Here is a 63,958-nt window from a genome sequence, read left to right as displayed (position 1 = left end):
CAAAGTCTCGACGGAGATGTGCTATTTGGGTGCGATATAGTGCAGAACAACACAAACCGGAGCAAAATCGTGCAAGGGAGAGCGTTTTCCGCGAGAAATGTGTCAAATCGGGCTGTAATTGTTAAACCGTCACTGATATCGCCAAACTCTCGACGGAAATGTGCTGTTTGGGTACGGTACAGTGCAGACCGATACAAACCGGAACAAAATCGTGCAGGGGAGAGCGTTTTCAGCGAGAAATGGGTCAAATCAGGCTGTAATTGTTAAACCGACACTGATATCGTCAAACTCTCGACGGAAATGTCCTTTTTGGGTCCGATATAGTGCAGAACGAGACAAACCGAAGCAAAATCGTGCAAGGAAGTGCGTTTACTGCGAGAATTGGTCAAATCGGGCTGTAGCTGTTAAACCGACACTGATATCGTCAAACCCTCGACGGAAATGTCCTATTTGTGTCCGACATAGTGCAGAACGACACAAACCGAAGCTAAATCGTGCAAGGAAGTGCGTTTAGCGGGAGAAATGGTTCGAATCGGGCAGTATTGTTGAACCGTCGCTGATATCGTCAAACTCTCGACGGAAATGTGCTATTTGCGTCCGATATAGTGCAGAACGACACAAACCGGAGCAAAATCGTGCAAAGGAGTGCGTTTTCAGCGAGAAATGTGTCAAATTGGGCTGTAATAGTTCAACCGTCACTGATATCATCAACCTCTCGACGGAAATGTGCTATTTGGGTCCGATATAGTGCAGAACAACACAAACCGGAGCAAAATTGTGCCAGGGAGTGCGTTTTCAGCGAGAAATGGGTCAAATCGGGCTATAGTTGATAAACCGTCACTGATATCGTCAAAGTATCGACGGAAATGTGCTATTTGGGTCCGATATAGTGCAGAACAACACAAACCGGAGCAAAATCGTTCAAGCAAGTGCGTTTACAGCGAGAAATGTGTTAAATCGGGCTGTAATTGTTAAACCGTCACTGATATCGTTAAACTATCGACGGAAATGTGCTATTTGGGTCCGAAATAGTGCAGAGCGCCACAAACCGGAGCAAAATCGTGCAAGGGAGTGCGTTTTCAGCGATAAATGTGTCAAATCGGGCTGTAATTGCTGATCCGTCGCTGATATCGTCAAACTCTCGACGGAAATGTGCTATTTGGGTACGATATAGTGCAGAACGACACAAACCGAAGCAAAATCGTGCAAGGGAGTACGTTTTCAGCGAGGAATGGTTCAAATCGGGCAGTAATTGTTGAACCGTGGCTGATATCGTCAAACTCTCGACGGAAATGTGCTATTTGGGTCCGAAGTAGCGCCAAACGACCCAAACCGGAGCAAAATCGTGCAAGGGAGTGCGTTTTCAGCGAGAAATGGGTCAAATCGGGCTGTAATTGTTAAACCGTCACTGATATCGTCAAACTCTCGACGGAAATGTGCTATATGGGGACGATATAGTGCAGAACGTCACAAACCGAAACAAAATCGTGCAAGGGAGTGCGTTTTCAGCGAGGAATGGTTCAAATCGGGGTGTAATTGATGAACCGTCGCTGATATCGTCAAAGTCTCGACGGAGATGTGCTATTTGGGTGCAATATAGTGCAGAACAACACAAACCGGAGCAAAATCGTGCAAGGGAGAGCGTTTTCCGCGAGAAATGTGTCAAATCGGGCTGTAATTGTTAAACCGTCACTGATATCGCCAAACTCTCGACGGAAATGTGCTGTTTGGGTACGGTACAGTGCAGACCGATACAAACCGGAACAAAATCGTGCAAGGGAGAGCGTTTTCAGCGATAAATGTGTCAAATCGGGCTGTAATTGTTGATCCGTCGCTGATATCGTCAAACTCTCGACGGAAATGTGCTATTTGGGTACGATATAGTGCAGAACGACACAAACCGGAGCAAAATCGTTCAAGGAAGTGCGTTTACAGCGAGAAATGCATCAAATCTGGCTGTAATTGTTAAACCGTCACTAATATCGTCAAACTCTCGACGGAAATGTGCCTTATGGGTACGATATATTGCAGAACGACACAAACCGATGCAAAATCGTGCAAGGAAGTGCGTTTACAGCGAGAAATGGTTCAACTCGGGCTGTAATTGTTGAACCGTCGCTGATATCGTCAAACTCTCGACGGAAATGTGCTATTTGGGTCCGAAGTAGAGCAAAACGAACCAAACCGGAGCAAAATCGTGCAAGGGAGTGCGTTTTCAGCGAGAAATGCGTCAAATCGGGCTGTAATTGTTAAACCGTCACTGATATCGTCAAACTCCCGACGGAAGTGTCCTATTTGGGTCCGATATAGTGCAGAACGAGACAAACCGAAGCTAAATCGTGCAAGGAAGTGCGTTTACAGCGAGAAATGGTCCAAATCGGGCTGTAATTGTCGAACCGTCACTGATATCGTCAAACTATCGACGGAAATGTGCTATTTGGGTCCGAAATAGTGCAGAGCGCCACAAACCGGAGCAAAATCGTGCAAGGGAGTGCGTTTTCAGCGATAAATGTGTCAAATCGGGCTGTAATTGCTGATCCGTCGCTGATATCGTCACACTCTCGACGGAAATGTGCTATTTGGGTACGATATAGTGCAGAACGACACAAACCGAAGCAAAATCGTGCAAGGGAGTACGTTTTCAGCGAGGAATGGTTCAAATCGGGCAGTAATTGTTGAACCGTGGCTGATATCGTCAAACTCTCGACGGAAATGTGCTATTTGGGTCCGAAGTAGCGCCAAACGACCCAAACCGGAGCAAAATCGTGCAAGGGAGTGCGTTTTCAGCGATAAATGTGTCAAATCGGGCTGTAATTGTTGATCCGTCGCTGATATCGGCAAACTCTCGACGGAAATGTGCTATTTGGGTACGATATAGTGCAGAACGACACATACCGAAGCAAAATCGTGCAAGGGAGTGCGTTTTCAGCGAGGAATGGTTCAAATCGGGCTGTAATTGTTGAACCATCGCTGATATCGTCAAAGTCTCGACGGAGATGTGCTATTTGGGTGCGATATAGTGCAGAACAACACAAACCGGAGCAAAATCGTGCAAGGGAGAGCGTTTTCAGCGAGAAATGTGTCAAATCGGGCTGTAATTGTTAAACCGTCACTGATATCGCCAAACTCTCGACGGAAATGTGCTGTTTGGGTCCGATATAGTGCAGAACAACACAAACCGGAGCAAAGTCGTGCAAGGAAGTGCGTTTACAGCGAGAAATGGGTCAAATCGGGCTGTAATTGTTAAAACCGACACTGATATCGTCTAACTCTCGACGGAAATGTCCTATTTAGGTCCGATATAGTGCAGAGCGACACAAACCGAAGCTAAATCGTGCAAGGAAGTGCGTTTACAGCGAGAAATGGTTCAAATCGGGCTGTAATTGTTGAACCGTCGCTGATATCGTCAAACTCTCGACGGAAATGTGCTATTTGGGTCCGATATAGTGCAGAACGACACAAACCGGAGCAAAATCGTGCAATGGAGTGCGTTTTCAGCGAGAAATGGGTCAAATTGGGCAGTAATTGTTAAACCGTCACTGATATCGTCAAAGTCTCGACGGAAATGTGCTATTTGGGTCCGATATAGTGCAGAACAACACAAACCGGAGCAAAATCGTTCAAGGAAGTGCGTTTACAGCGAGAAATGCGTCAAATCTGGCTGTAATTGTTAAACCGTCACTGATATCGTCAAACTCTCGACGGAAATGTGCCTTATGTGTACGATATATTGCAGAACGACACAAACGGATGCAAAATCGTGCAAGGAAGTGCGTTTACAGCGAGAAATGGTTCAACTCGGGCTGTAATTGTTGAACCGTCGCTGATATCGTCACACTCTCGACGGAAATGTGCTATTTGGGTCCGATATAGTGCAGAACGGCACAAACCGGAGCAAAATCGTGCAAGGCAGTGCGTTTGCAGCGAGAAATGGGTCAAATTGGGCTGTAATTGTTAAACCGTCACTGATATCGTCAAACTCTCGACGGAAATGTGCTATTTGGGTCCGAAATAGTGCAGAACGCCACAAACCGGCGCAAAATCGTGCAAGGGAGTGCGTTTTCAGCGAGAAATGGGCCAAATCGGGCTGTAATTGTTGATCCGTCGCTGATATCGTCAAACTCTCGACGGAAATGTGCTATTTGGGTCCGAAGTAGTGCAAGACGACCCAAACCGGAGCAAAATCGTGCAAGGGAGAGCGTTTTCAGCGAGGAATGGGTCCAATCGGGCTGTAATTCTTAAACCGTCACTGATATCGTCAAACTCTCGACGAAATGTGCTATTTGGGTCCGATATAGTGCAGAACGCCACAAACCGGCGCAAAATCGTGCAAGCGAGTGCGTTTTCAGCGAGAAATGGGTCAAATCGGGCTGTAATTGTTGATCCGTCGCTGATATCGTCAAAGTCTCGACGGAGATGTGCTATTTGGGTGCGATATAGTGCAGAACAACACAAACCGGAGCAAAATCGTGCAAGGGAGAGCGTTTTCAGCGAGAAATGGGTCAAATCGGGCTGTAATTGTTAAACCGTCACTGATATCGTCAAACTCTCGACGGAAACGTGCTATTTGGGTCCGGTATAGTGCAGAACGACACAAACCGGAGCAAAATCGTGCAAGGAAGTGCGTTTTCAGCGAGAAATGGGACAAATTGGGCTGTAATTGTTAAACCGTCACTGATATCGTCAGACTCTCGACGGAAATGTGCCATTTGGGTCCGAAATAGTGCAGAACGCCACAAACCGGAGCAAAATCGTGCAAGGGAGTGCGTTTTCAGCGAGAAATGGGTCAAATCGGGCTGTAATTGTAGATCCGTCGCTGATATCGTCGAACTCTCGACGGAAATGTGCTATTTGGGTACGATATAGTGCAGAACGACACAAACCGAAGCAAAATCGTGCGAGGGAGTACGTTTTCAGCGAGGAATGGTTCAAATCGGGCTGTAATTGTTGAACCGTGGCTGATATCGTTAAACTATCGACGGAAATGTGCTATTTGAGTCCGAAATAGTGCAGAACGACACAAACCGGAGCAAAATCGTGCAAGGGAGAGCGTTTTCAGCGAGGAATGGGTCAAATCGGGCTGTAATTCTTAAACCGTCACTGATATCGTCAAACTCTCGACGGAAATGTGCTATTTGGGTCCGATATAGTGCAGAACGACAAAAACCGGAGCATAATCGTGCAAGGGAGTGCGTTTTCAGTGAGAAATGGGTCAAATCGGGCTGTAATTGTTGAACCGTCGCTGATATGGTCAAAGTCTCGACGGAGATGGGCTATTTGGGTCCGATATAGGTCAGAACGACATAAACCGGAGCGAAATCGTACAAGGGAGTGGGTTTTCAGCGAGAAATGTGTGAAATCGGGCTGTAATTGTTAAACCGTCACGGATACCGTCAAACTCTCGACGGAGATGGGCTATTTGGGTCCGATATAGGTCAGAACGACACAAACCGGAGCGAAATCCTACAAGGGAGTGGGTTTCAGCGAGAAATGCGTGAAATCGGGCTGTAATTCTTAAACCGTCACTGATATCGTCAAACTTTCGACGGAAATGTGCCATTTGGGTCCGATATAGTGCAGAACGACACAAACCGGAGCATAATCGTGCAAGGGAGTGCGTTTTCAGCGAGAAATGTGTCAAATCGGGCTGTAATTGTTGAACCGTCGCTGATATCATCATACTCTCGACGGAGACGTGCTATTTGGGTGCGATATAGTGCAGAACAGCACAAACCGGAGCAAAATCGTGCAAGGGAGAGCGTTTTCAGCGAGAAATGTGTCAAATCGGGCTGTAATTGTTAAACCGTCACGGATATCGTCAAACTCTCGACGGAAATGTGCTATTTGGGTACGATACAGTGCAGACCGATACAAACCGGAACAAAATCGTGCAAGGGAGTGCGTTTTCAGCGAGAAATGGGTCAAATCGGGCTGTAATTGTTGAACCGTCGCTGATATCGTCAACCTATCTACGGAAATGTGCTATTTGGATACGATATAGTACAGAACGACACAAACCGGAGCAAAATCGTGCCAGAGAGTGCGTTTTCAGCGAGAAATGCGTGAAATCGGGCTGCAATTGTTGAACCGTCGCTGATATCGTCAAACTGTCGACGGAAATGTGCTATTTGGGTCCGATATAGGTCAGAACGACACAAACCGGAGCAAAATCGTACAAGGGAGTGCGTTTTCAGCGAGAAATGCGCCAAATCGGGCTGTAATTGTTAAACCGTCACTGATATCGTCAATCTCTCGAAGGAAATAAGCTATTTGGGTCCGAAATAGTGCAAAACGACACAAACCGGAGCAAAATCGTACAAGGGAGTACGTTTTTAACGAGAAATGTATCAAATCGGGCTGTAATTGTTGTACCGTCGCTGATATCGTCAAACTCTCGACGGAAATGTGCTATTTGGGTACGATATAGTGCAGAACGACAAAAACCGGTTGAAAATCGTGCAAGGGAGTGCGTTTTCAGCGAGAAATGGGTCAAATCGGGCTGTAATTGTTGAACTGCCCCTGATATCGTCAAACTCTCGACGGAAATGTGCTATTTGGGTACGATATAGCGCAGAACAACCCGAACCGGAGCAAAATCGTGCAACGGAGTGCGTTTTCCGCGAGAAATGCGTCAAATCGGGGTGCAATTGTTAAACCGCCACTGATATCGTCAAACTCTCGAAGGAAATGAGCTATTTGGGTCCGAAATAGTGCAAAACGACACAAACCGGAGCAAAATCGTACAAGGGAGTGCGTTTTCAGCGAGAAACGTGTCAAATCGGGCTGTAATTGTTGAACCGCCGCTGATATGGTCAAAGTCTCGACGGAGATGGGCTATTTGGGTGCTATATAGTGCAGAACAACACAAACCGGAGCAAAATCGTGCAAGGGAGAGCGTTTTCAGCGAGAAATGGGTCAAATCGGGCTGTAATTGCTGAACCGTCGCTGATATCGTCAAGCTCTCGACGGAAATGTGCTATTTGGGTACGATATGGTGCAGAACGACACAAACCGGAGCAAAATCGTGCAAGGGAGTGCGTTTTCAACTCGAAATGGGACAAATCGGGCTGTAATGGTTAAACCGTCGCTGATATCGTCAACCTCTCTACGGAAATGTGCTATTTGGATACGATATAGTACAGAACGACACAAACCGGAGCAAAATCGTGACAGAGAGTGCGTTTTCAGCGAGAAATGCGCGAAATCGGGGTGTAATTGTTAAACCGTCTCTGATATCGTCACACTCTCGACGGAAATGTGCTATTTGGGAACGATATAGTGCAGAATGACATAAACCACAGCTAAATCGTGCAAGGGAGTGCGTTTGCAGCGAGAAATGGGTCAAATTGGGCTGTAATTGTTAAACCGTCGCTGATATCGTCAAACTCTCGACGGAAATGTGCTTTTTGGATACGATATAGTGCAGAACGACACAAACCGGAGCAAAATCGTCCAAGGGAGTACGTTTTCAGCGAGAAATGCGCCAAATCGGGCTGTAATTGTTAAACCGTGACTGATATCGTCAAAGTCTCGACGGAAATGTGCTATTTGGGTCCGATATAGTGCAGCACGACACAAACCGGAGCAAACCGTGCAAGGGAGTGCGTTTTCAGCGAGAAATGGGTCAAATCGGGCTCTAATTGTTGAACCGTCGCTGATATCGTCAAACTCTCGACGGAAATGTGCTATTTGGGTACGATATAGTGCAGAACGACAAAAACCGGTGGAAAATCGTGCAAGGGAGTGCGCTGTCAGCGAGAAATGTGTCAAATCGGGCTGTAATTGTTGAACCGTCGCTGATATGGTCAAAGTCTCGACGGAGATGGGCTATTTGGGTGCGATATAGTGCAGAACAACACAAACCGGAGCAAAATCGTGCAAGGGAGAGCGTTTTCAGCGAGAAATGAGTCAAATCGGGCTGTAATTGTTGAACCGTGGCTGATTTCGTCAAATCCTCGACGGAAATGTGCTATTTGGGTCCGAAGTAGTGCGAGACGACCCAAACCGGAGCAAAATCGTGCAAGGGAGTGCGTTTTCAGCGAGAAATGGGTCAACTCGCGCTGTAATTGTAAATCCGTCACTGATATCGCCAAACTCTCGACGGAGATGTGCTATTTGGATACGATATAGTGCAGAACGACACAAAGCGGAGCAAAATCGTGCAAGGGAGTGGGTTTCAGGGAGAAATGGGTCAAATCGTGCTGTAATTTTTAAACGGTCACAGATATCGTCAAAGTCTCGACGGAAATGTGCTAGTTGGGTCCGATGTAGGTCAGAACGACACAAACCGAAGCAAAATCGTGCAAGGGAGTTCGTTTACAGCGAGAAATGTGTCAAATCGGGCTGTGATTGTTGAACCGTCGCTGAGATCGTCAAACTCCCGACGGAAATGTGCTATTTGGGTCCGATATAGTGCAGAACGAGACAAACCGAAGCAAAATCGTACAAGGGAGTGCGTTTTCAGCGAGAAATGGCTCAAGTCGGGTTGTAATTGTTCAACCATCACTGATATCGTCAAACTCGAGACGGAAATGTGCTATTTGGGTCCGACATAGTGCAGAACGAGACAAACCGAAGCAAAATCGTGCAAGGAAGTGCGTTTACAGCGAGAAATGTGTCAAATCGGGCTGTAATTGTTGAAGCGTCGCTGAGATCGTCAAACCCTCGACTGATATGTGCTATATGGGTCCGATATAGTGCTGAACGATCCAAACCGGAGCAAAATCGTACAAGGGAGTGCGTTTTCAGCGAGAAATGGGTCAAATCGGGATGTAATTGTTCAACCATCACTGATATCTTCAAACTCTCGACGGAAATGTGCTATTCGGGTCCGATATAGTGCAGAACAACACAAACCGGAGCAAAATCGTGCAAGGCAGTACGTTTTCAGCGAGAAATGGGTCATACCGGGCTGTAATTGTTAAACCGTCACTGATATCGTCATTTCTCGACGGAAATGTTCTATTTGGGTCCGATATAGGTCAGAACGACACAAACCGATCCAAATTCGGGCAAGGGAGTGCGTTTACAGCGAGAAATGTGTCAAATCGGGCTATGATTGTTGAACCGTCGCTGAGATCGTCAAACTCCCGACGGAGATGTGCTATATGGGTCCGATATAGTGCAGAACAACACAAACCGAAACAAAATCGTACAAGGGAGTCCGTTTTCAGCGAGAAATGGTTCAAATCGGGCTGTAATTGTTAAACAGTCACTGATATCGTCATTTCTCGACGGAAATGTGCTATTTGGGTACGATATAGTGCAGAACGACACAAACCGGAGCAAAATCGTACAAGGGAGAGCGTTTTCAGCGAGAAATGGGTCAAATCGGGCTGTAATTGTTGAACCGTCGCTGATATCGTCAAACTCTCGACGGAATGTGCTATTTGCGTCCGATATAGTGCAGAACGAGACAAACCGGAGCAAAATCGTGCAAGGGAGTCCGTTTTCTGCGAGAAATGGTACAAATCGGGCTGTAATTGTTAAACGGTCACTGATATCGTCAAAGTCTCGACGTAAATGTGCTATTTGAGTCCGAAATAGTGCAAAACGACACAAACCGGAGCAAAATCGTACAAGGGAGTGCGTTTTTAGCGAGAAATGTGTCAAATCGGCCTGTAATTGTTAAACCGTCACTGATATCGTCAGTGTCTCGACGGAAATGTGCTATTTGGGTCCGATATAGTGCAGAGCAACACAAACCGGAGCAAAATCGTGCAAGGGAGTGCGTTCTCACCGAGGAATGGGTCAAATCGGGCTGTAATTGTTGAATCGTCGCCGATATCGTCAAAGTCTCGACGGAAATGTGCTATTTGGGTCCGATATAGTGCAGAACAACACAAACCGGAACAAAATCGTGCAAGGGAGTGCGTTTTCAGCAAGAAATGTGTTAAACCGGGCTGTAATTGTTAAACCGCCACTGATATCGTCAAACTCTCGACGGAAATGTGCTATTTGGGTACGATATAGTGCAGAACAACACAATCCGGAGCAAAATTGTGCAAGGGAGTGCGTTTTCAGCGAGAAATGCGTCAAATCGCTCTGTAATTGTTGAACCGTCGCTGATATCATCAACCTCTCGACGGATATGTGCTATTTGGATACGATATAGTGCAGAACGGCACAAACCGGAGCAAAATCGTGCAAGGGAGTGCGTTTTCAGCGAGAAATGGGACAAATCGGGCTGTAATTGCTAAACCGTCGCTGATATCGTCAAATTCTCGACGGAAATGTGCTATATGGGTCCGATATGGTGCAGAACAACACAAACCGGAACAAAATCGTTCAAGGAAGTGCGATTACAGGAAGAAATGGGACAATTCGGGCTGTAATTGTTGAACAGTCGCTGATATCGTGAAACTCTCGACGGAAATGTGCTATTTGTGTCCGATATAATGCAGAACAACACAAACCGGAGCAAAATTGTGCAAGGGAGTGCGTTTTCAGCGAGAAATGCGCCAAATCGGGCTGTAATTGTTGAACCGTCGCTGATATCATCAACCTCTCGACGGATATGTGCTATTTGGGTACGATATAGTGCAGAACAACACAATCCGGAGCAAAATCCTTCAAGGGAGTGCGTTTTCAGAGAGAAATGGGTCAAATCGGGCTGTAATTGTTAAACGGTCACTGATATCGTCAAAGGCTCGACGTAAATGTGCTATTTGAGTCCGAAATAGTGCAAAACGACACAAACCGGAGCAAAATCGTACAAGGGAGTGCGTTTTTAGCGAGAAATGTGTCAAATCGGCCTGTAATTGTTAAACCGTCACTGATATCGTCAGTGTCTCGACGGAAATGTGCTATTTGGGTCCGATATAGTGCAGAACAACACAAACCGGAGCAAAATCGTGCAAGGGAGTGCGTTCTCACCGTGGAATGGGTCAAATCGGGCTGTAATTGTTGAATCGTCGCCGATATCGTCAAAGTCTCGACGGAAATGTGCTATTTAGGTCCGATATAGTGCAGAACAACACAAACCGGAGCAGAATCGTGCAAGGGAGTGCGTTTTCAGCAAGAAATGTGTTAAACCGGGCTGTAATTGTTAAACCGCCACTGATATCGTCAAACTCTCGACGGAAATGTGCTATTTGGGTACGATATAGTGCAGAACAACACAATCCGGAGCAAAATTGTGCAAGGGAGTGCGTTTTCAGCGAGAAATGCGTCAAATCGCTCTGTAATTGTTGAACCGTCGCTGATATCATCAACCTCTCGACGGATATGTGCTATTTGGATACGATATAGTGCAGAACGGCACAAACCGGAGCAAAATCGTGCAAGGGAGTGCGTTTTCAGCGAGAAATGGGACAAATCGGGCTGTAATTGCTAAACCGTCGCTGATATCGTCAAATTCTCGACGGAAATGTGCTATATGGGTCCGATATGGTGCAGAACAACACAAACCGGAACAAAATCGTTCAAGGAAGTGCGATTACAGGAAGAAATGGGACAATTCGGGCTGTAATTGTTGAACAGTCGCTGATATCGTGAAACTCTCGACGGAAATGTGCTATTTGTGTCCGATATAATGCAGAACAACACAAACCGGAGCAAAATTGTGCAAGGGAGTGCGTTTTCAGCGAGAAATGTGTCAAATCGCTCTGTAATTGTTGAACCGTCGCTGATATCATCAACCTCTCGACGGATATGTGCTATTTGGATACGATATAGTGCAGAACGGCACAAACCGGAGCAAAATCGTGCAAGGGAGTGCGTTTTCAGCGAGAAATGGGTCAAATCGGGCTGTAATTGTTAAACCGTCACTGATATCGTCAAACTCACGACGGAAATGTGCTATTTGGGTACGATACAGTGCAGATCGGTACAAACCGGAACAAAATCGTGCAAGGGAGTGCGTTTTCTGCGAGAAGTGGGTCAAATCAGGCGGTAATTGTTAAACCGACATTGATATCGTCAACTCTCGACGGAAATGTCCTATTTGGATCCGATATAGTGCAGAACGAGACAAACCGAAGCAAAATCGTGCAAGGGGGTGCGTTTTCCGCGAGAAATTGGTCAAATCGGGCTGTAATTGTTAAACCGTCACTGATATCGTCAAAGTCTCGACGGAAATGTGCTATTTGGGTCCGATATAGTGCAGAACGACACAGACCGGAGCAAAATCGTGCGAGGGAGTGCTTTTTCAGCGAGAGATGTGTCAAATCGGGCTGTAATTGTTAAACCGCCACTGATATCCTTAATGTCTCGACGGAAATGTGCTACTTGGGTGCGATATAGTGCAGAACGACACAAACCGGAGCAAAATCGTTCAAGGGAGTGCGTTTTAAGCGAGAAATGGGTCAAATCGGCCTGTAATTATTGAACCGTCGCTGATATCGTCAAACTCCCGACGGAAATGTGCTATCTGGGTCCGATATCGGTCAGAACGACACAAACCGGAGCATAATCGCGCAAGGGAGTGCGTTTTCCGCGAAATATGTGTCAAATCCGGCTGTAATTGTTGAACCGTCGCTGATATCGTCAAACTCTCGACGGAAATCTGCTATTTGGATCCGATATAGGTCAGAACGACACAGAGCGGAGCAAAATCGTACAAGGGAGTGCGTTTTCAGCGAGAAATGCGCGAAATCGGGCTGTAATTGTTAAACCGCCACTGATATCGTAAAACTCTCGAAGGAAATGAGCTATTTGGGTCCGATACAGTGCAGACCGATACAAACCGGAACAAAATCGTGCAAGGGAGTTCGCTTTCAGCGAGAACTGTGTCAAATCGGGCTGTAATTGTTAAACCGTCACCGATATCGTCAAACTCTCGACGGAAATGTGCTATTTGTGTCCGGTATAGTGCAGAACGACACAAACCGGAGCATAATCGTGCAATGGAGTGCGTCTACAGCGAGCAATGTGTCAAATCGGGCTGTAATTGTTAAACCGACACTGATATCATCAAACTCCCGACGGAAATGTGCTATCTGGGTCCGATATCGGTCAGAACGACACAAACCGGAGCAAAATCGTGCAAGGGAGCGCGTTTCCAGCGAGAAATGGTTCAAATCGGGCTGTAATTGTTGAACCGTCACTGATATCGTCAAACTCTCGACGGAAATGTGCTATTTGGGTACGATACAGTGCAGATCGGTACAAACCGGAACAAAATCGTGCAAGGGATTGCGTTTTCTGCGAGAAGTGGGTCAAATCAGGCGGTAATTGTTAAACCGACATTGATATCGTCAACTCTCGACGGAAATGTCCTATTTGGATCCGATATAGTGCAGAACGAGACAAACCGAAGCAAAATCGTGCAAGGGGGTGCGTTTTCCGCGAGAAATTGGTCAAATCGGGCTGTAATTGTTAAACCGTCACTGCTATCGTCAAAGTCTCGACGGAAATGTGCTATTTGGGTCCGATATAGTGCAGAACAACACAAACCGGAGCAAAATCGTGCAACGGAGTGCGTTTTCAACGAGAAATGGGTCAAATCGGGCTGTAATTGTTAAACCCTCACTGATATCGTCAATCTCTCGACGGAAATGTGCTATTTGGGTCCGACATAGTGCAGAACAACACAAACCGGAGCAAAATCGTGCAAGGGAGTGCGTTTTCAGCGAGCAGTGGGTCAAATGGGGCTGTAATTGTTAAACCGTCACTGATACCGTCAAACTCTCGACGGAAATGTGCTATTCGGGTACGATATAGTGCAGAACGACACGAACCGGAGCAAAATCGTGCAAGGAAGTGCGTCTACAGCGAGCAATGTGCCAAATCGGGCTGTAATTGTTAAACCCTCACTGATATCGTCAATCTCTCGACGGAAATGTGCTGTTTGGGTGCGATATAGTGCAGAACGACACAAACCGGAGCAAAATCGTGCAAGGGAGTGCGATTTCCGCGAGAAATGGGTCAGATCGGGCTGTAAATGTTGAACCGTCACTGATATCGTCAAACTGTCGACGGAAATGTGCTATTTGGGTCCGATATAGGTCAGAACGTCACAAACCGGAGCAAAATCGTACAAGGGAGTGCGTTTTCAGCGAGCAATGCGCCAAATCGGGCTGTAATCGTTAAACCGTCACCGTTATCGTCAAACTCTCGACGGAAATGAGCTATTTGGGTCCGAAATAGTGCAAAACGACCCAAACCGGAGCAAAATCGTGCAAGGGAGTGCGTTTTCAGCGAGAAATGGGTCAAATCGGGCTGTAATTGTTAAACCGTCACTGATATCGTCAAACTCTCTACGGAAATGTGCTATTTGGATCCGATATAGGTCAGAACGACAGAAACCGGAGCTAAATCGTACAAGGGAGTGCGTTTTCAGCGAGAAATGCGTGAAATCGGGCGGTAATTGTTAAACCGCCACTGATATCGTCAAACTCTCGAAGGAAATGAGCTATTTGTGTCCGATACAGTGCAGACCGATACAAACCCGAACAAAATCGTGCAAGGGAGTGCGTTTTCAGCGAGAAATGGGCCAAATCGGGCTGTAATTGTTAAACCGTCACCGATATCGTCAAACTCTCGAAGGAAATGAGCTATTTGGGTCCGAAATAGTGCAAAACGACCCAAACCGGAGCAAAATCGTGCAAGGGAGTGCGTTTTCAGCGAGAAATGGGTCAAATCGGGCTGTAATTGTTAAACCGTCGCTGATACCGTCAAAGTCTCGACGAAAATGTGCTATTTGGGTCCGATATAATGCAGAGCAACACAAACCGGAGCAAAATCGTGCAAGGGAGTGCGATTTCCGCGAGAAATGGGACAAATCGGGGTGTAAATGTTGAACCGTCAGTGATATCGTCAAACTGTCGACGGAAATGTGCTATTTGGGTCCGATATAGGTCAGAACGACACAAATCGGAGCAAAATCGATCAAGGGAGTGCGTTTTCAGCGAGAAATGCGTGAAATCGGGCTGTAATTGTTAAACCCCACTGATATCGTCAAACTCTCGAAGGAAATGAGCTATTTGGGTCCGATACAGTGCAGACCGATACAAACCGGAACAAAATCGTGCAAGGGAGTGCGTTTTCAGCGAGAAATGGGCCAAATCGGGCTGTAATTGTTAAACCGTCACCGATATCGTCAAACTCTCGAAGGAAATGAGCTATTTGGGTCCGAAATAGTGCAAAACGACCCAAACCGGAGCAAAATCGTGCAAGGGAGTGCGTTTTCAGCGAGAAATGGGTCAAATCTGGCTGTGATTGTTGAACCGTGGCTGAGATCGTCAAACTCTCGACGGAAATGTGCTATATGGGTCCGATATAGTGCAGAACGATCCAAACCGGAGCCAAATCGTGCAAGGGGGTGCGCTTTCAGCGAGAAATGGGTCAAATCGGGCTGTAATTGTTGAAACGTCGCTGATATCATCAAAGTCTCGACGAAAATGTGCTACTTGGGTCCGATATAGTACAGAGCAACACAAACCGGAGCAAAATCGTGCAAGGCAGTGCGTTTTCAGCGAGAAATGGGTCAAATCGGGCTGTAATTGTTAAACCGTCACTGATATCGTCAAACTCTCGACGGAAATGTGCTATTTGGATCCGATATAGGTCACAACGACACAAAGCGGAGCAAAATCGTACAAGGGAGTGCGTTTTCAGCGAGAAATGCGCGAAATCGGGCTGTAATTGTTAAACCGCCACTGATATCGTAAAACTCTCGAAGGAAATGAGCTATTTGGGTCCGATACAGTGCAGACCGATACAAACCGGAACAAAATCGTGCAAGGGAGTTCGTTTTCAGCGAGAACTGTGTCAAATCGGGCTGTAATTGTTAAACCGTCACCGATATCGTCAAACTCTCGACGGAAATGTGCTATTTGGGTCCGGTATAGTGCAGAACGAGACAAACCGAAGCAAAATCGTGCAAGGGGGTGCGTTTTCCGCGAGAAATTGGTCAAATCGGGCTGTAATTGTTAAACCGTCACTGATATCGTCAAAGTCTGGACGAAAATCTGCTATTTGGGTCCGATATAATGCAGAGCAACACAAACCGGAGCAAAATCGTGCAAGGGAGTGCGATTTCCGCGAGAAATGGGACAAATCGGGCTGTAAATGTTGAACCGTCAGTGATATCGTCAAACTGTCGACGGAAATGTGCTATTTGGGTCCGATATAGGTCAGAACGACACAAATCGGAGCAAAATCGTTCAAGGGAGTGCGTTTACAGCGAGAAATGTGTCAAATCGGGCTGTAATTGTTGAACCGTCACTGATATCGTCAAAGTCTGGACGGAGATGTGCTATTTAGGTGCGATATAGTGCAGAACAACACAAACCGGAGCAAAATCGTGCAAGGGAGTGCGTTTTCAGCGAGAAAAGCGTGAAGTCGGGCTGTAATTGTTAAGCCCCCACTGATATCGTCAAACTCTCGAAGGAAATGAGCTAATTGGGTCCGATACAGTGCAGACCGATACAAACCGGAACAAGATCGTGCAAGGGAGTTCGTTTTCAGCCAGAAATGGGACAAATCAGGCTGTAATTGTTAAACCGACACTGATATCGACAAACTCTCGACGGAAATGTCCTATTTGGGTTCCATATAGTGCAGAAGGAGACAAACCGAAGCAAAAGCGTGCAAGGAAGTGCGTTTACAGCGAGAAATGGGTCAAATCGGGCTGTAATTGTTAAACCGTCACTGATATCGTCAAAGTCCCGACGGAAATGTGCTATTTGGGTCCGATACAGTGCAGACCGATACAAACCGGAACAAAATCGTGCAAGGGGGTTCGTTTTCAGCGAGAAATGGGTCAAGTGGGGCTGTAATTGTTAAACCGTCACTGATACCGTCAAACTCTCGACGGAAATGTGCTATTCGGGTACGATATAGTGCAGAACGACACAAACCGGAGCAAAATCGTGCAAGGAAGTGCGTCTACAGCGAGCAATTTGTCAAATCCAGCTGTAATTGTTAAACCGACACTGATATCGTCAAACTCTCGACGGAAATGTCCTATTTGGGTCCGATATAGGTCAGAACGACACAAACCGGAGCAAAATCGTACAAGGGAGTGCGTTTTCAGCGAGAAATGCGTGAAACCGGGCTGTAATTGTTAAACCGCCACTGATATCGTCAAACTCTCGAAGGAAATGAGCTATTTGTGTCAGATACAGTGCAGACCGATACAAACCGGAACAAAATCGTGCAAGGGAGTGCGATTTCCGCGAGAAATGGGACAAATCGGGCTGTAAATGTTGAACCGTCAGTGATATCGTCAAACTCTCCACGGAAATGTGCTATTTGGATCCGATATAGGTCAGAACGACAGAAACCGGAGCTAAATCGTACAAGGGAGTGCGTTTTCAGCGAGAAATGCGTGAAATCGGGCGGTAATTGTTAAACCGCCACTGATATCGTCAAACTCTCGAAGGAAATGAGCTATTTGTGACCGATACAGTGCAGACCGATACAAACCGGAACAAAATCGTGCAAGGGAGTGCGTTTTCAGCGAGAAATGGGGCAAATCGGGCTTTAATTGTTGAACCGTCGCTGATATCGTCAAACTTCCGACGGAAATGTGCTATCTGGGTGAGATATAGTGTAGAACGACACAAACCGGAGCAAAATCGTACAAGGGAGTGCGTTTTCAGCGAGAAATGGGTCAAATCGGCCTGTAATTGTTAAACCGTCACTGATGTCGTCAATCTCTCGACGGAAATGTGCTATTTGGGTACGATACAGTGCGGACCGATACAAACCGGACCAAAATCGTGCAAGGAAGTGCGTTTTCAGCGAGAAATGGGACAAATCGGGCTGTAATTGTTGAACCGTTGCTGATATCGTCTAACTCTCGACGGAAATGTGCTCTTTGGGTCCGATATAATGCAGAACAACACAAACCGGAGCAAAATCGTGCAAGGGAGTGCGTCTTCAGCAAGAAATGGGTCAAATCGGGCTGTAATTGTTAAACCGTCACTGATATCGTCAAACTCTAGACGGAAATGTGCTATTTGGGTCCGGTATAGTGCAGAACAACACGAACCGGAGCACAATCGTTCAAGGAAGTGCGTTTACAGCGAGAAATGTGTTAAATCGGGCTGTAATTGTTAAACGGTCGCTGATATCGTCAAACTCTCGACGGCAATGTGCTACTTGGGAAAGAAATTTTGCAAAACGACACAAACCGGAGCAAAATCGTACAAGGGAGAGCGTTTTCAGCGAGAAATGGGTCAAATCGGGCTGTAATAGTTAAACCGTCACTGATATCGTCATTTCTCAACGGAAATGTGCTATTTGGGTACGATACAGTGCGGACCGATACAAACCGGAACAAAATCGAGCAAGGAAGTGCGTTTACAGCGAGAAATGTGTTAAATCGGGCTGTAATTGTTAAACCGTCACTGATATCGTCAAACTCTCGACGGAAATGTGCCATTTGGGTACGATGTAGTGCAAAACGACCGAAACCGGAGCAAAATCGTGCAAGGGAGTGTGTTTTGGGCGAGAAATGTGTCAAATTCGGCTGCAATTGTTGAACCGTCGTTCATATCGTCAAACTCTCGACGGAAATGTGCTATTTGGGTCCGACATAGTGCAGAACGACACAAACCGGAGCAAAATCGGGCAAGGGAGTGCGTTCTCAGCGAGAAATGTGTCAAATCGGGCTGTAATTGTTGAACCGTCGCTGATATCGTCAAACTCTCGACGGAAATCTGCTATTTGGGCCCGACATAGTGCAGAACGACACAGACCGGAGCAAAATCGGGCAAGCGAGTGCGTTTTCAGCGAGAAATGTGTCAAATCGGGCTGTAATTGTTAAACCGTCACTGATACCGTCAAACTCTCGACGAAAATGTGCTATATGGGTCCGATATAGTGCAGAACAACACAAACCGCAGCAAAATCGAGCAAGGGAGTGCGTTTACAGCGAGAAATGCGACAAGTCGGGCTGTAATTGTTAAACCGTCACTGATATCCTCAAAGTATCGACGGAAATGTGCTATTTGGGTTCGATATAGTGCAGAACAACACAAACCGGAGCAAAATCATGCAAGGGAGTTCGTTTTCAGCGAGAAATGGGTCAAATCGGGCTGTAATTGTTGAACCGTGGCTGATATCGTCAAACTCGAGACGGAAATGTGCTATTTGGGTCCGATATAGTGCAGAACGAGACAAGCCGAAGCACAATCGTGCAAGGAAGTGCGTTTACAGCGAGAAATGGGTCTAATCGGGCTGTAATTGTTGAACCGTCGCTGAGATCGACAAACCCTCCACGGATATGTGCTATATGGGTCCGATATAGTGCAGAACGATCCAAACCGGAGCAAAATCGTTCCAGGGAGTGCGTTTTCAGCGAGAAATGGGTTAAATCGGTATGTAATTGTTGAACCGTCGCTGATATCGTCAAACTCTCGACGCAAATGTGCTATTTGGGTACGATATAGTGCAGAACGACACAAACCGAAGCAACATAGTGCAAGGGACTGCGTTTTCAGCGAGAAATGGGTCAAATCGGGCTGTAATTGTTGAACCGTCGCTGATGTCGTCAAGCTTTCGACGGAAATGTGCTATTTGGGTAGGATATAGTGCAGAACGACACAAACCGGTGGAAAACCGTGCAAGGGAGTGCGTTTTCAGCGAGAAATTGGTCAAATCAGGCTGTGATTGTTAAACCGACACTGATATCGTTAAACTCTCGACGGAAATGACCTATTTGGGTCCCATATAGTGCAGAACGAGTCAGACCGAAGCAAAATCGCGCAACGAAGTGCGTTTACAGCGAGAAATGGGTCAAATCGCGCTGTAATTGTTAAACCGTCACTGATATCGTCAACTCTCGAAGGAAAAGAGCTATTTGGGTCCGAAATAGTGCAAAACGACACAAACCGGTGCAAAATCGTGCAAGGGAGTGCGTTTTCAGCGAGAAATGGGCCAAATCGGGCTGTAATTGTTGAACCGTCGCTGATATCGTCAAACTCTCGACGGAAATGTGCTATTTGTGTCCCATATAGTGCAGAACGACACAAACCGGAGCAAAATCGTGCAAGGGAGTGCGTTTTCATCGAGAAATGGGTCAAATCGGGCTGTAATTGTTAAGCCGTCACTGATATCGTCAAAGTCTCGACGGAAATGTGCTATATGGGTCCGATATAGTGCAGAACAACACAAACCGGAGCAAAATCGTGCAAGGAAGTGCGTTTTCAGCGAGGAATGCGTCAAATCGGGCTGTAATTGTTGAACCGTGGCTGATATCGTCAAACTCTCCACGGAAATGTGCTATTTGGGTCCGAAATAGTGCAAAACGACCCAAACCGGAGCAAAATCGTGCAAGGGAGTGGGTTTTGAGCGAGAAATGGGTCAAATCGGGCTGTAAATGTTGAACCGTCACTGATACCGTCATTTCTCGACGGAAATGTGCTATTTGGGTACGATATAGTGCAGAACGACACAAACCGGAGCAAAATCGGACAAGGGAGTTCGTTTTCAGCGAGGAATGGGTCAAATCGCGCTGTAATTGTTGAACCGTCACTGATATCGTCAAACTCTCGAAGGAAATGAGCTATTTGGGTCCGATGTAGTGCAGAACGACCCAAACCGGAGCAAAATCGTGCAAGGGAGTGCGATTTCCACGAGAATTGTGTCAAATCGGGCTGTAAATGTTGAACCGTCACTGATATCGTCAAACTGTAGACGGAAATGTGCTATTTGGGTCCGATATAGGCCAGAACGACACAAACCGGAGCAAAATCGTACAAGGGAGTGTGTTTTCAGCGAGAAATGGGTCAAATCGGGCTGTAATTGTTAAACCGTCACTGATATCGTCAAAGTCTCGACGGAAATGTGCTATTTGGTCCCATATAGTGCAGAACAACACAAACCGGAGCAAAATCGTTCAGGAAAGTGCGTTTACAGCGAGAAATGTGTTAAATCGGGCTGTAATTGTTAAACCGTCACTGATATCGTCAAACTCTCCACGGAAATGTGCTATTTGGGTACGATACAGTGCAGACCGATACAAACCGGAACAAAATCGTGCAAGGGAGTGCGTTTTCAGCGAGAAATGGGACAAATCAGGCTATAATTGTTAAACCGACACTGATATCGTCAAACTCTCGAAGGAAATGATCTATTTGGGTCCGAAATAGAGCAAAACGACCCAAACTGGAGCAAAATCGTGCAAGGGAGGTCGTTTTCAGCGAGAAATGGGTCAAATCGGGCTGTAATTGTTGAACCGTGGCTGATATCGTCAAACTCTCAACGGAAATGTGGTATTTGGGTACGATACAGTGCAGACCGATACAAACCGGAACAAAATCGTGAAATGGAGTGCGTTTTCAGCGAGAAATGGGTCAAATCATGCTGTATTTGTTAAACCGACACTGATATCGTCAAACTCTCGACGGAAATGTCCTACTTGGGTCCGATATAGTGCAGAACGAGACAAACCGATGCAATATCGTGCAAGGAAGTTCGTTTACAGCGAGAAATGGGTCAAATCGGGCTTGTAAATGTTAAACCGACACTGATATCGGCAAACTCTCGACGGAAATGTCCTATTTGGGTCCGATATAGTGCAGAACGCGACAAACCGAAGCAAAATCGCGCAAGGAAGTGCGTTTACAGCGAGAAATGGGTCAAATCGGGCTGTAATTGTTAAACCGACACCGATATCGTCAAACTCTCGACGGAGATGTCCTATTTGGGTCCGATATAGTGCAGAACGAGACAAACCGAAGCTAAATCGTGCAAGGAAGTGCGTTTACAGCGAGAAAGGGGTCAAATCGGGCTGTGATTGTTGAACCGTCGCTGATATCGTCAAACTCTCGAAGGAAATGAGCTATTTCGGTCCGATGTAGTGCAGAACGCCCCAAACCGGAGCAAAATCGTGCAGGGGAGGTCGTTTTCAGCGAGAAATGGGACAAATCGTGCTGTAATTGTTGAACCGTGGCTGATATCGTCAATCTCTCGACGGAAATGTGCTATTTGGGTCCGAAGTAGTGCAAAACGACCCAAACCGGAGCAAAATCGTGCAACGGAGTGTGTTTTGAGCGAGAAATGCGTGAAATCGGGCTGTAATTGTTAAACCGCCACTGATATCGTCAAACTCTCGAAGGAAGTGAGCTATTTGGGTCCGAAATAGTGCAAGACGACACAAACCGGAGCAAAATCGTACAAGGGAGTGCGTTTTTAGCGAGAAATGTGTCAAATCGGGCTGTAATTGTTAAACCGTCACTGATATCGTCAAACTCTCGCCGGAAATGTGCTATTTGGGTACGATACAGTGCAGACCGATACAAACCGGAAGGAAATCGTGCAAGGGAGTGCGTTTTCAGCGAGAAATGCCTCAAATCATCCTGTAATTGTTAAACCGACACTGATATCGTCAAACTCCCGACGGAAATGTGCTACTTGGGTACGATACAGTGCAGAACGACACAAACCGAAGCTAAATCGTGCAAGGAAGTGCGTTTACAGCGAGAAATGGGACAAATCGTGCTGTAATTGTTAAACCGTCACTGATATCGTCAACTCTCGACGGAAATGTGCTATTTGGGTACGATACAGTGCAGACCGATACAAACCGGAACAAAATCGTGCAAGGGAGTACGTTTTCAGTGAGAAATGGCTCAAATCAGGCTGTAATTGTTAAGCCGACACTGATATCGTCAAACCCTCGACGGAAATGTCCTATTTGGGTCCGATATAGTGCAGAACGACACAAACCGGAGCAAAATCGTGCAATCGAGTACGATTTCCGCGAGAAATGTGTCAAATCGGGCTTTAATTGTTAAACCGTCACTGATATCGTCAAACTCTCGACAGAAATGTGCTATTTGGGTACGATACAGTGCAGACCGATACGAACCGGAACAAAATCGTGCAAGGGAGTGCGTCTTCAGCGAGAAATGGGTCAAATCGGGCTGTAATTGTTAAACGGTCGCTGATGTCGTCAAACTCTCGACGGGAATGTGCTACTTGGGTCCGAAATAGTTCAAAACGACACAACCCGGAACAAAATCGTACAAGGGAGAGCGTTTTCAGCGAGAAACGTGTCAAATCGGACTGTAATTGTTAAACCGTCACTGACATCGACAAACTCTCGACGGAAATGTGCTATTTGGGTCCGATATAATGCAGAACAACACAAACCGGAGCAAAATCGTACAAGGGAGGGCGTTTTCAGCGAGAAATGCGGCAAATCGGGCTGTAATTGTTGAACCGTCGCTGAAATCGTCAAACTCTCGACGGAAATGTGCTATTTGGGTACGATATTGTGCAGAACGACACAAACCGGACCAAAATCGTACAAGCGAGTGCGTTTTCAGCGAGAAATGCGTCAAATCGGGCTGTAATTGTTAAACCGTCACTGATATCGTCAAACCCTCGACGGAAATGTCCTATTTGGGTCCGGTATAGTGCAGAACGAAACAAACCGGAGCAAAATCGTGCAACGCAGTGCGATTTCCGCGAGAAATGTGTCAAATCGGGCTGAAATTGTTAAACCGTCACTGATATCGTCAAACTCTCGACGGAAATGTGCTATTTGGGTACGATACAGTGCAGACCGATACGTACCGGAACAAAATCGTGCAAGGAATGCGTCTTCAGCGAGAAATGCGCCAAATCGGGCTGTAATTGTTAAACCGTCACTGATATCGTCAAACTCTCGAAGGAAAAGAGCTATTTGTGTACGATACAGTGCAGACCGATACAAACCGGAAAAAAATCGCGCAAGGGAGTGGGTTTTCAGCGAGAAATGGGTCAAATCAGGCTGTAATTGTTAAACCGACACTGATATCGTCAAACTCTCGACGGAAATGTCGTATTTGGGTCCGATACAGTGCAGAACGAGACAAACTGAAGCAAAATCGTGCAAGGAAGTGCGTTTACAGCGTCAAATGAGGCAAATCGGGCTGTAATTGATAAACCGTCGCTGATATCGTCAAAGTCTCGACAGAAATGTGCTATATGGGTCCGATATAGTGGAGAACAACACAAACGGAGCAAAATCGTGCGAGGGAGTGCGTTTTCAGCGAGAGATGGGTCAAATCGGGCTGTAATTGTTAAACCGTCACTGATATCCTCAAAGTCTCGACGGAAATGTGCTATTTGGGTCCGATATAGTGCAGAACAACACAAACCGGAGCAAAATCGTACAAGGGAGGGCGTTTTCAGCGAGAAATGCGGCAAATCGGGCTGTAATTGTTGAACCGTCGCTGAAATCGTCAAACTCTCGACGGAAATGTGCTATTTGGGTACGATATTGTGCAGAACGACACAAACCGGACCAAAATCGTACAAGCGAGTGCGTTTTCAGCGAGAAATGCGTCAAATCGGGCTGTAATTGTTAAACCGTCACTGATATCGTCAAAGTCTCGACGGAAATGTGCTATTTGGGTCCGATATAGTGCAGAACAACACAAACCGGAGCAAAATCGCGCAAGGGAGTGCGTTTTCAGTGAGAAATGGGTCAAATCGCGCTGTAATTGTTGAACCGTCGCTGATATCGTCAAAGTCTCGACGGAAGTGTGCTACTTCGGTCCGATATAGTGCAGAACAACACAAACTGGAGCAAAATTGTGCAAGGAATGCGTTTTCAGCGAGTAATGCGCCAAATCGGGCTGTAATTGCTAAACCGTCACTGATATCGTCAAACTCTCGAAGGAAAAGAGCTATTTGTGTACGATACAGTGCAGACCGATACAAACCGGAAAAAAATCGCGCAAGGGAGTGGGTTTTCAGCGAGAAATGGGTCAAATCAGGCTGTAATTGTTAAACCGACACTGATATCGTCAAACTCTCGACGGAAATATCGTATTTGGGTCCGATACAGTGCAGAACGAGACAAACTGAAGCAAAATCGTGCAAGGAAGTGCGTTTACAGCGTCAAATGAGGCAAATCGGGCTGTAATTGTTAAACCGTCACTGATATCGTCAAACTCTCGACGGAAATGTGCTATATGGGTCCGATATAGTGCAGAACGACACAAACCGAAGCAAAATCGTGCAAGGGAGTGCGTTTTCAGCGAGAATGTGGTCAAATCGGGCTGTAATTGTTGAACCGTCGCTGAAATCGTCAAAGTCTCGACGGAGATGTGCTATTTGGATCCGATATGGTGCAAAACGACACAATCCGGAGCATAATCGTGCAAAGGAGTGCGTTTTCAGCGAGAAATGTGTCAAATCGGGCTGTAATTGTTGAACCGTCGCTGATATCGTCAAAGTCTCGACGGAGATGTGCTATTTGGGTGCGATATAGTGCAGAACAACACAAACCGGAGCAAAATTGTGCAAGGAATGCGTTTTCAGCGAGAAATGCGCCAAATCGGGCTGTAATTGTTAAACCGTCACTGATATCGTCAAACTCTCGAAGGAAAAGAGCTATTTGGGTCCGAAATAGTGCAAAACGACACAAACCGGTGCAAGATCGTACAAGGGAGTTAGTTTTTAGCGAGTAATGTGACAGATCGGGCTGTAATTGTTAAACCGTCGCTGATATCGTCAATCTCTCGACGGGAATGTGCTATTTCGGTCCGAAATAGTGCAAAACGACACAATCCGGAGCATAATCGTGCAAAGGAGTGCATTTTTAGCGAGAAATGTGTCAAATCGGGCTGTAATTGTTGAACCGTCGCTGATATCGTCAAAGTCTCGACGGAGATGTGCTATTTGGATCCGATATGGTGCCAAACCACACAATCCGGAGCATAATCTTGCAAAGGAGTGCGTTTTCAGCGAGAAATGTGTCAAATCGGGCTGTAATTGTTGAACCGCCGCTGAAATCGTCAAAGTCTCGACGGAGATGTGCTATTTGGATCCGATATGGTGCAAAACGACACAATCCGGAGCAAAATCGTGCAAGGGAGTGCGTTTTTAGCGAGTAATGTGTCAAATCGGGCTGTAATTGTTAAACCGCCACTGATATCGTCAAACTGTCGACGGAAATGTGCTATTTGGGTCCGATAAAGGTCAGAACGACACAAACCGGGGCAAAATCGTACAACGAAGTGCGTTTTCAGCGAGGAATAGGTCAAATCGGGCTGTAATTGTTGAACCGTGGCTGATATCGTCAAAGTCTCGACGGAACTGTGCTATTTGTGTCCGATATAGTGCAGAACCACACAAACCGGAGCAAAATCGTGCAAGGGAGTGCGGTTTCAGCGAGAAATGGGTCAAATCGGGCTGTAATTGTTAAACCGTCACTGATATCGTCAATGTCTCGACGGAAATGTGCTATTTGGTTCCGATATAGGTCAGAACACACACCGGAGCAAAATCGTACAAGGAGTGATTTTCAGCGAGAAATGCGCCAAATCGGGCTGTAATTGTTAAACCGTCGCTGATATCGTCAAACTCTCGACGGAAATGTGCTAGTTGGGTACGATATAGTGCAGAACGACACGAACCGTGGCAAAATCGTGCAAGGGAGGGCGTTTTCAGCGAGAAATGAGTCAAATCGGGCTGTAATTGTTGAACCACCGCTGAAATCGTCAAACGCTCGACGGAAATGTGCTATTTGGGTCCGATATAGTGCAGAACAACACAAACCGGAGCAAAATCGTTCAAGGCAGTGCGTTTACAGCGAGAAATGGGTCAAATCGTGCTGTAATTGTTAAACCGTCAATGATATCGTCAAACTCTCGACGGAAATGGGCTATGTGTGTCCGATATAGTGCCGAACGACACAAACCGGAGCAGAATCGTTCAAGGTAGTGCGTTTTCAGCGAGAAATGGGTCAAATCGGGCTGTGATTGTTAAACCGTCACTGATATCCTCAATGTCTCGACGGAAATGTGCTTCTTGGATCCGATGTAGGTCAGGACGACACAAACCGGAGCAAAATTGTGCAAGGGAGCGCGTTTCCAGCGAGAAATGGGTCAAACCGGGCTGTAATTGTTGAACCGTCACTGATATCGTCAAAGTCTCGACGGAGATGTGCTATTTGGGTGCGATATAGTGCAGAACAACACAAACCGGAGCAAAATCGTGCAAGGGAGAGCGTTTTCAGCGAGAAATGTGTCAAATCGGGCTGTAATTGTTAAACCGTCACTGATATCGTCAAACTCTCGACGGAAATGTGCTATTTGGGTACGATACAGTGCAGACCGATACAAACCGGAACAAAATCGTGCAAGGGAGTGCGTTTTCAGCGAGAAATGGGTCAAATCAGGCTGTAATTTTTAAACCGTCATTGATATCGTCAATCTCTCGACCGAAATGTGCTATTTGGGTACGATATAGTGCAGAACGACACAAACCGAAGCAAAATCGTGCAAGGGACTGCGTTTTCAGCGAGAAATGGGTCAAATCGGGCTGTAATTGTTAAACCGTCACTGACATCGTCAAACTCTCGACCGAAATGTGCTATTTGGGTACGATATAGTGCAGAACGACACAAACCGAAGCAAAATCGTGCAAGGGACTGCGTTTTCAGCGAGAAATGGGTCAAATCGGGCTGTAATTGTTAAACCGTCACTGATATCGTCAAACTCTCGAAGGAAATGAGCTATTTGGGTCCGATACAGTGCAGACCGATACGTACCGGAACAAAATCGTGCAAGGGAGTGCGTTTTCAGCGAGAAATGGGTCAAATCAGGGTGTGATTGTTGAACCGACACTGATATCATCAAACTCTCGACGGAAATGACCTATTTGGGTCCCATATAGTGCAGAACAAGTCAAACCGAAGCAAAATCGCGCAACAAAGTGCGTTTACAGCGAGAAATGGGTCAAATCGTGCTGTAATTGTTAAACTGTCACTGATCTCGTCAAAGTCTCGACGGAAATGTGCTATTTGGGTCCGATATAGTGCAGAACGACACAAACCGGAGCAAAAGCGTGCAGGGGAGTGCGTTTTCAGCGAGAAATGTGTCAAATCGGGCTGTAATTGTTAAACCGTCACTGATATCGTCAAACTCTCGACGGAAATGTGCTACTTGGGTCCGATATAGTGCAGAACGACACAAACCGGCGCAAAATCGTGCTAGGGAGTGCGTTTTGAGCGAGAAATGTGTTAAATCGGGCTGTAATTGTTAAACCGTCACTGATACCGTCATTTCTCGACGGAAATGTGCTATTTTCGTACGATATAGTGCAGAACGACACAAACCGGAGCAAAATCGTGCAAGGGAGTGCGTTTTTAGCGAGTAATGTGTCAAATCGGGCTGTAATTGTTAAACCGCCACTGATATCGTCAAACTGTCGACGGAAATGTGCTATTTGGGTCCGATAAAGGTCAGAACGACACAAACCGGGGCAAAATCGTACAACGAAGTGCGTTTTCAGCGAGGAATAGGTCAAATCGGGCTGTAATTGTTGAACCGTGGCTGATATCGTCAAAGTCTCGACGGAACTGTGCTATTTGTGTCCGATATAGTGCAGAACCACACAAACCGGAGCAAAATCGTGCAAGGGAGTGCGGTTTCAGCGAGAAATGGGTCAAATCGGGCTGTAATTGTTAAACCGTCACTGATATCGTCAATGTCTCGACGGAAATGTGCTATTTGGTTCCGATATAGTGCAGAACAACGCAAACCGGAGCAAAATCGTGCAAGGGAGTGCGTTTTCAGTGAGAAATGGGTCAAATCGGACTGTAATGGTTAGACCGTCACTGATATCGTCAAACTCTCGACGGAAATGTGCTATTTGGGTACGATACAGTGCAGACCGATACAAACCGGAACAAAATCGTGCAAGGGAGTGCGTTTTCAGCGAGAAATGGGTCAAATCAGGCTGTAATTTTTAAACCGTCATTGATATCGTCAATCTCTCGACCGAAATGTGCTATTTGGGTACGATATAGTGCAGAACGACACAAACCGAAGCAAAATCGTGCAAGGGACTGCGTTTTCAGCGAGAAATGGGTCAAATCGGGCTGTAATTGTTAAACCGTCACTGACATCGTCAAACTCTCGACCGAAATGTGCTATTTGGGTACGATACAGTGCAGACCGATACGTACCGGAACAAAATCGTGCAAGGGAGTGCGTTTTCAGCGAGAAATGGGTCAAATCAGGGTGTGATTGTTGAACCGACACTGATATCATCAAACTCTCGACGGAAATGACCTATTTGGGTCCCATATAGTGCAGAACAAGTCAAACCGAAGCAAAATCGCGCAACAAAGTGCGTTTACAGCGAGAAATGGGTCAAATCGTGCTGTAATTGTTAAACTGTCACTGATCTCGTCAAAGTCTCGACGGAAATGTGCTATTTGGGTCCGATATAGTGCAGAACGACACAAACCGGAGCAAAAGCGTGCAGGGGAGTGCGTTTTCAGCGAGAAATGTGTCAAATCGGGCTGTAATTGTTAAACCGTCACTGATATCGTCAAACTCTCGACGGAAATGTGCTACTTGGGTCCGATATAGTGCAGAACGACACAAACCGGCGCAAAATCGTGCTAGGGAGTGCGTTTTGAGCGAGAAATGTGTTAAATCGGGCTGTAATTGTTAAACCGTCACTGATACCGTCATTTCTCGACGGAAATGTGCTATTTTCGTACGATATAGTGCAGAACGACACAAACCGGAGCAAAATCGTGCAAGGGAGTGCGTTTTTAGCGAGTAATGTGTCAAATCGGGCTGTAATTGTTAAACCGCCACTGATATCGTCAAACTGTCGACGGAAATGTGCTATTTGGGTCCGATAAAGGTCAGAACGACACAAACCGGGGCAAAATCGTACAACGAAGTGCGTTTTCAGCGAGGAATAGGTCAAATCGGGCTGTAATTGTTGAACCGTGGCTGATATCGTCAAAGTCTCGACGGAACTGTGCTATTTGTGTCCGATATAGTGCAGAACCACACAAACCGGAGCAAAATCGTGCAAGGGAGTGCGGTTTCAGCGAGAAATGGGTCAAATCGGGCTGTAATTGTTAAACCGTCACTGATATCGTCAATGTCTCGACGGAAATGTGCTATTTGGTTCCGATATAGTGCAGAACAACGCAAACCGGAGCAAAATCGTGCAAGGGAGTGCGTTTTCAGTGAGAAATGGGTCAAATCGGACTGTAATGGTTAGACCGTCACTGATATCGTCAATGTCTCGACGGAAATGTGCTATTTGGGTCCGATATAGTGCAGAACAACACAAACCGGAGCAAAATCGTGCGAGGGAGTGCGTTTTCAGCGAGAAATGGGTCAAATCGGGCTGTAATTGTTGAACCGTTGCTGATATCGTCAAGCTCTCGACGGAAATGTGCTATTTGGTTCCAAAATAGTGCAAAACGACACAAACCGGAGCAAAATCGTTCAAGGAAGTGCGTTTACAGCGAGAAATGGGTCAAATCGGTCTGTAAATGTTGAACCGTCACTGATATCGTCAAACTGTCGACGGAAATGTGCTATTTGGGTCCGATATAGGTCAGAACACACACCGGAGCAAAATCGTACAAGGGAGTGATTTTCAGCGAGAAATGCGCCAAATCGGGCTGTAATTGTTAAACCGTCGCTGATATCGTCAAACTCTCGACGGAAATGTGCTAGTTGGGTACGATATAGTGCAGAACGACACGAACCGTGGCAAAATCGTGCAAGGGAGTGCGTTTTCAGCGAGAAATGAGTCAAATCGGGCTGTAATTGTTGAACCGTCACTGATATCGTCAAACTCTCGACGGAAATGTGCTATTTGGGTCCGATAAAGGACAGAACGACACAAACCGGGGCAAAATCGTACAACGAAGTGCGTTTTCAGCGAGGAATAGGTCAAATCGGGCTGTAATTGTTGAACCGTGGCTGATATCGTCAAAGTCTCGACGGAACTGTGCTATTTGTGTCCGATATAGTGCAGAACCACACAAACCGGAGCAAAATCGTGCAGGGGAGTGCGTTTTCAGCGAGAATGAGTCAAATCGGGCTGTAATTGTTGAACCACCGCTGAAATCGTCAAACGCTCGACGGAAATGTGCTATTTGGGTCCGATATAGTGCAGAACAAAACAAACCGGAGCAAAATCGTGCAAGGGAGTGCGTTTTCATCGAGAAGTGGGTCAAGTCGGGCTGTAATTGTTAAACCGTCGCTGATATCGTCAAACTCGAGACGGAAACGTGCTATTTGGGTCCGATATAGGTCAGAACGACACAAACCGGAGCAAAATCGTACAAGGGAGTGCGTTTTCAGTGAGAAATGGGTCAAATCGGGTTGTAATTGTTAAACCGACACTGATATCGTCATTTCTCGACGGAAATGTGCTATTTGGGTACGATATAGTGCAGAAAGACACAAACCGGAGCAAAATCGTGCAAGGGAGTCCGTTTTCTGCGAGAAATGGGTCAAATCGGGCTGTAATTGTTCAACCATCACTGATATCGTCAAACTCGAGACGGAAATGTGCTATTTGGGTCCGATATAGGTCAGAACGACACAAACCGGAGCAAAATCGTACAAGGGAGTGCGTTTTCAGTGAGAAATGCGTCAAATCGGGCTGTAATTGTTGAACCGTCGCTGATATCGTCAAACTCTCGACGGAAATGTGCTAGTTGGGTACGATATAGTGCAGAACGACACGAACCGTGGCAAAATCGTGCAAGGGAGTGCGTTTTCAGCGAGAAATGAGTCAAATCGGGCTGTAATTGTTGAACCGTCACTGATATCGTCAAACTCTCGACGGAAATGTGCTATTTGGGTCCGATAAAGGACAGAACGACACAAACCGGGGCAAAATCGTACAACGAAGTGCGTTTTCAGCGAGGAATAGGTCAAATCGGGCTGTAATTGTTGAACCGTGGCTGATATCGTCAAAGTCTCGACGGAACTGTGCTATTTGTGTCCGATATAGTGCAGAACCACACAAACCGGAGCAAAATCGTGCAGGGGAGTGCGTTTTCAGCGAGAATGAGTCCAATCGGGCTGTAATTGTTGAACCACCGCTGAAATCGTCAAACGCTCGACGGAAATGTGCTATTTGGGTCCGATATAGTGCAGAACAAAACAAACCGGAGCAAAATCGTGCAAGGGAGTGCGTTTTCATCGAGAAGTGGGTCAAGTCGGGCTGTAATTGTTAAACCGTCGCTGATATCGTCAAACTCGAGACGGAAATGTGCTATTTGGGTCCGATATAGGTCAGAACGACACAAACCGGAGCAAAATCGTACAAGGGAGTGCGTTTTCAGTGAGAAATGGGTCAAATCGGGTTGTAATTGTTAAACCGACACTGATATCGTCATTTCTCGACGGAAATGTGCTATTTGGGTACGATATAGTGCAGAAAGACACAAACCGGAGCAAAATCGTGCAAGGGAGTCCGTTTTCTGCGAGAAATGGGTCAAATCGGGCTGTAATTGTTCAACCATCACTGATATCGTCAAACTCGAGACGGAAATGTGCTGTTTGGGTCCGACATAGGTCAGAACGACACAAACCGGAGCGAAATCGTACAAGGGAGTGCGTTTTCAGCGAGAAATGCGCCAAATCGGGCTGTAATTGTTAAACCGTCACTGATATCGTCAAACTCTCGAAGGGAATGAGCTATTTGGGTCCGAAATTTGGCAAAACGACACAAACCGGAGCAAAATCGTACAAGGGAGTGCGTTTTTAGCGAGAAATGTGTCAAATCGTGCTGTAATTGTTAAACGGTCGCTGATATCGTCAAACTCTCGACGGGAATGCGCTACTTGGGTCCGAAATAGTGCAAAACCACACAAACCGGAGCAAAATCGTACAAGGGAGTGCGTTTTCAGCGAGAAATGGGTCAAATCGGGCTGTAATTGTTAAACCGTCACTGACATCGTCAAACTCTCGACGGAAATGTGCTATTTGGGTACGATATAGTGCAGAACGACACAAACCGGAGCAAAATCGTGCAAGGGAGTGCGTTTTCAGCGAGAAATGCGTCAAATCGGGCCGTAATTGTTGAACCGTCGCTGATATCGTCAAAGTCTCGACGGAAATGTGCTATTTGGGCACGATATAGTGCAGAACGACACAAACCGGAGCAAAATCGTGCAAGGGAGTGCGATTTCCGCGAGAAATGGGTCAAATCAGGCTGTGATTGTTAAACCGACACTGATATCGTCAAACTCTCGGCGGAAATGACCTATTTGGGTCCCATATAGTGCAGAACGAGTCAAACCGAAGCAAAATCGTACGAGGGAGTGCGTTTTCAGCGAGAAAAGCATGAAATCGGGCTGTAATTGTTAAACCGCCACTGATATCGTCAAACTCTCGAAGGAAATGAGCTATTTGGGTCCGAAATAGTGCAAAACGACAAAAACCGGAGCAAAATCGTACAAGGGAGTGCGTTTTCAGTGAGAAATGGGTCAAATCGGGTTGTAATTGTTAAACCGACACTGATATCGTCATTTCTCGACGGAAATGTGCTATTTGGGTACGATATAGTGCAGAAAGACACAAACCGGAGCAAAATCGTGCAAGGGAGTGCGTTTTCAGCGAGAAATGGGTCAATTCGGGCCGTAATTGTTGAACCGTCGCTGATATCGTCAAAGTCTCGACGGAAATGTGCTATTTGGGCACGATATAGTGCAGAACGACAGAAACCGGAGCAAAATCGTGCAAGGGAGTGCGATTTCCGCGAGAAATGCGTGAAATCGGGCTGTAATTGTTAAACCGCCACTGATATCGTCAAACTCTCGAAGGAAATGAGCTAATTGGGTCCGAAATAGTGCAAAACGACAAAAACCGGAGCAAAATCGTACAAGGGAGTGCGATTGCCGCGAGAAATGGGTCAAATCGGGCTGTGATTGTTAAACCGACACTGATATCGTCAAACTCTCGACGGAAATGACCTATTTGGGTCCCATATAGTGCAGAACGAGTCAAACGGAAGCAAAATCGCGCAACGAAGTGCGTTTACAGCGAGAAATGGGTCAAATCGTGCTGTAATTGTTGAACCGTCGCTGATATCGTCAAAGTCTCGACGGAGATGTGCTATTTGGGTCCCATATAGTGCAGAATGAGTCAAACCGGAGCAAAATCGTGCAAGGGAGAGCGTTTTCAGCGAGAAATGTGTCAAATCGGGCTGTAATCATTAAACCGTCGCTGATATCGTCAAACTCTCGACGGAGATGTGCTATTTGGGTACGATACAGTGCAGACCGATACGAACCGGAACAAAATCGTGCAAGGGAGTGCGTTTTCAGCGAGAAATGGGTCAAATCAGGGTGTGATTGTTAAACCGACACTGATATCATCAAACTCTCGACGGAAATGACCTATTTGGGTACGATATAGTGCAGAACGACAGAAACCGGAGCAAAATCGTGCAAGGGAGTGCGTTTTCAGCGAGAAATGGGTCAAATCGGGCTGTAATTGTTAAACCGTCACTGATATCGTCAAAGTCTCGATGGAAATGACCTTTTTGGGTCCCATATAGTGCAGAACGAGACAAACCGAAGCAAAATCGTGCAAGGAAGTGCGTTTGCAGCGAGAAATGTGTCAAATCGGGCTGTAATTGTTAAACCGTCACTGATATCGTCAAGGTCTCGTCGGAAATGTGCTATTTGGGTCCGATATAATGCAGAACGACACCAACCGGAGCAAAATCGTGCAAGGGAGTGCGTTTTCAGCGAGAAATGCGTGAAATCGGGCTGTAATTCTTAAACCGTCACTGATATCGTCAAACTCTCGACGGAAATGTCCTATTTGGGACCTATATAGTGCAGAGCGAGACAAACCGAAACAGAATCGTGCAAGGAAGTGCGTTTACAGCGAGAAATGGGTCAAATCGTGCTGTAATTGTTGAACCGTCGCTGATATCGTCAAAGTCTCGACGGAGATGTGCTACTTGGGTGCGATATAGTGCAGAACAACACAAACCGGAGCAAAATCGTGCAAGGGAGAGCGTTTTCAGCGAGAAATGTGTCAAATCGGGCTGTAATCATTAAACCGTCGCTGATATCGTCAAACTCTCGACGGAAATGTGCTATTTGGGTACGATACAGTGCAGACCGATACGAACCGGAACAAAATCGTGCAAGGGAGTGCGTTTTCAGCGAGAAATGGGTCAAATCAGGGTGTGATAGTTAAACCGACACTGATATCATCAAACTCTCGACGGAAATGACCTATTTGGGTCCCATATAGTGCAGAACGAGTCAAACCGAAGCAAAATCGCGCAACGAAGTGCGTTTACAGCGAGAAATGGGTCAAATCGTGCTGTAACTGTTAAACTGTCACTGATATCGTCAAAGTCTCGACGGAAATGTGCTATTTGGGTCCGATATAGTGCAGAACGACACAAACCGGAGCAAAAGCGTGCAGGGGAGTGCGTTTTCAGCGAGAAATGGGTCAAATCGGGCTATAATTGTTAAACCGTCACTGATATCGTCAAACTCCCGACGGAAATGTGCTCTTTGGGTGCGATATACTGCAGAACGACTCAAACCGGAGCAGAATCGAGCAAGGGAGTGCGATTTCCGCGAGAAATGGGTCAAATCGGGCTGCAAATGTTGAACCGTCACTGATATCGTCAAACTGTCGACGGAAATGTGCTATTTGGGTCCGATATAATGCAGAACGACACCAACCGGAGCAAAATCGTGCAAGGGAGTGCGTTTTCAGCGAGAAATGCGTGAAATCGGGCTGTAATTGTTAAACCGCCACTGATATCGTCAAACTCTCGAAGGAAATGAGCTATTTGGGTCCGAAATAGTGCAAAACGACAAAAACCGAGGCAAAATCGTACAAGGGAGTGCGATTTCCGCGAGAAATGGGTCAAATCGGGCTGTGATTGTTAAACCGACACTGATATCGTCAAACTCTCGACGGAAATGACCTATTTGGGTCCCATATAGTGCAGAACGAGTCAAACCGAAGCAAAATCGCGCAACGAAGTGCGTTTACAGCGAGAAATGGGTCAAATCGTGCTGTAATTGTTGAACCGTCGCTGATATCGTCAAAGTCTCGACGGAGATGTACTATTTGGGTCCCATATAGTGCAGAACGAGTCAAACCGGAGCAAAATCGTGCAAGGGAGAGCGTTCTCAGCGAGAAATGTGTCAAATCGGGCTGTTATCATTAAACCGTCGCTGATATCGTCAAACTCTCGACGGAAATGTGCTATTTGGGTACGATACAGTGCAGGCCGATACGAACCGGAACAAAATCGTGCAAGGGAGTGCGTTTTCAGCGAGAAATGGGTCAAATCAGGGTGTGATTGTTAAACCGACACTGATATCATCAAACTCTCGACGGAAATGACCTATTTGGGTACGATATAGTGCAGAACGACACAAACCGGAGCAAAATCGTGCGAGGGAGTGCGTTTTCAGCGAGAAATGGGTCAAATCAGGGTGTGATTGATAAACCGACACTGACATCATCAAACTCCCGACGGAAATGACCTATTTGGGTTGTTTTTTAGTACGCGTTCGCGATGTTAATCGATATTGTTTCCTCACCGATTGATACCACCACGAAATCTGTACCTCCTTAAGATCTATTATAATATTAAGGGTAATAAATGATTAGATCTAGATTAAATATGATATTATATTACTAAGAGTCTTATACAATCTGGTGTTGTGAAACAAGCGGTACGATATTTGTTCGAATACACTCCACTGGTCGGAGAGTTGGAAAATCCCGATGACTCGAAGTTGACTTGAATATGACAAGTGACTCTAAACGTTGGAGCTGAGTGAACTGTTTGAAGACTTGTGATCGAATGAAAGTCCGTGTCAAAAACGTCCAGCAAGAAGCCGCAGAGAGGTAGTCCGACGAGATAGGCGTTGACCAAAAGGGCCAATTAGTAAACGTTTTGAGTTTAGCTATTGGCGATAGGCTGAACTGTTCAGCAAATCAGCTCGCCGGACATTTCCCATGTAAGCTACCGGAAAACCCAGCAGGCTGAGATGCACGTGGAAATCGCCAAGGTTTATGACCCGAACCGGCAGTGACCCAGGCGTGAGCGACAGACGGCTCAAGACCCTTACGTTTGGGTTGTATCTTAGATGTATATGGTCAAGTGACCGTTGGTGCCTGAGTATGCAGCTTAGATGGTTCGGGACCCCTTAGGGTTTTGTTTGACTTGGTTGATTTGTGCATCACAGGGGGTCCTGTTTATGACACGGAGTGAAAGTTTGATGTTTTGCAGAATTAATCTGACAAAAGGTTTAGGCGTTTGTTTTGTCCAGCTGGATAACTGTAGAAAGGTGAAGGCACCCGTAAAAGATTGTAAACTGCTTGTCGCGAGTTTTGTGGACAATATGGATTCTAAAATAGACGTCCTGATTTTTAGAACCTTGTCCTTAGAAATTCTATTTACTGTTTGGAAATTCCGAACTCTTGAATAGTAATTGCTTCAATACGTGACAAACTATGACTCCGACCAGTTTAGTATGTTTCCTAGTAACTGTGAGTTATATTATTGACCGTGAAGGAACGTACTTCTAAATTCGTATAATAAACGGTTGGTTATTCGTTCCTTTGTTGATTAGTCCTTGCCAGGTAGGCTAAATGTATTGAACAGGTTTCAGTTTAATTGCAGTGTGTTTGTTACCGTCGATAAGAAGACCTGATGGTTGTTGATTGACAATGATTGCTATTGTGTATTGACGCTTGTAATTATAAATTCGCAATGCTGCGAAACATCCTCCCCCCGTTGAGAGGGCATCGATCAAATGATGATAGTGTACGTGTAGATGTCTGAATTCGTATGGTGGTATAGGTTTAATGGTCTAAGAATGGCTAGTACAATTACGACCCAAGTAGTTAAAAGGAACTTATGATCTACGTATAGTTACGTTAAATTAAATTAAAGTTATTAATGAGAGTCCATAATCTGCTCATCCTGGTCTGTCTGGACGGGCAAGGGAACGAGTCGTTTTACGCTTCGATCTAGCGTACCCTTGGCTGTTTTTATGGTGGCGGCTCGAATGATGCCGTCGGAACCGGGATGGACCTTGATGACTCGGCCCAGTGGCCAGTGCAGAGAGGGAATGTTGTCCTCCCTGAGCAGCACGATGGTACCTTCCCCTATTGCATGGCCTCCTGTTGTCCATTTGCTGCGGGTGGTCAACTCGTTGAGATACTCTCGGTGCCATCTGGTCCAGAAGTGTTGCTTCACCTTCTGGACGTGTTGCCAACTGGACAGGCGGTTCGATGGAGTGTCTCTGAAATTTCTCTCCCGCAAACTGGTCAAAGAGTCACCGATCAAGAAATGAGCAGGTGTGAGAACCAGGAGGTCGTTTGGATCTGATGAAATTGGAGTGAGTGGACGAGAGTTCAATATGGATTCGATTTCAATAATTAGGGTGTTGAAGTTTTCAAAAGTGAACAATTCGGTTCCGGCGACGCGCTTCAAATGATATTTGAATGACTTCACCGCAGCTTCCCACAGTCCTCCAAAGTGAGGCGTCAATGGAGGGATGAAGTTCCAGTTAATTGCGCGTTCTGCGAGAAAGGTGGTGACCTTCTTGCGATGATCGTCAGATTGTAGTAGTGAGCGCAGTTCACGTAACTCGTTGTTTGCCCCGACGAAGTTGGAACCGTTGTCCGAATACAGGTCCGTACAAAATCCTCTTCTAGCGATAAACCGTCTGAGGGCCGCCAAGAAAGCCTCAGTTGTTAATTCGCTGACGAGCTCCAAATGGACCGCCTTTACGGCGAGGCAGACGAAAACTGCAACATAAACCTTAACCCGACTGAGGTTTCTATGTTTTCTTTCCTTTATGAAGAAGGGTCCGCAGTAATCAACTCCCACATTGGTGAATGGCCGAGATTCCGTGACCCTGGCTGCAGGTAGGTTACCCATGATGTAATCAACCGGCGGCGGTTGTGCTCGGCAACAGCGGACGCAGGCCTTTACGACCTTCCAGACTTGGTTTCGGCCGTCAATGGGCCAATAGCGTCGTCTGACCGCATAAAGGGTGGCCTGAGTACCTGCATGCAATTGAGCACGGTGCTCATTTCCTAATATTAATGCAGTGACTCGGGTCTTCGGCAGGATGATCGGATGTCGTTGACTGAACGGCATGAATGAATTCTTCAGTCGGCCTCCGACTCGTAGAAGTCCGTCGCGGTCAATGAACGGGTTTAAACGTTGAAGCCTGCCCTTTAATGCCTGGTCGTTGCCTGTTTTTAGCCTCTTCATTTCTTCAGTGAAGTGAAGTCGTTGTATTGTTTTGATTATGACGTCATGGGCGTACCTTAATTCTGAAGCTGTGAGTGCTCCCTTTGCCGCGTGACTGCGTTTCCACCGTAGGCAGTATGCGATGACCCTGATTAATTTTCCCCATGACGAAAATCGTTCAAAGAAATTGACATCAGGACGAGTGGTGGTTAAGCAGACGACGGTTCTCTGTTCCGGAAGATCGTTTGGACATTGTATGTTTCCGGAAGGCCAGTGTGTTTCCTCTTCTTGTAACCAGTTCGGTCCATGGTGCCAGATCGATGATGATATGTAGAGCCCTCTGTGCTGTTGTGGCTAATGAAGTTAGGAGCACCGCTCCGCACAATTCCAATCGTGGAATTGATTGGGTTTTTAGCGGAGCCACCTTAGATTTTGCCAGCAAGAGTTCAACCTGATAGTGGCCATCGGCATTCCTTGATCGAAGGTAGATACAGGCCCCATATGCTCGTTCGCTGGCATCACAGAAGCCGTGTAGTTCGACGGATGTTGGTTCGTTGATGAGTGTGTTCCTATGAAACGTAATGTTATTTAACAATGGCAATTGTTTACAATACTGCATCCATTCCGTGTGTACGGTCATTGGCAGCGACTCGTCCCAGTCGATTTTCATTGTCCAGATCTTCTGCAATAAAATCTTCGCAACGATTATAACTGGTCCGAGCAGGCCCAACGGGTCGTAAATTCGTGCGATGACAGAACTGATGGATCGTTTGGTAACGGATTTTGTGGGCGTGACATTGGTCACGGAATACTGAATTGTGTCATCGGTGGAATCCCAGACAACCCCTAGTGTTTTTATTGTCGAGGACTCCCCCAGGTGATGCCTCTTGTTGATGTCCTGTTCGGGTAAACCATGCAAGAGTGGCTTGTGATTCGAGGCCCATTGTCGAATTTGTAGCCCGGCTGAATTTAGTAACTGGATCATTTGGTCTCGCAACGCTAGGGCTCCCTTCACCGTCGATGCTCCAGTTAGTAGGTCGTCTACATAGAAGTCCCTTACCAGATTCTGCGCGGCGTCAGGAAATCGGTGTCCTTCGTCTTGAGCCAATTGCGAGAGGCAGCGAATGGCTAAGTACGGAGCGGCGGAAAGTCCAAAGGTAACCGTGTTTAATGCGTATGTTTTCAAATTACCCGCAGGATCACGCCAGAGGATACGCTGATATTTCCGGTCCTCGGGGCGGACCAGAAATTGTCTGTACATCTTTTCGATGTCGCCATTCAAGACATACCGGTGACTTCGGAACCTTATGAGTATGTATAATAAATTGTCTTGAACTTTCGGCCCAACGTGCAACGTCTCGTTAAGCGAAACGCCTGTTGTTGTTGCTGCGGATCCGTCGAACACCACCCGTAACTTCGTGGTGTCACTGGAGGTCTTCGTGACCCCGTGATGGGGTAGATAATACCCGTCGCTGATTTCGTCGGTGTCTCTTATTTCTGACATGTGTCCTAGGTCCTGGTATTCCTGCAGTACAGACCGATATTGTTGCGATAAACCCTGGTCGTGCTGCAGCCTGCGTTCCAAAGCCAACAGGTGTTTCAGTGCCCTGGATTTGGACTCCCCAAGTTGCGGTAGCTTGTCGTTGAACGGAAGTGCTACTACGTATCTACCACCGGGATTCCTGCGAACAGTTCGTTGGAAATGCTCCTCGCAGATCCGTTCAGCGTCTGATAGTCGTTGGATTTGGGGTCCTTCTTCTAACTCCCAGAAACGCGCCAAATCATCCTGTATGGTCGTCGTTGCATGACAGATCGGGCTTCGCGCGGGTTTGGACGCTGGAGCGCTCCCCCCGATTATCCACCCTAGTCTGGTTTTTTGTAGAAACAAGTCTGGACCGTTGGGAGGTGATAAATTTATTTGCCCGACACTTAACAGGGACAAAGCTACCCCGGCGCCTAGTAATAAATCGACAGGTGCAGGTATGTGGAATGTTGGGTCTGCTAACTGTATGTTTTTCGGGATATTTATGGGCGCGCGGTCAATAGGTTGATCTGGAAGGAAGGCGGAAATTGTAGGTATCGTTAGGAATGTCAATGTCCGATTGTACGTGTTGGTTTTGGATTGGATTGTGGCTGTAACTGTATGCCTTGACATTGTGGTCATAGTATTAAGCGCCCCGATGGGAACTGAACACCTTCCTAACGGGATGTCTAGCCTTTCGGCGAGGGTCTCGGTCATAAAATTGGTCGAGGCGCAAGTGTCAATGAGTGTCCGGCAAGCGACAGGTTGATGGTACCTGTTCAAAACATAGACCTGAGCGGTCACTAGAAGGTCTTGCGTAACGGCGTCGACTACAAAGGCCTTATGACTGTTCGTTCCCGTCGCTGCTTCCGGTGCTGGTCAAATCGGCTGCCGCGTTGTCTCCGTCGACTGGGAAGACTCGGCCGCCCTTCGCGAGGTGGGCTCCTCGATTGTCGCTGTTTGGTGGAGTAGCGTGTGGTGCTTCTTGCGGCATATGCGACATGTGCCGTGCGTGCAAGCGTCCGCGTTGTGGCCATCCCTCAAACAATTCTGACACAATGAGGTTCTTTTCACAACTGCAATCCTGTCACGGACCGAAGAACCGTGGAACCGGTCACAGAACCAAATGATATGATTTCCGTCGCAGACAGGGCATCGCCTAGGTGGGGCAGATATGTGTTGTTTTTCCCTTGTTCTGCGGTCCTCGTACGGGTGATGGCGAGTCTTCGCAGACAAGAACGCGTGGCCTCTCGACGGTCGATGCCTTTGGATTCGTGGATTTCCTGAAGGGCCCGCTCCACGATGTTCAGCGGTTGGAGTTACCTTTGCGCTCGATATTTGCGCACAATTAGCCCGTTTCTTGAGGAATGCGAGGAGATCGGTGTACGCTGGTACCGTTCTCTTGTCCTTGAGCGCTAGTTCCCAATGCCATACCGTATTTGAATTTAATTTCGACATTATCATGGATAGTAGAAGACTATTCCACGATTCCACCCTTTCGCCTAGATTCGTCAACGCGCGTAGATGCTGGTTAACGGTATCTACTAAATCGCCCAGGGCTTCCGGCGTGTCCTTGACTAGTTTCGGAATATCCCGCAGCGCGTCGCAATGGCCCAATATGGCGCGACGTGGACAATCGAATTTTTCGCGTAGCAGTTCGATTGCATCGTGATAGTTCGCGTCGGTGGTGCTTAAAGCCTGAATGCACGCCGCTGCCTTTCCGGTCAAGGTTGAACGCAAATATTGAAATTTTTGAACCGGTGTCAAATCTTCGTTCCGATCAATCATCGAAGTGAAGATATCATGGAAGGATGCCCATCCTTCTATTGTCCCGTTGAAAGTCGGTAGGCGCATCTCAGGTAGTTTAATGGCCATCGGTGCGGATGTAGTCGATGGCCGAGGTGACGACACAGTGTTACATGCGGCGGGAGTTGTCCGTTGTTCATTATGCAATAAGCGGTTCGCTCTGGCTATCGCGGCGTAATAATTATTTTGAATTTCGTACCGACGCGTTTCTTCGGATTGATCTAATTCTTCGATGTCGAACTGAATATCGTCAAACTTCTTCCATGTCTCGTTTAGACCATCTAGGTGCGTTTGCAATAGGAATGTATCGCGTGAGTCGGAGTCTTCGAAATAGTCGAGGAAAGTTGTTAGTGAGGAAATTTGTCCTATGATATGTCCGCGTTTCCGTCGCAACGTACCGATGTTAGATCCACGTGTAGCGACTTGCGTTTGACTTGCACTTGCGGAATTATTTGGCATCGTGATGCAAAATAAGACGGAACTTCGAAGGGCGATACAAATGAACGATCCTACCTTGTAGTTGTTTAACTGATTACGATTGTGTGGACTGTATGGTATCCCAGTATATCCTGTGCGGAATCCAAGTGTATCCGTAACGAATGCACACTCACTGGGTTTTCACTAATGTTGTGTTCACTGTGACACGTAATCCAAATATGACACTGAGTGACACCTTCTCTTGTTTATGCACTGAACTGAACTGATAATCCGGAAAGATCCGGCTCGAAGGACCAATGTTTTTTAGTACGCGTTCGCGATGTTAATCGATATTGTTTCCTCACCGATTGATACCACCACGAAATCTGTACCTCCTTAAGATCTATTATAATATTAAGGGTAATAAATGATTAGATCTAGATTAAATATGATATTATATTACTAAGAGTCTTATACAATCTGGTGTTGTGAAACAAGCGGTACGATATTTGTTCGAATACACTCCACTGGTCGGAGAGTTGGAAAATCCCGATGACTCGAAGTTGACTTGAATATGACAAGTGACTCTAAACGTTGGAGCTGAGTGAACTGTTTGAAGACTTGTGATCGAATGAAAGTCCGTGTCAAAAACGTCCAGCAAGAAGCCGCAGAGAGGTAGTCCGACGAGATAGGCGTTGACCAAAAGGGCCAATTAGTAAACGTTTTGAGTTTAGCTATTGGCGATAGGCTGAACTGTTCAGCAAATCAGCTCGCCGGACATTTCCCATGTAAGCTACCGGAAAACCCAGCAGGCTGTGATGCACGTGGAAATCGCCAAAGTTTATGACCCGAACCGGCAGTGACCCAGGCGTGAGCGACAGACGGCTCAAGACCCTTACGTTTGGGTTGTATCTTAGATGTATATGGTCGAGTGACCGTTGGTGCCTGAGTATGCAGCTTAGATGGTTCGGGACCCCTTAGGGTTTTGTTTGACTTGGTTGATTTGTGCATCACAGGGGGTCCTGTTTATGACACGGAGTGAAAGTTTGATGTTTTGCAGAATTAATCTGACAAAAGGTTTAGGCTTTTGTTTTGTCCAGCTGGATAACTGTAGAAAGGTGAAGGCACCCATAAAAGATTGTAAACTGCTTGTCGCGAGTTTTGTGGACAATATGGATTCTAAAATAGACGTCCTGATTTTTAGAACCTTGTCCTTAGAAATTCTATTTACTGTTTGGAAATTCCGAACTCTTGAATAGTAATTGCTTCAATACGTGACAAACTATGACTCCGACCAGTTTAGTATGTTTCCTAGTAACTATGAGTTATATTATTGACCGTGAAGGAACGTACTTCTAAATTCGTATAATAAACGGTTGGTTATTCGTTCCTTTGTTGATTAGTCCTTGCCAGGTAGGCTAAATGTATTGAACAGGTTTCAGTTTAATTGCAGTGTGTTTGTTACCGTCGATAAGAAGACCTGATGGTTGTTGATTGACAATGATTGCTATTGTGTATTGACGCTTGTAATTATAAATTCGCAATGCTGCGAAACATGGGTCCCATATAGTGCAGAACGAGTCAAACCGAAGCAAAATCGCGCAACGAAGTGCGTTTACAGCGAGAAATGTGTCAAATCGTGCTGTAATTGTTAAACTGTCACTGATCTCGTCAAAGTCTCGAAGGAAATGAGCTATTTGGGCCCGAAATAGTGCAAAATGACAAAAACCGGAGCAAAATCGTACAAGGGAGTGCGATTTCCGCGAGAAATGGGTCAAATCGGGCTGTAATTGTTGAACCGTCACTGATATCGTCAAACTCTCGACGGAAATGTGCTATTTGGATCCGATATAGGTCAGAACGACACAAACCGGAGCAAAATCGTACGAGGGAGTGCGTTTTCAGCGAGAAATCCGTGAAATCGGGCTGTAGTTGTTTAACCGCCACTGATATCGTCAAACTCTCGAAGGAAATGAGCCATTTGGGTCCGAAATAGTGCAAAACGACAAAAACCGGAGCAAAATCGTACAAGGGAGAGCGTTTTCAGCGAGAAATGTGTCAAATCGGGCTGTAATCGTTAAACCGTCGCTGATATCGTCAAACTCTCGACGGAAATGTGCTATTTGGGTACGATACGGTGCAGAGCGATACGAACCGGAACAAAATCGTGCAAGGGAGTGCGTTTTCAGCGAGAAATGGGTCAAATCAGGCTGTGATTGTTAAACCGACACTGATATCGTCAAACTCTCGACGGAAATGACCTATTTGGGTCCCATATAGTGCAGAACGAGTCAAACCGAAGCAAAATCGCGCAACGAAGTGCGTTTACAGCGAGAAATGTGTCAAATCGTGCTGTAATTGTTAAACTGTCACTGATCTCGTCAAAGTCTCGAAGGAAATGAGCTATTTGGGCCCGATATAGTGCAGAACGACACAAACCGGAGCAAAAGCGTGCAGGGGAGTGCGTTTTCAGCGAGAAATGGGTCAAATCGGGCTATAATTGTTAAACCGTCACTGATATCGTCAAACTCCTGACGGAAATGTGCTATTTGGGTGCGATATACTGCAGAACGACTCAAACCGGAGCAGAATCGTGCAAGGGAGTGCGATTTCCGCGAGAAATGGGTCAAATCGGGCTGTAATTGTTGAACCGTCGCTGATATCGTCAAACTCTCGACGGGAATGTGCTACTTGGGTCCGAAATAGTGCAAAACGACACGAACTGGAGCAAAATCGTACAAGGGAGTCCGTTTTCAGCGAGAAATGGGTCAAATCGGGCTGTAATTGCTAAACCGTCACTGATATCGTCATTTCTCGACGGAAGTGTGCTATTTGGGTCCGATATAGCGCAGAACGAGACAAACCGAAGCAAAATCGTGCAAGGAAGTGCGTTTACAGCGAGAAATGTGTCAAATCGGGCTGTAATTGTTGAACCGTCGCTGATATCGTCAAAGTCTCGACGGAAATGAGCTATTTGGGTCCGATACAGTGCAGAACAACACAAACCGGAGCAAAATCCTTCAAGGAAGTGCGTTTACAGCGTCAAATGAGACAAATCGGGCTGTAATTGTTAAACCGTCACTGATATCGTCAAACTCTCGACGGAAATGTGCGATTTGGGTACGATATAGTGCAGAAGGACACAAACCGAAGCAAAATCGTGCAAGGGAGTGCGTTTTCAGCGAGAAATGGGTCAAATCGGGCAGTAATGGTTGAACCGTCGCTGATATCGTCAAACTCTCGACGGAAATGTGCTATTTGGGTACGATATAGTGCAGAAGGACACAAACCGGAGCAAAATCGTACAAGGGAGTGCGTTTTCAGCGAGAAATGCGTCAAATCGGGCTGTAATTGTTAAAGCGTCACTGATATCGTCAAACTCTCGATGGAAATGAGCTATTTGGGACCGAAATAGTGCAAAACGACACAAACCGGAGCAAAATCGTACAAGGGAGTGCGTTTTCAGTGAGAAATGGGTCAAATCGGGCTGTAATTGTTGAACCGTCGCTGATATCGTCAAACTATCGACGGAAATGTGCTATTTGGGTACGATATAGTGCAGAACTTCACAATCCGGAGCAAAATCGTGAAAGGGAGTGCGTTTTCAGCGAGAGATGTGTTCAATCGGGCTGTAACTGTTAAACCGTCACTGATATCGTCAAAGTCTCGACGGAAATGTGCTATATGGGTCCGATATAGTGCAGAACGACACAAACCGGAGCAAATTCGTGCAAGGTCGTGCGTTTTCAGCGAGAAATGGGTCAAATCGGGCTGTGATTGTTGAACCGTCGCTGAGATCGTCAAACTCCCGACGGAGATGTGCTATATGGGTCCGATATAGTGCAGAACGACCCAAACCGGTGCAAAAACGTGCAAGGGTGTGCGCTTTCAGCGAGAAATGGGTCAAACCGGGCTGTAATTGTTGAACCGACGCTGATATCGTCAAAGTCTCGACGGAAATCTGCTATTTGGGTACGATATAGTGCAGAACGACACAAACCGGAGCAAAATCGTGCAAGGAAGTGCGTTTACAGCGAGAAATGGGTCAAATCGGGCTGTGATTGTTAAACCGTCACTGATATCGTCAAACTCTCGAAGGAAATGCGCTATTTGGGTCCGATATAGTGCAGAACGACACACAGCGGAGCAAAATCGTATAAGGGAGTGCGTTTTCAGCGAGAAATGTGCCAAATCGGGCTCTAATTGTTAAACCGTCACTGATATCGTCATTTCTTGACGGAAATGTGCTATTTGGGTACGATATAGTGCAGAACGACACAAACCGGAGCAAAATCTTACAATTGAGTGCGTTTTCAGCGAGAAATGGGTCAAATCGGGCTGTAATTCTTGAACCGTCGCTGAGATCGTCAAACTCCCGACGGAGATGTGCTAGTTGGGTCCGATATAGTGCAGAACGACCCAAACCGGTGCAAAAACGTGCAAGGGTGTGCGCTTTCAGCGAGAAATGGGTCAAACCGGGCTGTAATTGTTGAACCGACGCTGATATCGTCAAAGTCTCGACGGAAATGTGCTATTTGGGTACGATATAGTGCAGAACGACACAAACCGGAGCAAAATCGTGCAAGGAAGTGCGTTTACAGCGAGAAATGGGTCAAATCGGGCTGTGATTGTTAAACCGTCACTGATATCGTCAAACTCTCGAAGGAAATGCGCTATTTGGGTCCGATATAGTGCAGAACGAGACAAACCGAAGCAAAATCGTGCAAGGAAGTGCATTTACAGCGAGAAATGCGTCAAATCGGGCTGTAATTGTTGAACCGTCATTGATATCGTCAAAGTCTCGACGGAAATGTGCTATTTGGGTCCGATATAGTGCAGAACGCCACAAACCGGAGCAAAGTCGTTCAAGGAGGTGCGTTAACAGTGAGAAATGGGACAAATCGGGGTGTAATTGTTAAACCGTCGCTGATATCGTCAAACTCTCGACGGAAATGTGCTATTTGGGTACGATATAGTGCAGAACGACACAAACCGAAGCAAAATCGTGCAAGGGAGTGCGTTTTCAGCGAGAAAGGTGTCGGATCGGGCTGTAGTTGTTGAACCGTCGCTGATATCGTCAATCTCTCGACGGAAATGTGCTATTTGTGTCCCATATAGTGCAGAACGACACAAACCGGACCAAAATCGTACAAAGGAGTGCGTTTTCAGCGAGATATGGGTCAAATCGGGCTGTAAATGTTCAACCGCCACTGATATCGTCAAGCTCTCGACGGAAATGTGCTATATGGGTCCGATATAGTGCAGAACGACACAAACCGGAGCAAAATCGAGCAAGGGAGTGCTCTTTCAGCGAGAAATGGGACAAATCGGGCTGTAATTGTTCATCCATCACTGATATCGTCAAACTCGAAACGGAAATGTGCTATTTGGGTCCGATATATTGCAGAACGACACAAACCGGAGCAAAATCGTGCAAGGGAGTGCGTTTTCAGCGAGAAATGTGTCAAATCGGGCTGTAATTGTTCAACCATCACTGATATCATCAAACTCTCGACGGAAATGTGCTATTTGGGTCCGATATAGGTCAGAACGACACACAGCGGAGCAAAATCGTACAAGGGAGTGCGTTTTCAGCGAGAAATGTGCCAAATCGGGCTGTAATTGTTAAACCGTCACTGATATCGTCATTTCTTGACGGAAATGTGCTATTTGGGTACGATATAGTGCAGAACGACACAAACCGGAGCAAAATCCTACAATTGAGTACGTTTTCAGCGAGAAATGGGTCAAATCGGGCTGTAATTGTTGAACCGTCGCTGATATGGTCAAAGTCTCGACGGAAAAGTGCTGTTTGGGTCCGATATAGTGCAGAACGACACAAACCGGAGCAAAATCGTGCGAGGGAGTGCGTTTTCAGCGAGAGATGGGTCAAATCGGGCTGTAATTGTTAAACCGTCACTGATATCCTCAATGTCTCGACGGAAATGTGCTTCTTGGATCCGATATAGGTCAGGACGACACAAACGGGAGCAAAATTGTGCAAGGGAGCGCGTTTCCAGCGAGAAATGGGTCAACCGGGCTGTAATTGTTGAACCGTCACTGATATCGTCAAAGTCTCGACGGAGATGTGCTATTTGGTTGCGATATAGTGCAGAACAACACAAACCGGAGCAAAATCGTGCAAGGGGGAGCGTTTTCAGCGAGAAATGTGTCAAATCGGGCTGTAATTGTTAAACCGTCACTGATATCGTCAAACTCTCGACGGAAATGTGCTATTTGGGTACGATACAGTGCAGACCGATACAAACCGGAACAAAATCGTGCAAGGGAGTGCGTTTTCAGCGAAAAATGGGTCAAATCGGGCTGTAATTGTTCAACCGTCGCTGATATCGTCAACCTCTCGACGGAAATGTGCTATTTGGGTCCGATATAGGTCAGAACGACACAAACCGGTGCAAAATCGTACAAGGGAGTGCGTTTTCAGCGAGAAATGCGCCAACTCGGGCTGTAATTGTTAAACCGTCACTGATATCGTCAAACTCTCGAAGGAAATGAGCTATTTGGGTCCGAAATAATGCAGAACGCCTCAATACGGAGCAAAATCGTGCAAGGGAGTGCGTTTTCAGCGAGAAATGGGTCATATCGGGCTGTAATTGTTGAACCGTCCCTGATATCGTCAAACTCTCGACGGAAATGTGCTATTTCGGTCCGATATAGTGCAGAACGACACAAACCGGAGCAAAATCGTGAAAGGGAGTGCGTTTTCAGCGAGAAATGGGTCAAATCGGGCTGTAATTGTTCAACCGTCGCTGATATCGTCAACCTCTCGACGGAAATGTGCTATTTGGGTCCGATATAGGTCAGAACGACACAAACCGGAGCAAGATCGTACAAGGGAGTGCGTTTTCAGCGAGAAATGTGTCAAATCGGGCTGTAATTGTTGAACCGTCGCTGATATCGTCATTTCTCGACGGAAATGTGCTATTTGGGTACGATATAGTGCAGAACGACACAAACCAAAGCAAAATCGTGCTAGGCAGTGCATTTTCAGCGACGAATGGGTCAAATCGGGCTGTAATTGTTGAACCGTGGCTGATATCGTCAAACTCTCGACGGAAATGTGCTATTTGAGTCCGAAGTAGTGCAAAACGACCCAAACCGGAGCGAAATCGAGCAAGGGAGTGCATTTACAGCGACAAATGCGTGAAATCGGGCTGTAATTCTTAAACCGTCACTGATATCGTCAAACTCTCGACGGAAATGTGCTATTTAGGTCCGCAGAAGTGCAAAACGACCCAAACCGGAGCGAAATCGTGCAAGGGAGTGCATTTTCAGCGACAAATGCGTGAAATCAGGCTGTAATTCTTAAACCGTCACTGATATCGTCAAAATCTCGACGGAAATGTGCTATTTGGGTCCGAAATAGTGCAGAACGCCTCAAACCGGAGCAAGATCGTGCAAGGGAGTGCGTTTTCAGCGAGAAATGTGTCAAATCGGGCTGTAATTGTTGAACCGTCGCTGATATCATCAACCTCTCGACGGAAATGTGCTATTTGGGTTGGACATAGGTCAGAACGACACAAACCGGAGCAAAATCGTACAAGGGAGTGCGTTTTCAGCGGAGATAATGCGCCAAATCGGGCTGTAATTGTTAAACCGTCACTGATATCGTCAAACTCTCGAAGGAAATGAGCTATTTGGGTCCGAAATAATGCAGAACGCCTCAAAACGGAACAAAATCGTGCAAGGGAGTGCGTTTTCAGCGTGAAATGGTTCATATCGGGCTGTAATTGTTGAACCGTCGCTGATATCGTCAAACTCTCGACGGAAATGTGCTATTTGGGTCCGATATAGTGCAGAACGACACAAACCGGAGCATAATCGTGCAAGGGAGTGCGTTTTCCTTGAGAAATGGGTCAAATCGGGCTGTGATTGTTAAACCGTCACTGATGTCGTCAAACTCTCGACGGAAATGTGCTATTTGGGTCCGATATAGTGCAGAACGACACAAACCGGAGCATAATCGTGCAAGGGAGTGCGTTTTCAGCGAAATATGTGTCAAATCGGGCTGTAATTGTTGAACCGTCGCTGATATGGTCAAAGTCTCGACGGAAAAGTGCTGTTTGGGTCCGATATAGTGCAGAAACGACACAAACCGGAGCAAAATCGTGCGAGGGAGTGCGTTTCAGCGAGAGATGGGTCAAATCGGGCTGTAATTGTTAAACCGTCACTGATATCCTCAATGTCTCGACGGAATGTGCTTCTTGGATCCGATATAGGTCAGGACGACACAAACCGGAGCAAAATTGTGCAAGGGAGCGCGTTTCCAGCGAGAAATGGGTCAACCGGGCTGTAATTGTTGAACCGTCCACTGATATCGTCAAACTCTCGACGTAAATGTGCTATTTGGGGTCCGATATAGTGCAGAACGACACAAACCGGAGCATAATCGTGCAAGGGAGTGCGTTTTCAGCGAAATATGTGTCAAATCGGGCTGTAATTGTTGAACCGTCGCTGATATGGTCAAAGTCTCGACGGAAAAGTGCTGTTTGGGTCCGATATAGTGCAGAACGACACAAACCGGAGCAAAATCGTGCGAGGGAGTGCGTTTTCAGCGAGAAATGGGTCAAGTCGGGCTGTAAATGTTCAACCGCCACTGATAACGTCAACCTCTCGACGGAATGTGCTATTTGGGTCCGATATAGGTCAGAACGACACAAACCGGAGCAAAATCGTGCAAGGGAGTGCGTTTTCAGCGAGCAATGTGTCAAATCGGGCCTGTAATTGTTGATCCGTCGCTGATATCGTCAAACTCTCGACGGAAATGTGCTATATATGTCCGATATATTGCAGAACGACACAACCCGGAGCAAAATCGTGCAAGGGAGTGCGTTTTTCAGCGAGAAATGGGTCAAATCGGGCTGTAATGTTTAAACCATCACTGATATCATCAAACTCTCGACGGAAATGTGCTATTGGGTCCGATATAGGTCAGAACGAAACACAGCGGAGCAAAATCGTACAAGGGAGTGCGTTTTCAGCGAGAAATGTGCCAACTCGGGCTGTAATGTTAAACCGTCACTGATATCGTCCATTTCTTGACGGAAATGTGCTATTTGGGTACGATATAGTGCAGAACGACACAAACCGGAGCAAAATCTTACAATTGAGTGCGTGTTCAGCGAGAAATGGGTCAAATCGGGCTGTAATTCTTGAACCGTCGCTGAGATCGTCAAACTCCCGACGGAGATGTGCTATATGGGTCCGATATAGTGCAGAACGACCCAAACCGGTGCAAAAACGTGCAAGGGTGTGCGCTTTCAGCGAGAAATGGGTCAAACCGGGCTGTAATTGTTGAACCGACGCTGATATCGTCAAAGTCTCGACGGAAATGTGCTATTTGGGTACGATATAGTGCAGAACGACACAAACCGGAGCAAAATCGTGCAAGGAAGTGCGTTTACAGCGAGAAATGGGTCAAATCCGGCTGTGATTGTTAAACCGTCACTGATATCGTCAAACTCTCGAAGGAAATGCGCTATTTGGGTCCGATATAGTGCAGAACGAGACAAACCGAAGCAAAATCGTGCAAGGAAGTGCATTTACAGCGAGAAATGCGTCAAATCGGGCTGTTAATTGTTGAACCGTCATTGGATATCGTCAAAGTCTCGACGGAAATGTGCTATTTGGGTCCGATATAGTGCAGAACGCCACAAACCGGAGCAAAGTCGTTCAAGGAGGTGCGTTAAACAGTGAGAAATGGGACAAATCGGGGTGTAATTGTTAAACCGTCGCTGATATCGTCAAACTCTCGACGGAAATGTGCTATTTGGGTACGATATAGTGCAGAACGACACAAACCGAAGCAAAATCGTGCAAGGGAGTGCGTTTTCAGCGAGAAATGAGCCAAGTCGGGCTGTAATTTTTGAACCGTCCCCTGAAATCGTCAAACTCTCGACGGAAATGTGCTATTTGGGTACGATATAATGCAGAACGACACAAACCGGACCAAAATCGTACAAAGGAGTGCGTTTTCAGCGAGATATGGGTCAAATCGGGCTGTAAATGTTCAACCGCCACTGATATCGTCAAGCTCTCGACGGAAATGTGCTATATGGGTCCGATATAGTGCAGAACGACACAAACCGGAGCAAAATCGAGCAAGGGAGTGCTCTTTCAGCGAGAAATGGGACAAATCGGGCTGTAATTGTTCATCCATCACTGATATCGTCAAACTCGAAACGGAAATGTGCTATTTGGGTCCGATATATTGCAGAACGACACAAACCGGAGCAAAATCGTGCAAGGGAGTGCGTTTTCAGCGAGAAATGTGTCAAATCGGGCTGTAATTGTTCAACCATCACTGATATCATCAAACTCTCGACGGAAATGTGCTATTTGGGTCCGATATAGGTCAGAACGACACACAGCGGAGCAAAATCGTACAAGGGAGTGCGTTTTCAGCGAGAAATGTGCCAAATCGGGCTGTAATTGTTTAAACCGTCACTGATATCGTCATTTCTTGACGGAAATGTGCTATTTGGGTACGATATAGTGCAGAACGACACAAACCGGAGCAAAATCCTACAATTGAGTGCGTTTTCAGCGAGAAATGGGGTCAAATCGGGCTGTAATTCTTGAACCGTCGCTGATATCGTCAAACTCTCGACGGAAATGTGCTATTTGGGTACGATACAGTGCAGACCGATACAAACCGGAACAAAATCGTGCAAGGGAGTGCGTTTTCAGCGAAAAATGGGTCAAATCGGGCTGTAATTGTTCAACCGTCGCTGATATCGTCAAACTCTCGACGGAAATGTGCTATTTGGGTACGATACAGTGCAGACCGATACAAACCGGAACAAAATCGTGCAAGGGAGTGCGTTTTCAGCGAAAAATGGGTCAAATCGGGCTGTAATTGTTCAACCGTCGCTGATATCGTCAACCTCTCGACGGAAATGTGCTATTTGGGTTGGATATAGGTCAGAACGACACAAGCCGGAGCAAAATCGTACAAGGGAGTGCGTTTTCAGCGAGAAATGCGCCAACTCGGGCTGTAATTGTTAAACCGTCACTGATATCGTCAAACTCTCGAAGGAAATGAGCTATTGGGTCCGAAATAATGCATAACGCCTCAATACGGAGCAAAATCGTGCAAGGGAGTGCGTTTTCAGCGAGAAATGGGTCATATCGGGCTGTAATTGTTGAACCGTCGCTGATATCGTCAAACTCTCGACGGAGATGTGCTATTTCGGTCCCGATATAGTGCAGAACGACACAAGCCGGAGCAAAATCGTGAAAGGGAGTGCGTTTTCAGCGAGAAATGGGTCAAATCGGGCTGTAATTGTTCAAACCGTCGCTGATATCGTCAACCTCTCGACGGAAATGTGCTATTTGGGTCCGATATAGGTCAGAACGACACAAACCGGAGCATGATCGTACAAGGGAGTGCGTTTTCAGCGAGAAATGTGTCAAATCGGGCTGTAATTGTTGAACCGTCGCTGATATCGTCATTTCTCGACGGAAATGTGCTATTTGGGTACGATATAGTGCAGAACGACACAAACCAAAGCAAAATCGTGCTAGGCAGTGCATTTTCAGCGACGAATGGGTCAAATCGGGCTGTAATTGTTGAACCGTGGCTGATATCGTCAAACTCTCGACGGAAATGTGCTATTGGGTCCGAAAGTAGTGCAAAACGACCCAAACCGGAGCGAAATCGAGCAAGGGAGTGCATTTACAGCGACAAATGCGGGAAATCGGGCTGTAATTCTTAAACGTCACTGACATCGTCAAACTCTCGACGGAAATGTGCTATTTAGGTCCGAAGAAGTGCAAAACGACCCAAACCGGAGCGAAATCGTGCAAGGGAGTGCATTTTCAGCGACAAATGCGTGAAATCAGGCTGTAATTCTTAAACCGTCACTGATATCGTCAAAATCTCGACGGAAATGTGCTATTTGGGTACGATATAGTGCAGAAGGACACAAACCGAAGCAAAATCGTGCAAGGGAGTGCGTTTTTCAGCGAGAAATGGAGTCAAATCGGGCAGTAATGGTTGAACCGTCGCTGATATCGTCAAACTCTCGACGGAAATGTGCTATTTGGGTACGATATAGTGCAGACGGACACAAACCGGAGCAAAATCGTACAAGGGAGTGCGTTTTCAGCGAGAAATGCGTCAAATCGGGCTGTAATTGTTTAAAGCGTCACTGATATCGTCAAACTCTCGACGGAAATGTGCGATTTGGGTACGATATAGTGCAAGAAGGACACAAACCGAAGCAAAATCGTGCAAGGGAGTGCGTTTTCAGCGAGAAATGGGTCAAATCGGGCAGTAATGGTTGAACCGTCGCTGATATCGTCAAACTCTCGACGAAATGTGCTATTTGGGTCCGATATAGGACAGAACGACACAACCGGAGCAAAATCGTGCAAGGGAGTGCGTTTTCAGCGAGCAATGTGTCAAATCGGGCTGTAATTGTTGATCCGTCGCTGATATCGTCAAAACTCTCGACGGAAATGTGCTATATATGTCCGATATATTGCAGAACGACACAACCCGGAGCAAAATCGTGCAAGGAGTGCGTTTTCAGCGAGAAATGGGTCAAATCGGGCAGTAATGGTTGAACCGTCGCTGATATCGTCAACTCTCGACGGAAATGTGCTATTTGTGGGTCCGATATAGGTCAGAACGGACACACAGCGGAGCAAAATCGTACAAGGGAGTGCGTTTTCAGCGAGAAATGTGCCCAAATCGGGCTGTAATTGTTAAACCCGTCACTGATATCGTCATTTCTTGACGGAAATGTGCTATTTGGGTACGATATAGTGCAGAAACGACACAAACCGGAGCAAAATCTTACAATTGAGTGCGTTTTCAGCGAGAAATGGTCAAATCGGGCTGTAATTCTTGAACCGTCGCTGAGATCGTCAAACTCCCGACGGAGATGTGCTAGTTGGGTCCGATATAGTGCAGAACGACCCAAACCGGTGCAAAAACGTGCAAGGGTTGTGCGCTTTCAGCGAGAAATGGGTCAAACCGGGCTGTAATTGTTGAACCGACGCTGATATCGTCAAAGTCTCGACGGAAATGTGCTATTTGGGTACGATATAGTGCAGAACGACACAAACCGGAGCAAAATCGTGCAAAGGAAGTGCGTTTACAGCGAGAAATGGTCAAATCGGGCTGTGATTGTTAAACCGTCACTGATATCGTCAAACTCTCGAAGGAAATGCGCTATTTGGGTCCGATATAGTGCAGAACGAGACAAACCGAAGCAAAATCGTGCAAGGAAGTGCATTTACAGCGAGAAATGCGTCAAAATCGGGCTGTAATTGTTGAACCGTCATTGATATCGTCAAAGTCTCGACGGAATGTGCTATTTGGGTCCGATATAGTGCAGAACGCCACAAACCGGAGCAAAGTCGTTCAAGGAGGTGCGTTAACAGTGAGAAATGGGACAAATCGGGGTGTAATTGTTAAACCGTCGCTGATATGGTCAAAGTCTCGACGGAAAAGTGCTGTTTGGGTCCGATATAGTGCAGAACGCCTCAAACCGGAGCAAGATCGTGCAAGGGAGTGGTGCGTTTTCAGCGAGAAATGTGTCAAATCGGGCTGTAATTGTTGAACCGTCGCTGATATCATCAACCTCTCGACGGGAAATGTGCTATTTGGGTTGGATATAGGTCAGAACGACACAAACCGGAGCAAAATCGTACAAGGGAGTGCGTTTTCAGCGAGAAATGCGCCAAATCGAGCTGTAATTGTTAAACCGTCACTGATATCGTCAAACTCTCGAAGGAAATGAGCTATTTGGGTCCGAAATGATGCAGAACGCCTCAAAACGGAACAAAATCGTGCAAGGGAGTGCGTTTTTTTCAGCGAGAAATGGGTCATATCGGGCTGTAATTGTTGAACCGTCGCTGATATTGTCAAACTCTCGACGGAAATGTGCTATTTGGGTCCGATATAGTGCAGAACGACACAAACCGGAGCATAATCGTGCAAGGGAGTGCGTTTTCCGCGAGAAATGGGTCAAATCGGGCTGTGATTGTTAAACCGTCACTGATGTCGTCAAACTCTCGACGGAAATGTGCTATTTGGGTCCGATATAGTGCAGAACGACACAAACCGGAGCATAATCGTGCAAGGGAGTGCGTTTTTCAGCGAAATATGTGTCAAATCGGGCTGTAATTGTTGAACCGTCGCTGATATCGTCCATTTCTCGACGGAAATGTGCTATTTGGGTACGATATAGTGCAGAACGACACAAACCGAAGCAAAATCGTGCTAGGCAGTGCATTTTCAGCGACGAATGGGTCAAATCGGGCTGTAATTGTTGAACCGTGGCTGATATCGTCAAACTCTCGACGGAAATGTGCTATTTGGGTACGATATAGTGCAGAACGACACAAACCGAAGCAAAATCGTGCTAGGGAGTGCGTTTTTCAGCGAGAATGAGCCAAGTCGGGCTGTAATTGTTGAACCGTCCCTGAAATCGTCAAACTCTCGACGGAAATGTGCTATTTGGGTACGATATAATGCAGAACGACACAAACCGGACCAAAATCGTACAAAGGAGTGCGTTTTCAGCGAGATATGGGTCAAATCGGCTGTATTGGTTAAACCGTCACTGATATCGTCAAGCTCTCGACGGAAATGTGCTATTTGGATACGATATAGTGCAGAACGACACAACCGGAGCAAAATCGTGCAAGGGAGTGCGTTTCAGCGAGAAATGGGTCAAATCGGGCTGTAATTGTTGAATCGTCGCTGATATCGTCAAACTCTCGACGGAAGTGTGCTATTTGGGTCCGATATAGGTCACAACGACACAAACCGGAGCAAAATCGGTGCAAGGGAGTGCGTTTTCAGCGAGAAATGGGACAAATCGGGCTGTAATTGTTACACCGTTACTGATATCGTCACAATCTCGACGGAAATGTGCTATTTGTGCACGATATAGGTCAGAACGACACAGACAGGGGCAAAATCGTGCAAGGGAGTGCGTTTTCAGCGAGAAATGGGTCAAATCGGGCTGTATTTGTTAAACCCGTCACTGATATCGTCACACTCTCGACGCAAATGTGCTATTTGGGTACGATATAGTGCAGAACGACACAAACCGGAGCAAAATCGATCAAGGAAGTGCGTTTACAGCGAGAAATGGGTCAAATCGGGCTGTACTTGTTGAACCGTCGCTTATATCGTCAAACTCTCGACGGAAATGTGCTATTTGGATCCGATATAGTGCAGAACGACCCAAACCGGTGCAAAAATCGTGCAAGGGAGTTCGTTTTCCGCGAGAAATGTATCAAATCGGGCTGTAAATGTTCAACCGTCACTGATATCGTCAAACTGTCGACGGAAATGTGCTATTTGGGTCCGATATAGGTCAGACCGACACAAACCGGAGCAAATCGTACAAGGGGAGTGCGTTTTCAGCGAGAAATGCGCCAAATCGGGCTGTAATTTTTAAACCGTCACCGATAGCGTCAAACTCTCGACGGAAATGTGCTACTTGGGTCCGATATAGATCAGATCGACACAAACCGGAGCAAAATCGTGCAAGGGAGTGCGTTTTTAGCGAGAAATGTGTCAAATCGGGCTGTAATTGTTAAACGGTCACTGATATTGTCAAACTCTGAACAGAAATGAGCTATTTGGTCCGAAATGGTGCAAAACGCCATAAACCGGAGGAAAATCGTACCAAGGGAGTGTGTTTTTAGCGAGAAATGTGTCAAATCGGGCTGTAATTGTTGATCCGTCGCTGAGATCGTCAAACCCTCGACGGATATGTGCTATATGGGTCCGATATAGTGCAGAACGATCCAGACCGGAGCAAAATCGTGCAAGGGAGTGCGTTTTCAGCGAGAAAGTGGTCAAATCGGGCTGTAATTGTTAAACCGTCACTGATATCGTCAAAGTCTCGACGGAAATGTGCTATTTGGGTCCGATATAGGTCAGAACGACACAAACCGGAGCAAAATCGTGCAAGGGGGTGCGTTTTCAGCGAGAAATGGGTCAAATCGGGCTGTGTAATTGTTAAACCGACACTGATATCGTCAAACTCTCGTCGGAAATGTCCTATTTGGGTTCGATATAGTGCAGAACGAGACAAACCGAAGCTAAATCGTGCAAGGAAGTGCGTTTACAGCGAGAAATGGGTCAAATCGGGCGGTAATTGTTAAACGGTCACTGATATTGTCAAACTCTGGACGGGTATGTGCTATTGCGGTCCGAAATAGTATAAAACGACACAAACCGGAGCAAAATCGTATATTGGTGTGCGTTTTTCAGCGAGAAATGGGTCAAATCGGGCTATAATTGTTGAACCGTCGCTGATATCGTCAAACTCTCGACGGAGATGTGCTATTTGGGTCCGATATCGGTCAGAACGACACAAACCGGAGCAAAATCGTGCAAGGGAGTGCGTTTTCAGCGAGAAATGGGTGGTCAAATCGGGGCTGTAATTATCAACCGCCACTGATATCGTCAACCTCTCGACGGAAATGTGCTATTTGTGTCCGATATAGGTCAGAACGACACAAACCGGAGCAAGATCATACATGGGAGTGCATTTTCAGCGACAAATGCGTGAAATCGGGCTGTAATTCTTAAACCGTCACTGATATCGTCAAACTCTCGACGGAAATGTGCTATTTGGGTGCGATATAGTGCAGAACATCACAAACGGTAGCCAAATCGAGCAAGGGAGAGCGTTTTCAGCGAGAAATGGGACAAATCGGGCTGTAATTGGTAAACCGTCACTGATATCGTCAATCTCTCGACGGAAATGTGCTATTTAGGGACGATATAGTGCAGAACGACCCAAACCGGAGAAAAATCGTGCAAGGGAGTGCGTTTTCAGCGAAAAATGTGTCAAATAGCGCTGTAATTGTTAAACCGTCACTGATATCGTCGAACTCTCAACGGAAATGTGCTATCTGGGTCCGATATAGTGCAGAGCGACACGAACCGAAGCAAAATCGTGCAAGGGAGTGCGTTTTCAGCGAGAAATGTGTCAAATCGGGCTGTAACTGTTGAACCGTCGCTGATATCGACAAACCTCTCGACGGAAATGTGCTATTGGGGTACGATATAGTGCAGAACATCACAAATCGGAGCAAAATTGTGCAAGGGAGTGCGTTTCAGCGAGAAATGGGTCAAATCGGGCTGTAATTGTTAAACCGTCACTGATATCGTCAAAGTCTCGACGGAAATGTGCTATTTGGGTCCGATATAGGTCAGAACGACACAAACCGGAGCAAAATCGTGCAAGGGGTGCGTTTTCATCGAGAAATGGGTCAAATCGGGCTGTAATTGTTAAACCGTCACTGATATCGTCAATCTCTCGACGGAAATGTGCTACTTGGGTACGATATAGTGCAGAACGACACAAACCGGAGCCAAATCGTGCAAGGGAGTGCGTTTTCAGCGAGAAATGGGGACCAATCGGGCTGTAATTGTTAAACCGTCACTGATATCGTCAATCTCTCGACGGAAATGTGCTATTTAGGTACGATATAGTGCAGAACGACCCAAACCGGAGGAAAAATCGTGCAAGGGAGTGCGTTTTCAGCGAAAAATGTGTCAAATAGCGCTGTAATTGTTAAACCGTCACTGATATCGTCGAACTCTCAACGGAAATGTGCTATCTGGGTCCGATATAGTGCAGAGCGACACGAACCGAAGCAAAATCGTGCAAGGGAGTGCGTTTTCGGCGAGAAATGTGTCAAATCCGGGCTGTAATTGTTGAACCGTCGCTGATATCGACAAACTCTCGACGGAAATGTGCTATTTGGGTCGATATAGTGCAGAACATCACAAATCGGAGCAAAATTGTGCTAGGGAGTGCGTTTTCAGCGAGAAAATGGGTCAAATCGGGCTGTAATTGTTAAACCGTCACTGATATCGTCACACTCTCGACGCAAATGTGCTATTTGGGTACGATATAGTGCAGAACGACACAAACCGGAGCAAAATCGATCAAGGAAGTGCGTTTACAGCGAGAAATGGGTCAAATCGGGCTGTACTTGTTGAACCGTCGCTTATATCGTCAAACTCTCGACGGAAATGTGCTATTTGGATCCGATATAGTGCAGAACGACCCAAACCGGTGCAAAATCGTGCAAGGGAGTTCGTTTTTCCGCGAGAAATGTATCAAATCGGGCTGTAAATGTTCAACGTCACTGATATCGTCAAACTGTCGACGGAAATGTGCTATTTGGGTCCGATATAGGTCAGACCGACACAAACCGGAGCAAAATCGTACAAGGGAGTGGGTTTTCAGCGAGAAATGGTCAAATCGGGCTGTAATTTTTAAACCGTCACTGATATCGTCAACGTCTCGACGGAAATGTGCTATTTGGGTCCGATATAGTGCAGAACAACACAAACCGGAGCAAAATCGTTCAAGGAAGTGCGTTTACAGCGAGAAATGTGTTACATCGCACTGTAATTGTTAAACCGTCACTGATATCGTCAAACTCTCGACGGAAATGTGCTACTCGGGTACGATATAGTGCACAACGACACAACCGAAGCAAAATCGTGCAAGGGAGTGCGTTTTACAGCGAGAAATGCGTCAAGTCGGGCTGTAATTGTAAGAACCGTCGCTGATATCGTCAATCTCTCCGACGAAAATGTCCTATTTGGGTCCGATATAGTGCAGAACGACACAAACCGGAGCATAATCGGTGCAAGGAAGTGCGTTTTCAGCGAGAAATGGACAAATCTTGCTGTAATTGTTAAACCGACACTGATATCGTCAAACTCTCGACGGAAATGTCCTATTTGGGTCCGCTATAGTGCAGAACGAGACAAACCGAATCAAAATCGTGCAAGGAAGTGCGTTTGCAGCGAGAAATGGGCAAATCGGGCTGTAATTGTTAAACCGACACTGATATCGTCAAACTCTCGACGGAAATGTCCTATTTGGGTCAGATATAGTGCATACTGATACAAACCGGAACAAAATCGTGCAAGGGAGGGCGTTGTCAGCGAGAAATGGCTAAAAATCAGGCTGTAATTGTTAAACCGTCACTGATATCGTCAAAGTCTCGACGGAAATGTGCTATTTGGGTCCGGTATAGTGCAGAACCACACAAACTGGAGCAAAATCCTTCAAGGAAGTGCGTTTACAGCGAGAAATGAGTCAAATTCGGCTGTAATTGATGAACTGTCGCTGATATCGTCAAACTCTCGACGGGAATGTGCTACTTGTATCCGAAATAGTACAAAACGACACAAACCGGAACAAAATCGTGCAAGGGAGTGCGTTTTCAGCGAGAAATGGTTCAAAACAGGCTGTAGTTGTTAAACCGACACTGATATCGTCAAACTCTCGACGGAAATGTCCTTTGGGTCCGATATAGTGCAGCACGAGACAAACCGAAGCATAATCGTGCAAGGAAGTGCGTTTACAGGGAGAAATGGGGCAAATCGGGCTGTAATTGTTAAACCGACACTGATATCGTCAAACTCTCGACGGAAATGTCCTATTTGGGTGCGATATAGTGCATACCGATACAAACCGGAACAAAATCGTGCAAGGGAGTGCGTCTTCAGCGAGAAATGGCACAAATCATGCTGTAATTGTTAAACCGACACTGATATCGTCAAACACTCGACGGAAATGTGCTATTTGGGTCAGATATTAGTGCAGGACTGATACAAACCGGAACAAAATCGTGCAAGGGAATGCGTTTTCAGCGAGCAATGGGTCAAATCGGGCTGAAATTGTTGAACCGTCGCTGATATCGGCAAACTCCCGACGGAAATGTGCTATTTGGGTACGATATAGTGCAGAACGACACAAACCGAAGCAAAATCGTGCAAGGGAGTGCGTTGTTCAGCGAGAATGTGGTCAAATCGGGCTGTAATTGTTGAACCGTCGCTGATATCGCCAATGTCTCGACGGAAATGTGCTACTTGGCCCGATATAGGTCAGAACGACACAAATCGGAGCAAAATCGTACAAGGGAGTGCGTTGTTTTAGCGAGAAATGTGTCAAATCGGCTGTAATTGTTAAACCGTCGCTGATATCGTCATTTCTCGACGGAAATGTGCTGTTTGGGTGCGATATAGTGCAGAGCGACACAAACCGGAGCAAAATCGTACAAGGGAGTGCGTTTTCAGCGAGAAATGGGTCAAATCGGGCTGTAATTGTTGAACCGTCGCTGATATCGTCAAACTCTCGATGGAAATCAGCTATTTGGGGTCCGAAATGGTGCAAAACGATAAAAATCGGTGCAAAATCGTACAAGGGAGTGCGTTTTCAGCGATAAATGGGTCATATCGGGCTGTAATTGTTGAACCGTCGCTGATATCGTCAAACTCTCGACGGAAATGTACTATTGCGTACGATATAGTGCAGAACGACACAAATGAAGCAAAATCGTGCAAGGGAGTGCGTTATCAGCGAGAATGTGGTCAAATCGGCTGTAATTGTTTGAACCGTCGCTGATATCGTCAAATCTCGACGGAAATAAGCTATTTGGGTCCGATGCAGTGCAGAACAACACAAACTGGAGCAAAATCATTCAAGAAGTGCGTTTACAGCGTCAAATGAGCCAAATCGGGCTGTAATTTTTCAACCGTCACAGACATCGTCAATGTCTCGACGGAAATGTGCTATTTGGGTCCGATATAGTGCAGAACGACACGAAACGGAGCAAAATCGTGCGAGCGAGTGCGTTTTCAGCGAGAAATGGATCAATCGGGCTGTAATTGTCGAACCGTCGCTGATATCGTCTAAACTCTCCAAGGAAATGAGCTATTTGGGTCCGAAATGGTGCAAAACGATAAAATCGGAGCAAAATCGTACAAAGGGAGTGCGTTTTTAGCGAGAAATGTGTCAAATCGGGCTGTAATTGTAAACCGTCACTGATATCGTCCTTTACTCGACGGAAATGTGCCATTTGGGTACGATATAGTGCAGAACGACACAAACCGGAGCAAAATCGTACAAGGGAATGCGTTTTCAGCGAGCAATGGGTCAAATCGGGCTGAAATTGTTGAACCGTCGCTGATATCGGGCAAACTCCCGACGGAATGTGCTATTTGGGTACGATATAGTGCAGAACGACACAAACCGAAGCAAAATCGTGCAAGGGAGTGCGTTTTCAGCGAGAATGTGGTCAAATCGGGCTGTAATTGTTGAACCGTCGCTGATATCGTCAAAGTCTCGACGAAATGTGCTATTTGGGTCCGATATAGTGCAGAACCACACAAACCGGAGCAAAATCGTGCAGGGAGTGCGGTTTTCAGTAAGAAATGGCCAAATCGCGGTGGAATGTGGGTGTATCAGTCGAGTTTATCGT

At 46.4% G+C, this 63,958-nt stretch overlaps 3 protein-coding genes across 3 annotated transcripts; all 3 read right to left on the bottom strand.

Moving 5' to 3' along the window:
• Positions 1-37,617: 37,617 nt before the first annotated feature.
• LOC117610940 (uncharacterized) lies at positions 37,618-38,946 on the bottom strand. Its single transcript, XM_034338795.2, has one exon. The coding sequence runs from the start codon at positions 38,944-38,946 to the stop codon at positions 37,618-37,620; it is 1,329 nt and encodes a 442-aa protein (XP_034194686.2).
• A 172-nt stretch (positions 38,947-39,118) lies between these two features.
• LOC143307814 (uncharacterized) lies at positions 39,119-41,080 on the bottom strand. The gene has a single exon (XM_076693138.1). It carries the CDS (start codon positions 41,078-41,080, stop codon positions 39,119-39,121), a length of 1,962 nt encoding a protein of 653 aa, XP_076549253.1.
• A 246-nt stretch (positions 41,081-41,326) lies between these two features.
• LOC143307813 (uncharacterized) lies at positions 41,327-42,712 on the bottom strand. The gene has a single exon (XM_076693137.1). It carries the CDS (start codon positions 42,710-42,712, stop codon positions 41,327-41,329), a length of 1,386 nt encoding a protein of 461 aa, XP_076549252.1.
• Between the last annotated feature and the right edge of the window lie 21,246 nt (positions 42,713-63,958).

Source organism: Osmia lignaria, unplaced genomic scaffold (assembly GCF_051020975.1).
Source record: "Osmia lignaria lignaria isolate PbOS001 unplaced genomic scaffold, iyOsmLign1 scaffold0082, whole genome shotgun sequence".
NCBI classification, from domain to species: domain Eukaryota; kingdom Metazoa; phylum Arthropoda; class Insecta; order Hymenoptera; family Megachilidae; genus Osmia; species Osmia lignaria.
Note: the sequence above shows the minus strand (reverse complement) of the source record. Positions and strands in the feature narration are given on the sequence as shown.

Excerpts from the sequence above, each read along its gene's own strand:
- LOC117610940 (XM_034338795.2), bottom strand. The coding sequence starts at position 38,946 with ATGAAGAGGCTAAAAACAGGCAACGACCAGGCATTAAAGGGCAGGCTT.
- LOC143307813 (XM_076693137.1), bottom strand. The coding sequence starts at position 42,712 with ATGCCAAATAATTCCGCAAGTGCAAGTCAAACGCAAGTCGCTACACGT.
- LOC143307814 (XM_076693138.1), bottom strand. The coding sequence starts at position 41,080 with ATGTCAAGGCATACAGTTACAGCCACAATCCAATCCAAAACCAACACG.